Source organism: Vicia villosa, unplaced genomic scaffold (genome assembly GCF_029867415.1).
Source record: "Vicia villosa cultivar HV-30 ecotype Madison, WI unplaced genomic scaffold, Vvil1.0 ctg.002598F_1_1, whole genome shotgun sequence".
Lineage (NCBI taxonomy): Eukaryota > Viridiplantae > Streptophyta > Magnoliopsida > Fabales > Fabaceae > Vicia > Vicia villosa.
Genome location: NW_026705980.1, coordinates 205,816 through 266,763, shown reverse-complemented (window position 1 = coordinate 266,763; position 60,948 = coordinate 205,816). Strand labels below are relative to the sequence as shown.

Here is a 60,948-nt window from a genome sequence, read left to right as displayed (position 1 = left end):
TAAATTGCTTCCTTATGATCTCTCATCTACAAACTTATTGTAAATGCTTTTATGATTGGACCTGAGACAAACCTCGAGTATCTTTGGATACTTTAATCGACACAATCCTCCATGTATCACACCATATGATGCATCATCAAAGGATACACCCAAATTTTTCCATCAGATGCAGCAGAATAAACAAAAAAACTCCTTCACCAAGCTTCAGGAACAACATGAGTCACTGCTCTCCTGACACCCTCAAGGCAAGGTCACCAAACACCTTGTCACGAATAGTCCACCCTCCACTTCTAGGGACAATTCTTAAACATATGAACTGACCAAGTCCATGCAACTTTTCAGCACAACTATCTTTCTTGAACATGAACTAGAAAGTATCTTCCCAGAGATCTCACCTGAAAAACGAACATGATGACTGCTCTGATACCAATTGAAATTATGGTACAGCAGACTCAGATGTCCTATGAGGATGTTGAGACATCTGATTTGACATTGATAACACATGCAAGAAAATAACACTACTAAAAAGAAAAGAAAAACATACAAAATTGTTTACTCAGTTCGGTTTAACTATCTACTCTGGGGGCATACCAAGCCAGGAATGAGATCCACTATCTGTAGTATCAATTCAAAGTTAAACTCTCCCATTTACAACTTCTCGCGTAATCCCTAACCAATGCAATCTCTACCTAGGTTCTCCCTAGATATGAGAAATCACCATCCCACATCCAAAAATCGCAATGGTGTTGTACAATTTCTAGTCCCATGAGCTGTACCAACGGCCTAGTTTCCACAGTCTTGTATCCATAGAATAAAAGACACACTTCCATGATGAGGAAACACACTCGTATGTCGAGCAGGAAGCCGCACTTCCCTCCATACTCAGCCTTGACTCTAGACTAAGAATACCAACTTGGAGTTGCTTAAAAGCTTCCTCCAAGAACAATACTCAACTCATTACCTAAAGGATTTTGAGTGAGAACAAGGTTACCGTCCCACAAACCGGGTGGTTTCACCAACCAACACAACCCTTATAATTTTACATATTGGTTTCCCTATTAAACCTAGGATTCAAAGCTTCTATTCATAACCTATTTCCAACTAGACTTGGGCTTCTAATTACAGTTTCATTAGCTGTTACAAATCTCCAAAAGATTCTCCTACAAAATAGGTCTTCAATCAAATCTTCCTAATAAATCTCCAAAATTAGAAGGTCTTCAATCAAACATATTTCGATTTAATTCTTCTAGATTCTTCTTTGCGCCACATATGATTGCATAATATTGGTTAGTAATATTCTGCAGCTGTCAATTACTTGAGTCTGAAGTAACTGAAAGATAAGCCCTGGCGCGATGTCGAATGGAACATGTTTCAACATCTTCTTTGACATGTTGCTTCCAGCCAATTAAAATCAGCATTAAGTAGTAATGTAAGAGACTAATATAACTGGATCATTCATCTTTTGTAATGAAAATGGTTTATATATTATATAAATATGTTTATTGACAATTTGATCTTTAACAAAATGCAATAAGTATTTTTTTTATTCAAGAAAAGAAAGACGAGTATTTAAAGATGTAACATTAAACTTAATGTTGACAATAATCGAAGCCATGTCCTTGTTTATCATCAAGAATGAAAACATTGTAGATGAATGTGATTGGGGGATAGTCACGGTAGAATGCAGTGATTGACTCTGGGATCCAACCGTCTGATCCAACCCTAGCTACATACAATTTGCAAATTTGGCCGATACAATCTCCGAATACCTCAAAATTAAGCGTCTTGCACCGCTCGAACGTATGAATATCTAGATTATCCTTATTTAATATTGTGAGCTGCAATTATATAAAATATATATTATCAAATCAATTCATTCCATGATTCCATTCAAAAGAAAAAAGGTAAAATAAAACACTATTTTCATACTAATTATAATTTATTTTTAGAATATATCATGCTGCCCATTTATGGTCCGAATCGATCCACTATCAACATCTTTATGTTTTTGAAAAAAAATAATAATATTTGTAAAAAAAAAATTAATTTTTTATCTAGTTAAAAAGATATTTATAAACATTTTTTTAAATAGGTAAATTTCATAATTAGATACTTTTAGGTGTGATTGATGGTGAAGAGATAGTAAAAAAAAAAAAAGAGAAAAATAGAAAAGAAAAGTATAAGAGAGAAAAAGAAGATTTGAGTTAATGTAAGGTATACGTGAAAATAAAGAGAAAGAGATAGGAATAAAAAATGTTATTCATTTTAAATGTATAAAAATATTGAATTAATATACAATAGGGACATAAATATAAAATTAATAACTATAAAAACACTTTTTAGATCTTTCTTCTGTCTTTTGAAGAATTTAAAAAATAGTTGTTCTCACTCTTCTTCTTTTTCTTATTTTTCTCTATCTCTATTCTTAATCAATCCAGAGAAATTCTCTCCCTTTTTTCTACTTCTCTTTCACCTCATCATCTCTTCCTTATTTCTCTTAAACCAATCACATCCTTAACTAAAAAATTTAAAATATTAGTTTGTAAATTATAAATTTGATTCAATTGAAAGAATATAACTCGAATTTAATTAATATTTAGGGGAGGAATGATAAACTTACACTATATCTTACAATTACACCGTATAAAATACGGTTTCATTCATTTTATAATATTTAATAATTATTCTTCACCTTTTCCAATGCAAAAAGTACACATATTTGCTGTATTTTATATGGTGTAGATACAAAGTGTAATATTATAGTGTAAGAATAGCAGCCCTAATATTTAGGGTTGTCGTACGAAACCATACAAAACCATAATATACCATATAAAAATACAATGAGAGGAGAATTGTCTTGCCACCCTTTTCCTTTCACTTGACAACTCACATTTATTTCACTTTTACCATAATACCCTCGCATAACATTTACTATTTGAATTGTTATTTTTTTGGAAGGTGTTAAAAAACTTTGGACTTTTATTGTATTTTTAAAGTTTTTATCGAATATTTTCAAATAAGCGTCTTTCTAATAAATTTTTCCATTTATATCTGCAGCGTTAAATTTATATAGGATTTTTCACAAAATGTATACTTTTTATTGGCATTTTTTAAATGTCAGGTAAAAATCAATTTTTTGCATGCATGTTTATCAACATTTTTTGAAAAATATGATATCCTACAATGCATACATGCATCCCGACAATTTCAAAAAATGCCCTCAAAATACATGCATGATACCACATTTTTTGTAAACGCGTGTAAATACATGATCATTTTCAGTTTTTTTTTTTTTTTATAAAAATCGATAGTTCATTTTTTTTGGGTTGTATATATTTTGTTTTATTTTTGATTTTTTAAGAAAATTGTTATATTTGTCACATATCGAATTTTAAATTTTTTTTGATAAAAATGCATACCGAATTTTTAAAATGGCATACTAGATTTTTTGATTGTAAGAGGGGTGTTTTCGACAAGTTATTAATGAAAAAATTGAAAAAAATATTTTTAATAGTAAGAAAATTAAACCTACAAGATAAAACTTAAAAGGTATCACAAGATAATTCCTATAGACTATAAGAAACTGTTGGCCCATTAGTCCATAATAGATATATCAGGCTAAATATTGAAAAAAATGAAATAAAATAATGTGCAGTCTAATAATTAATCTAACTAATTAAAAATAAAATTAATAGATAAATAAATTAAATGTCATGAAAATAAATTAAAAAAAACCTCATTTCCAACAGCATCTCCAAATAAAATAGTGATTATATCTGCTGAGTTTGCTGGAGAATTGCAACTTGTCTTTACTGAGATCATGTAAGTGCAGGGTTTCACCAGTTTAGTCATATTAATCTAAAACATAGATAAATTTAAAATTTTATTTAACATATAATACATGTAGTTAAGAAAGGCTGTTGAATATGTTTTTCTAAATAATTAATAATAATAATAATAATTGGTTAAGAATAGAAGATTTATTTACTTGTTGTTGAGTAAGGTTAAACGCAGAAGATTGATTCATATGTGGTTGGAGTCGAGTGATAATTGTTGGTGATGCATGTGAGAAGACAATAATGATGGAGAATGTGATCATTAAGGTAAGAGATTTCATGGTTTGGTTGGTTACTATTGTAACTTTTCTTTTTTTGCTTTTGAAATGAAAAATTTCTTAGTGTAGATACTCTAAATTTATATTAATTATTACATTATAAAGAGCCAATATTTAACTACACTATATATTGTTAAGAAAACTACACCATTATGAAATGCTAACAATACACTATTTTAATATTTTATTATAATACAATAAAATTTAACATATCATATTAGATTATGTGAGTTATATCTTCTAAAAATCTAATGGCTTTATTCAATAAAAAATCTATATCGATTTCATGGAGGAAGGAACCAAAGGTTGTGTTATTATTTAAGTATGCAGACAAAACAAGTACCACCATAAACTCACATATATAAAGTTAAAGAATATGAGTTCGAATAGAAACAAAAAAAGTAGTAAGGTTAACATTATTAGTATTGTGATGATTAAAGTAAACCTTACATATTTGTTTTTATAAAATTTTAGTTATATATTCTCGGAGGGCTGGTGAGGGACCTCAAAAGATATATGATAAAAGAGTTAGATGAGTGTAAGTTGTTCATACATGTTCAACACTTAAAAGTAACATTTAGTTGTATTCCTCACAATATATTAATGTAAATAAGTTGTTAATACTTTAAATCAATAAATTTTATTTATATATATATATATATATATATATATATATATATATATATATATATATATATATATATATATATATATATATATATATATATATATATATATATATATTTTCTGTCTCAAAAGACTCAAATTGAATAAATTAGAATATGCATATGGAAAATGCACGTAGTTAATTAGGTTCATAGTGATATTTTTATTTTTAATAGATAATTAATAATTGGAATAAAAAAATTAAGTAAAACATCAAAATACATAAGAGAAATCATGTGTATGTAGAAGGTAAAGGTGACCTAAAACTAAGGTTTCGTCACCATTTTAAAGAGAGTGTACGCATGCAAGAGACATTGGTAGAGGTTAGGGGTGGTAAGGCGACATGCTTGTCCCATTTAGGCCTTCACCGCAAAAACCAATAAAAAAAATTATGTTAATGACTGCATGACAAAAGTCCCAAAAAAAAATAAGATTGTAACAACCACATATAATATATATATGTAAAATAATATCATACATAGTGTTAATTGATACTGATTCAACCTAAGAACCTAAAGATATTATATATATATATATATATATATATATATATATATATATATATATACAAAAAAAACTATCAAGAAACATTAAGAAGCTCGAAAACATCTTCATGTGACTTTACTTTTTCCCTTCTACTGCCTTGATTTACCTGAAAATTCAACAATATAATTGAGGTCAGATAATAATCTCATTTGGTTTTCCTTATTGGTTCACTCAGCTCTATAGGATTATTATACAATACTCTAACTAAAACCATTCAACTTCATCCTATGTGTATACATTTACACCATAAAATAAAATATTAAGTATCTATGGGATTTCGCTTTGTATGGAAACATATGAACTTGGAGCTTAATAACCCAATAAACCATTACTCAAGAATACAATAACAAGAATCTTTCCCGAATTGATCCCACGTCTAGGACTATGAGCACGAGTCACAGATCTCTATTAGGAACATCCTTCCTCGACTGGCCACTTACATGGGCATTTACGAGTCTCAGTTATTCATCTCTGTGAATCAACCTTTCTTTGGTGGTCACTTACATGGGGCGGTTACGGGTATGAGAATTCCCATACAATACTAAATATTTTCCCCGACTCGCCACTTACATGGGACTGTTTATAGAGCTAAATTATTCATATATGTCTATCTCTATCACTATTTTATGTAAGAGTCAAAGTCAGGACAAGCACGAAAAAATGGTTATTATCGAAATCATGATTACGTACTCTCATCAACCACTACATGATTATACTCATCAATCACTATGTAATTATTATAATATATTTCAATAATACGTCAATTAGACTCGAATCTAGACTATCATTCACCATTCATGTCATTCGGGCACTCTCGTAGATGGAATGATTCATCTCAAATGTCTACTCATTCAGGGTTACACACCGAGGTACTTTTTACAATGAAGCATCACAACCTAAGTTATTCATTATAACCTAAGATCATCTCTACATACTATTTTTACCTAAGTAAGATCCTTGGTTTAAACTAGTTCATTATCATATAGTTTAATCAATTATTATTCATTTAAGGAATATATATCATAGTGTAAGTTATAGGGAATCCCTGGTAGCTTATAAGCTCACCATCTTATAGTTCTATGTGTTAGTTCTTCAAGGCAACTGATCGCGTCTCAAACAGAGTTATAGAACTCAAGTTATGTTATTTTCAATTCTGCCTTAAAAAATTATCAACACAGGTGTTCAAATACCAAATATGGTATTCGATTATAACCTCATCCAGAAGTCTAAAAACTCATTTTTCTTAGTGGTATTCTAATACCAAATAAGGTATTCGAATACCACATGAACCAAAAGCAGAAAAATTGGTTTTTCCCGCATCTAAACCATTTCCCATCGCAACTAACACATAAAATCAACCTCTAGACATGGTTTAAGAACATTATATCAACAACTACATACAAATTTGTTCATGCATCACACATTCATGAAAAAAAACCCTCAATCTCACTACAACCCCTCTTATTCTCAAACAAAAACACATAAAATACAATTATAACATACTTACACATTCAACATATAAATATCTTGATTTAGCACCACAAACATGTGATTTAGAAAGAATCATGCTTTAATTACCAATTTCGCAACAAAGAAATAAATCTTTATAACCCAAATTCATGCAATTTCCCCCAAAGCAATGACTAACTAAGAACCCACCTTATGAGAGGAATATGATGATTAATTGAGATGAGATTTTGCTTCCCAATTCCTGCTCCAAGATTTCCTCAAGTTCTCTCTCACTCTCCTGTTGTAACAAACAATACCAATTAACAATGTAAATCTATGAGAAAGAGAGAGTTTCTTGATCAACCAAGAAACAGTTCAGTTTTACGAAAGAGAGAAGAGAGAAGAGAGAAGAAAAATAGAGTTGGTTATAACCATTTTTATATTCACTTTTCCAATTAGGGCTAAAAGGTTACAGCTGAATAAAAACAACCAACACTCTCTCTAACAAGTGAGAGAACCGATCTATTTATTGACTACTAGCCTATGTATGATGATACCATAAATACATGACATACATATCTACAACATCATACACTATAAGCTAACATAGAATACATACATATCTATAACATCATACACTATAAGCTAACATAGAATACTGCATACTAGAATATACTTCGACTATAACATTTACTTCGACTACTGCATGCTTGAACAAACTTCAACTACAACATGCACTTCCTAGCCAAACCATGAAGCTCCATGTTGAGCCTAGAGTTCTATACAAAATACCACAAATCTCCACCTTGAAAAAAACTCTACAACATCAAGGAAACAAACTAGCTTTCATCATCATGCAACTTTATCAATTGTATACAGAGGAAGAATTTGCTGCTCGACAATGACTCGGTGATCATATCTGCAGCATTGTGATCATTCAAAACCTTAATCACTTTGTCTTCTCCACTTTCAAATTTTCTTCCTGACGAAATGCAACATAATATCGATGTGCTTGGTTCTTTCATGATAGGATGAATTCTTCGATAAATGTATGGAACTTTGACTATCACATTTAACAGTGATAAATTGACTTTGAAGTTTTAATACCTTAGATAACCCTTCAAGCCACAATGCCTCTTTAGCAGCTTCAGTGAGGGAAATATATTCAACTTCAATGGTTGATATGGCTACAATATTTTGAAGCGTTGCTTTCCAACTGATTGTTGTACCAAACATATCCAAAAAGAGATTTTCTGGTATCTATACATCCTACATAGTCAGAGTTAATAAATCCTTCGACTTCGGCTTTGACATCATCTATGGCTCCACCATACACTAGGACCCTACTCAGGGATCCTTTTAAATATATATCTCAAAATCCACTTCAAAGCTTACTAGTGTGCCTTGCCTGGATTTCCTATATACCTGCTTATAAGGATCACTTCATAAGTTATGTTTGGACTCGTACATACTATAAAATACATCAAAGAACCTTATATTAATAGGACATAAATAACCTTACATCAAAACAAAATACATCAAAGAACCTTACATCAAAACAACAAATAGGACATAAATAACAAGATATTCACCATATATTAATCATTAACCAAGTTCATACACAAAAGATTAAAAGAAATACATATTTACAAACTAACTACCTCTAATCTTGACACAAGATGAAACTTAGCTCTCCATAGCCATGGATGCTTCACCAACAAGTAACAAAACAAGATTTAGTAGCATCCAACTCAAGAAAGATGAAGAAAGATGCTTAGAAATCTTGAAATTACACTTGAAATGGTTGTTCTCTTCTCTTCTCCTTTGCGCTAACTTGTGGTCTAAAAGTATGTTATGAAAAAGGTGGTACACATCCCTAAAAATATCATCTTAAGTGCCTAAACACAAGTGGCTAAAAAGTAGGTCCGCTAAGCAGATAAAACAAAATATCTCCTTTGTCTTCAGCTTCCACTTAGCGGGATGGCTCCGCTAAGCGGACCCAAAAAGAGGATTCGCTTCTGCCAAGCCTCGCTTCAAGCGAGGTTATTGAATCTTGGGAGCATAAGCGTGCTCATGGTCCGCTAAGCGGACTTGATGATACAATTCTTCTTCTTTTAGCCTCCACACCTCTTTCCAAGCTCATTCCATCAAAGCCTTTCAATCCAAGCTTGCCAAAATCATCAATACCTATATAAAGATTAAAGAAAAGTCATAAAACTTAACTTATGTACAACCTAAACAAAATGTTATTCATTTACATAATGTCATACTAAAAGGAATCAAAACTTGGTGAAAGAATTAAGAAATACCACAAAATCTATGAACAAAATATGTATAAATAGGATTCTAACACTGCCAACGAGGAGCAACCTCCATAGACAAAATATCATAATACATCAACAACAATCCAGATGTGTATTTTGTGAAATACAGGTAGAGGATGTTCAACACTTATTTTTACATTGTACTAAATTAGCTCCATTGAAGAATAGATTGTTTATGTGGCTTGAAATGCAACAAGCTACTGTTGTAGATTGTTGTGAATACTTGTTGTATTGGGTAGAACAATTACAGGGAAGGCTGGAGAAAAACATCTCTGCAGCCATTTGGTTAGCCCACTGTTGGTGTATCTGGAAGGTACGAAATGATATTATATTCAACAATGCAAAGATGGATTTTGAACAACTGTATTGTGGTATCCATGGTGGTGGATGTAACGCCCCGAATTTAATTGATTATTTAATTAAATTGATCGAGGATTTATTCATTGGAATTAGTTGAAGTCGAGGTTTATCGGTATTATTCTGAAGGCATAATTTGGATTAATATGTTGATTTGAGCAGTTAAGTTTATGGTCGGATTAATTAGTCGGAGAAATACAATTGCGATTTGGTATTAATTAAGTTAAGGAGAAATTGTAGTTGGGGATTATTATTGGGAATAATATTCGTGATGTTATGTGATTATTAGATTATGTGTGTTATTTGGCTTAATTGAGTATTTAGAGGAATATTATGAATTGGGCCAAAGTGGAAGAATTATAACAATGAGGTTGGATTGTGGGTTAAGCCCAATTAAGAAAAGAAGGATAGTAAGAGAGTTAGGGTTTTAGAGACATAACTCTCATTTGGTGAAAGAAGAGAAAGAATAGAAAGAAGAGAAAGAAGAGAAAGAAGGGAAGGAAGAGAAGAAAGTTATGGCATGAAGAGAGGGATGACTCCATTGAAGTGAAGCTTTTGCTAAGGTAAGGGTGGGGTTCTTACTCTCTAAGGGTTGGCATGATGATGTTTATGGTGGGTTAGATTGTATGTTACTCTCCATGGAAGTTGTGTGTAGAGATGTTAGGGTTTATGAACAAATGTGTAAATTGATGATTTGAAATATGTTTAATTGATGCCTAATGATGTTGTGATGTTAGAAGATCCATAATATGTGTTGTATTTGTGTTTATAACATGTATGCTGTGGATGTTCGTGATGATTGGTGTTTTCCAGCTTGATTGGGTTGAGTTTAGGGGTTTTGGGATGAAATTCGTATGCTGTTTTCGTGTTTTGGGGGTTTCTGAAATCGCCAGTTTGTGCCGCGAACCTTTGTTGGCGCCGCGAACTGGTTGTCAGAAAGTTGGGAATTTTTGAATTCGCTCAGTTCGCGCCGCGAACCCTGTTGGCGCCGCGAACCCTGTTTTGCAGAACTTTTTCTAAACTTTGAAATGATGTAACTTTTGATTCGTAACTCCGTTTTAGGCGCCGTTCGAAGCGTTGGAAAGCTAACGCAATGAACTATACCATGATGCAATAAAATGATCCATATGATATAGTTTCCTATTATGTTTATTAGGATTAAGTGATGAACTATATTGTGTTAACATGTGAAGTATGTTATGTGCTATGAATCAATGTAACCATGTTGTGGTATAACTTGATGTATGTTTTCTTATGATGATAAAATGTTATTGAGATGATGATAAGTACCTTCCTTATGATGAATGAGATAATGATGTATGTGATGATATGCATGATTAATAAAGATGTTGTATGCTACATGCGATTAATTGTGCGTATTTGACGTGTATGAGTCGACGATGATGCCATGCGTTGACTTAACAATATATATGAAATTGAATATAACGTATTATGATGATTACTTGAATTAAGGAATGTGATGAATGTGTTGACGTTGTTGGCAATATGATGAATCGTTGATGTTTGTTATAATATAATGAATTGTTATTGTTGTAACATGATGAATCGTTGTTATTATGGTAACATGTTGATGTTCGTTGTTGTTGTGTAATATAATGAATTGTTGTTGTTGTAACATGATGAATCGTTGTTATTATGGTAACATGTTGATGTTTGTTGTTGTTGTGCAATATAATGAATTGTTGTTGTAACATGATGAATTGTTGTTGTTGTCGTAACATATTGATGTTTGTTGTTGTTGTGCAATATGTTGAATTGTTATTGTTACTATAACATGATGAACTTGTCGTTGTTGTTGTAGACCCTATGGTCACTATTAATAAGTTGTATTATGTTGATAAGAATGAAGTTGAATAGATGTTGTATGTCGATATGATGTGATGATGTGATTGAGATGTGGTAAATTACTATGATACGGTTATTGCCATAGAACCTTGGCATTGAGTTGATGTTGTTTAGTTGATGTGGTTATGTTGTTTAAGTTGATTATGTCGTTCAAGTTGATTATGTCGTTTAAGTTGATTAAGTGGTTTAAGTTGTGTTTGTGGATGTGCATCATTTGAGTCGCATCCATTGCATTGTTTGAGACGGCCCTTGTGGCAAATGTTTGAGACGGCCCAATGGCAAACTGTTTGAGATGGGAGTTTTACTCTAATGGTACCACATGCATATGCATAAGTTTGAGTCACATTCGAGTCACATTTGAATAGCATTTGAATTGTGTTTGGATTATTGAGATGACGAGGTGTTTGTTGTGACGTGATAATGATATGTTTGTTGTGACGTATTTGATATCATACTTGTATATTTGAATATGTGATTAATGATATCGTTGCCGTTTTGAAAGTTGTATTATTTTGATGAGTTGTTTTACGGTGAAACTTGTTGTAAGATGCTATGTGATGCGAAGTGGTGAAATTATGTATGATCTATATCTCCTATATTATTTATCATGCATTCCTTTATATTGTAAGATATCTCACCCCTTTGCTGATATTTCCCCTACCATGGGAAATGGGCAGGTACTCAAGATTAGTCGTGGATGTCCGAGGTTATCTATGTGAAGTCTTTATGTTGCTTTATGGTAAGTCGAGTTGGTGTCCATTGCTCTGATACGTAGCACTCGGGGGGATTAGTCGTTATTATATGATTATTGTATTCCATGATGACATTTGTGTTAAGTTGAATTGAAAGGTGTTTATAAGTATAAGTTGTAAGTGGTGAATAAAGCTTTGTTCCGAATGCTATGTATCTTTATTAAATGCAATATAAGTATGTTTGTTTGGTTAAGTCGAATTGTGACATCCCATCGTTTGATGAAGATTTTAAATGCACTCTGATTTTCGCTTATAATTACGGGGTAGATTTGGGGTGTTACAGTGGATTGTAGCATCCTCAAACATAAATTGTAACTTCTATGAGTGGTATAAATTCCCTATACTGTGTGCATGATACTACTGTAATGTTTTGTAACTAAGTTTCTTTTTCTTTTCTTGTAATTGGATTGGTGTACCCCTAGTACATCTATTCTTAATTCAAGAAGTGCTTATGAAAAAAAAATTCTTAAAAACTACTCCCTGCGTCTCAAAATAAGTGTCATAGTTGACACTTTCTCACATATTAAGAAAATGTAATAAATGAAAGAGAGAGAATGACAATTTTACCAAATTATCCTTATTTGTTATTGGTGTATTCTTATCATCATTAATGTAATGTGAGAGAAATAGTAAATGAAGAGTATTAATTATAGGGTACAATTGGAAGATAAAAACTAAAATTGTACTGGGAACTAAAAGGGACACTTATTTTGGGACAAATAATTTTTACAAATGTGACATTTATTTTGGAACAGAGGGGGTATATTTATACTTATGCAATACAACATTGCTATTCATAAGCCTTTAAAGGATCAAAACAACTTCTGGTGCTAGAAAACTGAAAGTGTAAAAAGCAAATGGTATGAATGTGTGTTGATTATCAGAAGACGCTTACTCATATTTGATCACTTTACTTAATATAGCTTTGAGAGTTATCTGTCTCACAGTAAACCATTCAGTCCTTAGTCTCACCAATGAAGAATCACCAGTCAAGTTCACACAAGCATGTTTCCCACCTACCAGTCATACACCAGAACATGTGCTGGCCTAAGTATATAATATTTGAATTTCAAATATAAGAGGTTTCAAAATGTTAATTGACAAATCTAAGTTTGATATTGAAATTTTTCTTATATAACAACGATTTGAAGAATTTTAAATTTTTAAAGGTGTCTTGGGATGAGTTAATTTAATGAAGGATTCATAAATATTTTGCCCTTTGTCATATAGACGAGTTTAGAAAACTCCCATGTAAAAAAATTAATTTCCATCATGAACATTTCAAGATTCCTTTGATTTGGTCTAGTTATTTGGACTTTTTTTTTTAAAAAATTCTTCGTTGGCTTTTATCTTTTTATTTTTACCTAGTATGCTTTTAAATCTTAAAACATGAAAAAACAGATGAAAAAATGGCCATATCAAGATTCAAACCAAGGACCTTGCACTTTTCAAGTCCAAACATCTTACATTAACAACCGCTAAATTCTTTTGTTAAAATCTGCCATCATAAATACTTATTAAATAATTTCATCATCTTCATCTTCATCACTTCATCTTCATCACTTTATCATCTTCAACTTCGTTACTTCATTATGGTAACCACCATCACGTACACCATATCCACCTTTACCATGATAACCACCGCCACATTTAAGATTTCATACTACTCTGAGAACATGGAAGTATGAGGATTCAAAACCAACTGATATGTTAGAAGAAGACACTTCAGAAGCTGAAACAGAATAACCTATTAATGTCACAAAAATGGTTGATTTATCAAATTCTGATCCGCAGAAGGGGAAGTCTTCTGTCACTTCACTTACAACTGTAGAGATATCATCTGACGTGCCGCAATTTGGAAAATAAAGAATTTTGTTCATGAAAAACCACCTCCCCCATTACCTCAAAAGGATAAGAAAAATCATGGAAGATTAGTTGTTTGTGAAGTTCATGTTCATGAAGGATGAAAAACTTTATGAGAAAGGTGTCTTAAGAAGGTTCTTATTATTTTCCAATGAAAATATGACAAGTGTATAATCTCCTATTACACATATGCAAATTTTTCATATTTTCACTCACTAAATAATATTTAAGTATATTTGTCATATTTTCATTGAAAAATAATAAGAACCACACATAAAGAATTGTACATAAATGTTGTCCTTTATTTTATAAGTAAATGTATTTCTTCAATCACAATCATGTTTTTATATAAGTGAGGATATGACTTTATCATGTGGTGTGACTCAAGCCTACAAATCAAAAAAGTAGTGGATTTATGATCTTCAAGTCCGTAAAAAAAGTAGTGGATTTATGATCTTCAAGTCCATTTAGATGATAGCCACATTCGACCATAAGTTGATTTTGCATCAGTCGATTCTATGCTGGTAAATTATTATTGAATTAAAGCATAAAATAAACTAGAATTTGTTACATCAAAAATATTATATTTCTAACCTATTGAATTTCATGTCTAATAGTAGTGTAAGAGACTAATGTAACTTGATCATTCACCTTTTATAAAGAAAAATGTTTATTTCAAGAAATTAAAGACAAGTATTTAAGGATGTAACATTAAATTGTATGTTGGCAATAATCAAAGCCATATCGCTGATCATCAGGAATGAAATAATTGTAGTTGAATCGGATAGGAGGATAGTCATAGTGGTATGCGGTGATAGTCTCCGGGATCCAACCATTCGATCCGGCTCTAGCTACGTACAATTTGCAAATTTTTCCAATACAATTTCCTAATACCTCAAAATTAAGCGTCTTGCACCGCTCAAACGTGTGAATATCTGGACTATCCACATTTAACATTGTAATCTGCAATAATATAAAATATGTATAATATAAAATCAATACATTTCTTGAATCAAAATATAAGGAAAAAAAAGGAATCAAAATATAAGAAAAAAAGTAAAATAATGACATTAAGTTCATATTAATTATAAGTTATTTTGGAATCTGCTTGACTGACCATTTATAATTCGAATCGTTCCACTATCAACATCTCTGTGTTTTCAAAAAAATAAAATATATATATATATATATATATATATATATATATATATATATATATATATATATATATATATAACTTAAATTTTTATCTAATTTAAAAAATATTTATAAATATTTATTTAAATATGTAAACTTCGTAAAGCAGATACATTTAGGGTGTGATTAGTGGTGAAGAGATAATAAAAAGACGAAAATAACAAAGAAAGGGTGTAAGAAGAGAGAAAAGTGTGAGAAAAAAAAGAAGATTTGAGTTATTGTAAGATATACGAGAAAACAAAGAGAAAAAAATAGGAAATAAATGTTATGTATTTTTAAAAGTATAAAATTGTTTCTTAAAAACATTGAATTAACATAGGATTGTGGCATAATTATAAAATTAATAACAAAATAACACTTCTCAAATCTTTGTAAGAATGTGAAAAGTGTTTGTTCTCACTCTTCTTTTTCTTATCTTTTCGTTATCTCTATTCTAAGCCAACCAATAGAAATTCTCTCTTTTCTGCTTACTTCTTTCTCTTCCAGCTGATTTTTCTTATACTAATAACATTTTTAACTAAAATTTTTAAAAATGTTAAAATTTATAAATTATAAATTTGCTTTGATTGAAAGAATATAACTCGATTTTATTTAATATTTAGGGTTAATAAAAAAATACACTAACATATATATAACCATATCTTATGAAATATATGATTGTGACAATATAATATATTAAAATGTCATATAAAAATACAATGAGAGAAGAATTGACTTGCCACCCTTTTCCTTTTACTTGACAACCATCCTTTATGGCACTTTTATCATAATACTCTTACATAACTTTTACTATTAAAAAATTATCATTATTTCCAAGATTTTCAAAAACTTTGGACTTTTATTGTATTTTTTTTTAAAGCTTTTACCGGATATTTACACAATAAGTGTTTTTCTATTAAATTTATGCATTTATATACGCAACTTTGAATTTATATTAGGTTTTTTTGCAAAAACTATATATTTTTATCTGTATTTTTAAAATGTCACATAAAATCCAATTTTTAGCATGCATTTTTATCGTTACTTTGAAAAATGTGGCATCATACATATGTTTGTATCTGTATTTTTGAAATTGACGATAAAAACCATATATGCATCCTGACAAATTTCAAAAACGCCCATAAAACAACCATATATGCATCCTGACAAATTTCAAAAACGCCCATAAAACACATGCGTAATACCACTTTTTTTTTTTTTAAATGCTTGTAAATACATGGTATTTTTAGTTTTTAAAATAAAGTATAGTTATTTTTTTTAGTTAAGTTTTATTTTCATTTTTTTAGATCATTTAATTTGTCACGTCTAAAATTTTTAAAATGTGGATAAAAATGCATATCAATTTTTTTAAAAGTTCATGCTTGATTTTTTGCACATGAGAGGGATAATTCCGACATGTTATTAGTGAAACAATTGAAAAGATATTATTAGTATTATGAAAATTAAAGCTTCGATAAAACTTAAAAGATGCCAGGATAATTCCGTATATACTAAGAATTTAAAAACAAAATAGGACATGTTGACCCATTAGTTCATAATAGATATATTAGACTAAATATTAAAAAATAAAATAATATGCGAAATAATAATTAGTCAAAATAAAGAAAAATAAAATTAAAAGATAAATAAATTAGATGACTTGAAAAAAAAAACCTCATTGCCAACAGCGTCTCCAAATAAAATACCAACAGTATCTTTTGAGTTTGCTGGAGAATTACAACTTGTCTTTATTGAGATCATGTAAGAGCAGGTTCTCACCTGTTTAGTCCTGTTAATCTAAAACATGGGTAAATTTAAAGTTTTATTTAAGATATAAATATATAGTTTAGAAAAGCTATTGAATATGTTTTTTCTAAATAATTGTTAATAATATTTTGTTAGAAATAGAAAATTTATTTACTTGTTCTTGGGTATGGTTAAACACAAAAGATTGATTCATTTGAGGTTGAAGTCGAGTGACAATTGTTGGCATTGCATGAGAGAAAACAATGATGGTGGAGAATATGACTAAGGTAAGATATTTCATGGTTTTGTTGGTTATTACTTGTTAACTCTTTTTGTGCTTTTTAAGGGAAGAAAAAAGAGAAATTTCTTAATTGTGTAGATACCTAAATTTATATTAATTATAACATTACAAAGGCCAGTATCAATATTTAATTACACTATATATTTTAAAAAAAAACTACACTATGTTGAACTGCAAAAAGACACTATTTTAAAAATTTTATTATATTATATTATGTGGGTTATATTTTCTAAAAACTTAATGGTTTCATTCACATATATATATATATATATATATATATATATATATATATATATATATATATATATATATATATATATATATATATATATATATATATTACACTCAAAGAGTTACACTCGCTCGTAATTTTATTTCAAATAAATATTTTTTAAAATCAACAGTTGGATTGAAACATAACATAATATAGATCATACATATAAAGTTTGAGATTAATCTATAATGATTTACTATTGAATTACATCAAAATTAATGTTATATGAAAGTTCATTTTAATGTTAATCTTTGGATATATTGATGGTATAGTAAATAATTATAGATTAATCTCAAACTTTATAGGTATCATTTATATGATATTATTTTTCAATCCAACGGATGAATTAAAAAAATATTTATTCGAAATAAAGTTACAAGCGAGTGTAACTCGTGGTGTAACTCTTCGGGATCAAGTTACACCCGAAAAGTTACACTACGAGTTAAACTCGCATGTAACTTCATTCGAATAAATATTTTTTTTAAATCATCAATTGGATTGAAACATAATATCGTATTGATCATACCTATAAAGTTTGTGATTAGTCTATAATGATTAACTATACCATCAAAATATCCAATGATTGACGTTAAAATGAACTTTCATATAACGTTAATTTTGATGCATGTAATTCAATTACATAGTAAATAATTATAGATTAATCTCAAACTTTATAGGTTTGATATATATGATAGTATGTTTCAATCCAATAGTTAATTTTAAACAATATATATATATATATATATATATATATATATATATATATATATATATATATATATATATATATATATATATATATATATATATATATATATATATATATATATGGTGGAACCAAAAGGTGTGCGAGAAATGTAGTTCTCCAGCTATTATCTCTATTGAAAGATAACTACTTAGTTGTTGTTGTTATTATTATTATTATCATTATTATTATTATTATTATTATTATTATTATTATTATTATTATTATTATTATTATTATTATTATTATTATTATTATTATTATTATTATTATTATTATTATTATTATTATTATTATTAAAAATGAATGCAGAGAAAACAAGTACCACCATAAACTCACGTATATAAAGTAGAAATTCTGAGTTTGAATAGACACACTACAAAAGTAATAAATAATAATATTAGTATTGCGATTAAACTAAAACTAATCGTTCATTCGTTTGTTTTTATTAAATTTTAGTTATATGGATATTAAGGGCGGGTGAAGGATCTCAAAAGTTATCTGTTAATAGAGTTAGATATGTGTAAGTTGTTAGCACATGTTCAATACTTGAAAGCAAATTTCGTTGTTTTTTTCATAATATATAAATGTAAAAAAGTTGTTGATATTTTTAATTCAATAATTTTTAATGCAAAAAAAATATATTCTCACTAAAAGACTCAATTTAATAAATTGAAGTGTTTATTTGGGAAATGTGCGTATTTAATTAGGTTTATAGTCATGATTTATTTTTTAATAGATAAATGATAATTAAAATTAAAAAATTTAACCAAAAAATATCAAAATACATGAGAGAAATCATGTGTTTATATCCAAGGGACCAAACCCGTTTGTCCACCCTTAGATTGTTCATTTGTAGGTTAGTGTCACTCTCTTGAGGAAGGAGGAAGAGTAAAACACCAAGGTGTGTGCACGAAACGCTAGGGTTGTGGATATTCTCTTTTGAAATTTGAGGTGTTACGATTACGAGGTCGTCTAAACTAACTAGTCAGATGTGGTTTTTGCTTTTTGCATACACTTCTTTGGATAACATTTAATATGAAAAAGAAACATTTTGATCCATCATGGACTAGTATCCTTTTTAGCCATTAATATATTATTATTATTATTATTATTATTATTATTATTATTATTATTATTATTATTTAATTTTGAAGACCGAAATTCTTTTTAAACTGGAGAATATATTAAACAAAACAAAAAGAAGGAAAACAAGATACACAAGGGGATCAAACCAAGACCCCTTAATAACAAAGTCTAAACCTAAGAGTATCTTCCTTGAAAGAAAATTCAATGTTCGTCAGAAAATCAGCACAAAAATTAGTCTCCCTATAGACGTGAGATATTATGAAATCAATGGTACGGGATTGATGACAGGTAACTTGTTTTTAGATTATATTTTTAAAATATTTAATGTTTTTATCTTAAATAATTTAATTTTAATTAATCATTATTAATACTTTCCTATTTAATATATGTATTTTAAATATTATATTTATTTTTAAAAATTATACATTTTTGTGTTCATCTTCATCAATGAATTCATCAATGGTTTCATCTTTAAAATCTAGATTTGGAAAAACACAATAAAAATTTTTCAGATTTTGAAAATCAATTTATTTCAATATTCATTCATTTTCATCTTATTTTCTTCTTATAACCCATATTTAAAAATTCCCATCAAGTAAAAATATTCATATTTGAAAAGCACCCACGATAATAGTTGTAAAATCTGTGCAACAATAAGAAAAAACTCAGATTTAAAAAAGTTCATTCTTCCAATATGTTAAAAATCCAGACTAAGAAGCAAATATATATTTTAACTCATTTGATTTAATGGCTATACTCAATACCACTCAAAATGATAAAATAACATACTCAATATATATATATATATATATATATATATATATATATATATATATATATATATATATATATATATATATATATATATATATATATATATATGGGAAAAAATGTAATAATTATTCAATTGTAGCATACTACTATTATTTGACTATTGATTCAGATATTTTTGTAAATTATAAATAAACAAAAATAATATTTGTATATAGAAAAAAAATCAATTATTGATCTATATACAAATATTATTTTTGTTTATTTATAATTTACAAAAATATCTGAATCAATAGTCAAATAATAGTAGTATGCTACAATTGAATAATTATTACATTTTTTCCCATATATATATATATATATATATATATATATATATATATATATATATATATATATATATATATATATATATATATATATATATATATATATATATATATATATATATATATATATATATATATATATATATATATATATATATATACTATTGGATTGAAACATACTATCATATATATCAAACCTATAAAGTTTGAGATTAATCTATAATTATTTACTATGTAATTGAATTACATGCATCAAAATTAACGTTATATGAAAGTTCATTTTAACGTCAATCATTGGATATTTTGATGGTATAGTTAATCATTATAGACTAATCACAAACTTTATAGGTATGATCAATACGATATTATGTTTCAATCCAATTGATGATTTAAAAAAAATATTTATTCGAATGAAGTTACATGCGAGTTTAACTCGTGGTGTAACTTTTCGGGTGTAACTTGATCCCGAAGAGTTACACCACGAGTTACACTCGCTTGTAACTTTATGTAAACAATTCTAAACATAAATAATATTTGTATATGGGAAAAATCTATTAATGATTTAATGTTTTTATATATAAAAAGTGGTATTTATGATCCAAAAAAATTTATTCAGAAAATGTATACGGAAAAAAAACAATTATTGATCTAAATATTTTATATATGAAAATGATATTTATGATAAATTTTTATTCAAAAAACGTATACGGGAAAAAAACTATTATTGATCTAAATATTTTTATATACGAAAATTTGCAATTGATTTAGATATTAATACCTAAACATAAATAATATTGGAAAATTCTTTGGCCACCTCCCAACCTTCTAGGTCACCTCTAGTGAAAAATCCAAACTACCCCTGACTTCGGAAAGGCATTTCTGAAATGCAAGAAAAAGGTGTTTTCGGAGATGCATCTCCGAAAGCGCCTTTTTTTTTGAAAAAATTATCTTATTTCGGAAGTTCATTTTTGAAAACAGCATTTCGGAAGTTCATTTCCGAAATACTGCGCGTTTTGCAGATTAAGCAAAACAGTCCCCCTCCCCCATTCATTTACCCTAATCTTCTTCCAAACTCATCCTCTTTCAAAATTTCTGCAACAAGCAAGTGTGAAGTCAAAGAGATTGCCAAAGTCTTCTTCCAATCTCAACCTAAATAATCTCAAACACTAATTGGTAAGTTTATCATTTTTTTTTCAATTTTTAGATCCATTATTCATTACTCTATTAGGGTGTTTAGAAATTGAAAAAATCACATTAAGATAGGTTGGTACTGATATTAGGTTGCTTAGTAGGCATAAAAGTAGTTTTGATTTAGGATTTTGGGGTCTGCCATTGGAGGTTGCAGAGAACTTCTTCGCAGGGGTGTTTCGGAAGTTCATTTCCGAAAACACCTCCATTCCCAGTTTCGGAAATGAACTTCCGAATTGTATCAGAAGTGGAATTTTTTTTAGTTTTTTCTGTTGTCTCGCATATTAATCGATTTCAATTGTTTACAGGAACATGTCAGGCAACCAACCAGCACGCATCAGACAGGGTAGAGAGACCCAGACTGCGTCGGCTAGACGCGAGCGGGCAGCGGCGCAGCTGGCGTCGACACAGGGACGGGGGCAGGGCCGGGGACGACGTGTGCGAGTTCCCGTGGAGATGGGCGAGGGTACCTCTACATCTGGATCTAGGAGTCGGCTGGCCCGGGTATCTTCTTCCCGCCAGCGAGAGGAGGAGGAGGTGGCAGTGCCATACCACGAGGCGGAGGGGGTACCGGATGTTGACCCTCTACTCGGGGAGGAGGATGAGCAGGAGGACAACTACCCGGGAGGACCCATTGACACTTCCGTGCTGATTACCTACCACGATCACGTCGCTCGGCGTATCTGGGAGGGAGAGGTATTTTTTATAATTTGCCCGACTACATTATTTAACCGTTTATAATTTAGACGTTTATTCGATATTTTCTTAACGGTCTATTTAACATACGCTTTTATTTGTTTTTTTTGTAACAGGAGAGAGAGCCGTTGAAAATGGTGAACCACGCCCGGAAGATTTTCAGTCTGTTTAAACCGACTACTGAGTGGTTTAATGACTCGGTGAGAGCTTCAGGGCTTAGTGGGCTCTGCATGACGGGGTACACCACCATCAGCCATGGCATGCAGGGGGCCTTTGTGGAGCGCTGGCACAAGGAGACGTCTTCTTTCCACTTGCCGGTTGGGGAGATGACGATCACCTTGCATGACGTGCAGTGTCTTCTCCACCTGCCGATCAGGGGTCCGCTGTTGACCCACTCTCGGATCCAGAGGGTCGAAGCCAGTCAGTGGATGGCGCTCTATTTGGGCATGGAGCCCGAAGCTGCTGACTACGAGTGCATCACGACATATGGGCCTCATATCCGGTTCACCACACTGAGCCGCTATTTCGAGCACCACCTGGACGCGGCGGCCGATGCCAAGGATGCGAGTGACGACCTATTTACACATTATCACCGTGGCTGCGCTCTCCGGTGCTGGTACATGCATGTGGTAGGCGCTGCGATCTTTGTGAACAAGAGTGCGAGGTACGTCGACTTGACCTACCTCCGCTACTTCATGGACCTGACTACAGTTCACCAGTGGAACTGGGGGGCAGCTACTCTGGCATACCTATACCAGAAGCTGAATGAGGCCTCCAACTGGAGGACGAGGCAGTTGGTCGGATCCTGCACACTACTTACGGTACGTTTCATTTTAATTGTTTTGTATTTATTTATGTTTTGTATTTATTTTTAATATATTATCGTGTTTGTGTTTCAGAGCTGGATCATCTCCTACTTCTGCCATGCCCAGGGCCGCCAGATACGTTCTTCAGAGGGGGAACAATGCGGTGGGACCATACCGTGGGTACTTGGACCGCACGATGCACGATGACGTCACCTGGAGGCCGTTCATCGACTACACTCGGATTGTCCCCTTTGACGGCATATCTCTATATTCTGGCTGGTTGGCATGCGGGACCGGCATCATGGTCCGGTATCTCCCTGAGCGGTGCATGCGGCAGTTAGGATTTGTGCAGATGATACCCAGGTCACCCTTTGAGGCTGCTCCCGACACAGTGACCCGAGTGCAACTCACTGCCATATTTGAGGATTGGGAGCGTCATGTGGTACCGGAGGAGTACCGTCGCACTCGGGTCACCCAGGACTGGCATAATGTGGAGGGATACGTCACATGGTTCTACCGGGTGTCACATCCTCTGCTGAGACCCGGCGTTCCCAGCGCTCCTAGGCCAGCACACGAGGAGATCCTGGAGAACCAGCAGGCCGAGGATGACCACGCCATTGATCTCCTGCCGATCTGCCAGCGGATAGAGATGCTTGGGCGGGACGCGTTGGATCGAGGTGTTGTTCATCAGGGCGGTCCAGAGGCAGTCGCCGTGATGGAGATGATCGTCACTGATGCGGGCCGTGCGGCGGCATACAGGCGGCAGAGGAGGTCCCAGGGAGAGAGGGTTAGACATACCCAGTAGTGGTCGGGTTTATTTCTTTTTGTTTTCAGATTGTATCTTTAGCACACTATTATTATTTGGATTTGGATCGGTTTGTATATATTACTATTTTTATCATATTAGTAGAATTCTGTTTATATGCGCTTATTTTATTTCCCGGCTTCCTTTAATTAAAAATACGAGACTATTTCCAAAAACATAAAAAAAAAACACAGTTTCTGCATAATTCGGAAGTTCATTTCCGAAACCCCCCAAAATCTGAAAAAATGTGTTTTCGGAAGTGCATCTCCGAAAACACCCCCCATGAGGGATTTTCGGAGATGCACTTCCGAAGTCTGAAAATATTTTTTAAAAAAAAGTACTTCGGAAATGAACTTCGGAAGCAGGGGTAATTTGGGGTTTTCGCCTGGGGTGACCCCCATAGGAAAGTGGGTAAAGAAATTTTCATAATATTTGTATATAAAAAAAATCTATTAATGATCTAAACATTTTTATATGTGATAAAGAAACTCAATATACCAAGGAACAGAGTTCAAATTCGAGGAAGCTGGATCAATGACAATGACAATGAATCAGCTGGATCTTCAAGGAAGCTTATGATACAGTTGTTCTATACCCGTACCAGAGTCAAGCTTCAGATATAGTAGGTTTTTGAAAGATTGAAATGTATCAATAAAGAAACTCAATATACCAAGGAACAGAGTTCAAATTCGAGTTTAAACAATTAAGTTAGAATATGTATACCTCAGCTACTAATAAGGTCTCATCATGCTGGAACAGAAATTGTATATGGTTATAGTTGAGGCATTCCATCACCAATGTTACTCACAACAGTTAAAATCATTATCCGCAGTTTTGCTAAAGATAGACGTAATGACAAGTACATGAATGGATAAAATGTCCCAAAGATCTTCCTACAAACAGCACAAACTAATGTTGATTTATATTGGCCCTGCATAAAATGATACATGTGATCCATAAGGTAAAGAGAGTTACCATTACGAAGAATATGTAACCAAAATATTTCACATGAACATATGAAAGACAACAACGTTCATCTCAAATAAATTTAGAAAAAATGAAAAATCAATAGTGACAGGAAAGGAGCACATAATACTTATTCTAACTCATGAATTTAAAAAAATTGGCATGTTTTCTTATTATGCTAACTCCTAAAAATAATTGCTATCATAATTCCTATCCATTTTTAAATTCCATAAATTGTCAAGATTAAAAGAAATACCCTTGACCATAGGTTCAATTTCAGTTTCAATACTGCGGAATTTATCGGTTCAGTTTCAACACTGCGTAATTTATCAACTTTAATTTCAGGTTTTAAATTTATTTTCATTACTCCTATATGTCTCCTAAGATGAGAAAGTTTGATCTTGGATGTGAGAAGTATAAGAAAAAGAAAAGACTTGATCATAATTTGATGTTTTATTATGTTAGTTGCACGGATGAATGATTGTATTTGATGTTGTTGATGTTATTAACAATTTGATGATGTTCTTTTTTTTAAAAAAATTGTATTTTTTATTAGGAATCCACTTTTATTATTCGCCCTGGGTCTCTAAAAAGTCAGGACCGGCCCTGATAGTAAACATTCTAAATCTGAATCGAACGAAATCATGGAACTTGCAACCAAACACTGAAAATAATAGCTTAAACCCACAAAATAATTGTAGAGAAACGCATTTCTCCCTTACCTCCAATAAAGCTAGTTGTGACAAGAGATTTGGAGAAGAAGGGTTGAGCGACTGAAGGGTTAATGGCTTGTGAGAAGAAATTTGGAGCGATTCAGTTTAGGGAGGGAACTATTGAGCGAATGAAGGGTTCAGCCATCGGTTGAGTTCAGCGAGCGGTTGAGTTCATCCATTGATTGAGGGTTTCCGCAGCAACTGAAAGGTTGAGCGATTGAGTTCAGGGAAAGAGCGATTAGCGATTAAAGGGTTATCGTGTGAAGAGAAATTTTGGGATTGAGGGTTTGGGAAGAGAAATTTTGTGCAATAAAGAAATCTGGAGCATTGTATATTTCTTCTATTTATAAAATTTTATTGTGTACTTGTTTTTATATAAAGAAATTGAGGGCCTTTATTGAAAGTTTAGAGCCTTTTATTTCAAATCTTATACCGACGGTTGACATATAATTTTGATATCTAAATGCTATCCATACCAACGCTTTTTTTACAGTCACTATAAGTGTCCGATGGTATATGACAAATTTCTTATAGTTATTTGAAGTTTTTTCTTTAATCAAGTTGTATTGAAGAGGTTGTTGCTATTATTTACTTTTGATAAAGTATGCCTAATTTGTTATCGATATTTCCATGCATGAGTAGTCAATTAGGAGTTGGGGGCAATGAGGATTTTCTTGTTATAATCCGTAGATACATAGATAATTTGTAATGGAAACTTTAGGAAATTTTGTTAAAATATTTTTTATCTAAAATATATACAATTTCGTTGCGAAAGTAGGAATGAAATAAGTATCGTCTATATCCTGAAAGGGTGTAGTGCGATATCAGAATTAGCTATAAAAACACTGATTTGTTAGATTTGAGGTGACAAACGGGTCTTAACTATTTAACGGGGAAAATATTTTTTGGTTAATGATTTCTTTGAAAACGGACTATGAACAAATACACTGCGTCGACGAAAGTGGATAGAGTATTTGATAAGAGCAAGACAACAAGCCGACGAAAGTGGTTGTAGTCCATCCTCCCCATTTTTTTATGAAAATAGCTTTATTCTCATAACAAAATAACAAAAGTAGGGTCTCTGAGGATTAGAGAGTCCTAAATTCTATTTGTTTTACTTATTTTATTTTCAAACGCCAAAACCACATCTTAATTTTTATCGTTTTAACTTTTCATCAATAGGATAGAAGTTGGTATTCAAATAATTGGTCTCTGAAATTCCACAAACTATTTTATACTTGCTGCGTGTCACTGATAACACAGCTAATGGCTAAGTATCAAATTTTGCACGAGGACAATGGTAGTTCATGATGTTTTAGATAAAATGACAAATAATTTTACCAAAACTATTAAAATAATTTTAAAACAACAAATAAAAGTAAAAAGGAACAGAATAGGTGGTTATTAACATGGTTCTTCAATATTTCTTCAATATTTCTTGACCCTTTAATTATGACGGAAATGCAAATAATACTAGTATTTAAAGAAAGTAATTAACATCACAATAATTGTAGCCATAGCCAGCATCCTCAGGAATGTCAACATTGTAGTCATAGTCATATGCTATAACTGTCTCATGAATCCAACCATCTGTTTCATTCCTAAAGAGATACAATTTCCATATTTTGTTCGATCGTGCTTTTAGTTGCGGTCGCCGCGAAAGCGATCATGGACGCGGTCATGGATGCTGCTGTGATAGCGGTCGTGATAACGGATGTTGCGATTGCGATAGTTGTGGGTGTTGCGTTGCGTATTGAGAATGTTGCGGCGTGAAAACTGATTAAAATACACTAATGGTTAATGAATATAATTTAATAAAACTCTTATTTTAAATTCTTTTACTAAAAATTCTTTTAAAATTAAGTAGAATCAATTAAAAAAATGAAAAATATGTATATTTATGGTAAATTCTTTGTAGTAGAGAAAGGAACCTGAGATGTTGGAGTTGCATGTAATAACACAACAAGGATGATGAATGTGAGAATTAAGGCAAGAGTTTTCATGATTTTTGGCGACTAATTGCTACAAACTTTTTTGTGCTTCGAGAGAAGAAAATGAGAAACAATTAAATGGTTTTAGATATTGTTAGGTTCTATATATTATAGCATTAGAAATGTCATTAGAATATATAACTACACCATGAAATGGTAACAATAAATTTTATATAGTTTGTGAGTTAGACTGAAAATGGATTCATTGCTAGACTGTTCAATTTCGTATTTCGGTTTGATATAAAATGATCAGTTAAAATATGTCTTTGTACAGGCATGAAAAGTAATTAACGGAAATAGAAAAAAGATACAAATTGTATGGCTTCATGGAAGAAGCAAAGGTTGAGTGTGGTGGAATATATAATTCATTTGCACTACTAAAAGTTCAGCAAAAGAACTATTCTTCCTTTTGCTTTTGGTTCTGCTTGGAACTAGTTTATTTGTTCCCTTCTCGAGCTATCTATATATTGTTAATAAAGATCTTTCGAATCTTAGAAGGTGTCATTTAATAAAGGCTTAATGCATCTTTTTCATCCTTCAATTTAATGTAAAATTTTACTTTGATCCAATATTTAATAAACGTTAGTTTTTAGTCCCTCAAAAACTATTTCATTGGCTAATTTAATTTATTCCATTAACTTTTAACTTTAAATATATTAGGTGAGATAATATGATTGAGTGTCCACCATAGACTTTACTTTTTTTTAACTTTAACCTTTTGATCTTTTTAACGAATTTTATACCTTTAGATCTTGAGAGTCATAATGATAGGCTATCAACACCCAATATTTTTTTACCTATCTTTATCTTCTTCCCCTTTTCCATGTATGCGACAACATTATGAACGTAGATAATAACAACGATTATTCAACAGCAACTCAACAACCATTTAACACTGGCCATACGCCTACAACTTAGTTTTACCCATAAATAGAGGTAATACAACCAAATTCAACACCACCTGCAAATTCACATTTTTTCAAGAAGGTATACAACACACCGTATCAACCAAAATATATTACAACCGTCCACGTATTTATTCTGACAATTTCGACTGTTTTCGGTTAATTAATTATCGGTTAAAATTACTAATATTTCTACTCAGTATTAGAGTGTCTTATTAATTCTCTGTTAAATAAAACCATTCTGCTAAATTAACAAATTAATCTGCTACTTTCCTACTACTGAATTTTCTACACTATTAGCATGTATAAATATGTCTAAGGTCTCTGTTATTTTAACACCTGCTAATTATTATTTATAAGTCTGCTACTAAAATTATCTCTGCTAAATATCAACTCTATTATTTTCATTTCTATTATGCTAATTATACTAATACTCTATATTTTTCCCGCTACTAAATTAAGCCTACTGATAACTCTGTTATACCTATATTGAATCTGTAATATTTTTTGTTATTTGTTTTACTGTTAAATAAAACTTCTAATCAATTGACAGACACGGGAAGCAACAAACAAAACAAAATAATAAAACCATGTGCCCCTCGGCACATTAGTGTGTTGTGCCACTGAGCACACTCCCTCTCCATACATGGTGTCGGTCGGCACCTTTTCTTGACCCTCGACACACACCCTTTTCTTGATAGGCGGTAAAGCCACTCGATAAGCAACATTTCCAACTATGTTTAAAATGTGATTCGGACCAATAAAATGAGAGTGAGCTTCTTAGACTTCAATGTTCGCCCAACACCAATCACAAGAGTGAATCTAAAAAACATGATAAAAAACTTGAAATTCTAAATCCTTCCTTCGCTTGTCATGATAACTCTTTTGTCTACTTTGAGAAGTTTTCATCTTCTCTCGAATCAACTTCACTTTCTCAGTAGTTTCTCGAACAATCTCAGATCCAAGTACTACACTTTCTCCAGGCTCATGCCAACACAAAGGCGTCCTACATCTTCGACCATACAGCGCTTCAAAAGGCTGAAGACACGAGAAAAAAAGGATAAACGAATAACTTCATCTGAATACCGACTTTTACTGAAAGCGCATGAATAATGTCATATGAATACCGACTTTTACTAAAGGTACAGGAATCTTTCATCGAATCACCAACTTTTACTAAAGGTGCAGGAATAACGTCGTCTGAATATCGACTTTTACTGACGGTACATGAATCTTCATCTGATCACCAGCTTTTATTGAAGGTGCGGGAGTAACGTCATATGACTACCGAATTTTACTGATGATACAAGAATAACTTCATCTGAATACCGATTTTTATCGAAGGTACATGAATCTTCATCTGATCACCAGCTTTTACGGAAGGTGCAGGAATCTTCATCTGATCACTAGCTTTTACTGAAGGTGCAGGAATAACGTCATCTGAATACCGACTTTTACTGACGATACAGGAATAACTTCATCTGAATACCGACTTTTATTGACGGTACATGAATAACTTCATTTGAATACCGAATTTTACAGAAGGTACAAGAATCTTCATTTGATCACCAGCTTTTAGTGAAGGTGCAGGAATAATGTCATCTGAAAACCGACTTTTACTGAAGGTACATGAATCTTCATTTGATCACCAGCTTTTACTGAAGGTGCAGGAATAACGTCATCTGAATACCGACTTTTACTGACGGTACAGGAATCTTCATCTGATCACTAGCTTTTACTGAAGGTGCAGGAATAAAGTCATCTGAATACCGACTTTTACCGATGATACAGGAATAACTTCATCTGAATCTTGACTTTTACAGAAGGTACATGAATCTTCATCTGATCACCATCTTTTAATGAAGATGCAGGAATCTTCATTTGATCACCAACTTTTACTGAAGGTGCAAGACATGTTTTGAAGAGATAGTGATCTTAATCTTGTGGATATCTTGAGATTCCTCTAAATCGGGCTTAGTGGATTTCTAGGTCATCTAAGCCTTGGACTCAAATACACTAAGTCCCTAAATATCTGATAAGCGAATCAAAACTATAAGTAGACTATTTTACACATTAATCTCATACCTTTATATCACATTTATATCGAAATATTAAACTAAAATTTAAAGGCTAACAGTAAGCCACTTACAACCACTCACTTCTTTACCACAAACCATCAACTGTGGTTATATCTCTTTCTTAATTGTTGTTATATGTGTTATCCCTAATAATGATATACTCTCTAACATATGTATCAACAATTAGTTACTTAAGCTCATCATCCAATGAAGTAGTACTAAGTTTCCACCAAAGTACTAGGTTCTGGTGATTTTTTCAAGATCAAGGTATAAGTCCTTAATAATCCTAAAAGCCTTCAAGATCAAGGTATAACTCCTTAATAATGGGTTCAATATGTTTTTAGTACTTATAAATTACTAAATTTTGCTTTTGGTCCCTATAAAAAAGTGACATGATTTGGTTCCTACAGAATTATTATGTACGTAATTTTAGTCTCTGTTGTAAAATCAATGTGTATTTCTGAATGATTATTTTACAAATAAGTTTAAAACGTTAAAAAAGTTTCTTGAAAAAATAAACTCAAAATTTGATTTCAAAGTCGGAATTTTCATTACTTTTATTAATATCTTTTAAAATTTTAAAAATTCATATATAATTCTTCTCATTTTAAAAAATTCTAAAATTTGATAAATAAATATTTTACAATATTCTAAACATGCAAGAAATATCTTATTCAAAAATTTAAAAGTTAAAAAGTAATTAAACCAACTTTTAAAATATTAAAAAATAATAAAAAACTAAAATTGCATGCTTACAAATTTTATAGAGACCAAAATATATCATTTTTTTAACATAAATTTAAAATAAAATTAAAAATAGTTATAAAAAATATATATATTTAACCCATAATCTTAAAAGTCTTAAGTAAGACCACTTACCTTTATCCTTACTATCAGTTCACCACCGACGCACTTTAGTTTTTGACTTTTTGGTCTAAGACAAAAAAAAAACTTATTTGACAACGATTTTAGTTTTTTATCACTATATATATTGCAGTTTCTTTTTTAGTCCTTTCTTAATTTTGACAATGATTTTAGTTGGTTTTGGTAATGTTATTTTGTAAAAACCGTTGCCTAAAATTAGGAAAGGACTAAAATTAAAAATTTAACAAAAAAAAAAAAAACTATTATACATGCTGAAAATTAATTTGAGTTTTCTTCAGCAAAACAATTTCATTCGTATGAGTCCAATGGAGGCTTGGATAGATGCGTGCGTTTGATAGGATTTACAATATATTTTTTTTAATCGTGATCCAATTCTATATACATCAATATTAATGCAATAAACACTTTTTCTCATAGATTAATATAACTTGATGACTCATCTCATATCAATAAACACATTTATTTCATACTAGAAGCAACATTATTCAAACCTATCTTAATATTTTTGTTGTTAAAGAACATAGAGACACAAAGACACTATGATTTACCACAATAATTGTGGCCAACTCCAGGACCCTCAGAAAGGAAAAAGTTGTAGTTAAAAATGACAGGAGGGTAATGATAATCATAAGCTGTAACAGTCTCTGGCATCCAACCATCAGTTCCATTCCTAAATAGATACAGTTTGCATATTTCTCCCATGCATGGTTCTGGTGCTTTTACATCAAATGACATCGTCCTGCACCTCCTAAACGGCCCAGAATCAGGTCCATCTAGTCTTGGAACATATATCTGCAATCATATTAAACCAAAATACATTACATGAATTAGCACCAAAGTCAGAAGGGAAACACATATTAAACGACACACATTTTGAAACGGAGGGAGTAGTATAGAAAGAAAATAACCTCGGAGTCAATGGAGTCTCCAAATAAAAGACCAATATGATCTTTTGAATTTCTTGGAGAATCACAGCTTGTCTTTATGGTAATCAAGTAGCTGCAGTCTACATATCTACCTCTACCTCTACCTCTACCATTCATCAATCTAACCTCATTAATCTGAAACATGAATATATCATACATATAGTCTTATAAGAAATAATTAAATTTGAAATTATTTAAGATACACATTTATGATAAAATAAAAATGAGGATAAAATATATTTACTTGTTGTTCAGTATGGTTTAGCTTGGAAGATTGATTCAATTGAAGTTGAAGTTGAGTGACTAATGTTGGTGTTGCATGTGAGAAGGCAATGATGATGGAGAATGTGAGTATTAAGGTAAAAACTTTCATTTAGTTGGTTATTACTTGTAACTTTTTTTTTTTGTAGTACTTAACTTGATTTTGCAACAAGTAATTAAAGGCAATATTAAAAATTTAAAATGTTAAGAATATGACAACTAGTATATGACAAATTAAATATTAATTCAATTATGTCCTTTCACATGCCATGACAAACAATTAATTTGAAAATGAAAGTGTATGTCTTTTAAAACCTTAATGGCTTGATTCATAAAAAGAAAAAAGGTTATTAATCTTAATGGCTTTACTGAAGAACCAAAGGTTGTGTGAGGAATTTAATTCTCTAATTTTTTTTAATTTATTGAAAGATCACTTGCTAATTGATGATTCGGATAATTTATTACTCAAATCAAATAATTTAGAGTATATACGTACAGTACACAGATTTAATTGTGTTAAAAATCAATTTTTTTGTTTTGTTTTCATAATAGATATATATACTCTACTATTGGAGAAGTGTTAGAGATGAGTTAGTTTAAGTAGTTAAAATGTTAATTAATGTTGTTATAAAGTTAATTACTAGGGTTATGAAGTTAGTTAAAAGTGCGTAACTAACTTCTACATGACCCAATGTACTATAAGTATAGGATCATATCAAGATCGGCCTTAGACCACCAAAGCTAAATAACTTTTTAATTTATATTATATAACAATTAATAACACCTATTTAAAATATATAATAATAACAAACATATTTATCTTAAAAATCACAGGTATAGATAGTAAATTTTAATATTTAATTTTTTTTTTTATAATTGTGACATTGTTTTTCAATTTTATATATATATATATATATATATATATATATATATATATATATATATATATATATATATATATATATATATATATATATATATATATATATATATATATATATATATATATATATATATATATATATATATATATATATATATATATATAAAAGAAAGTTTACATGAGTTAATTTTATTATTAAATAAAATTGATTATAATAATTTTATATTTTATATATTTTTTTTTCAATAAGCAATTGATATAAGAAATTGCACTAGGAAATATTTAGATTATATGAGGCCAAACCCATTTTATAATATTTTTTATTTTATTATTGGAACTATTATCATTACTAACTTTTTTTATTATAATTATTATTATTATTATTACTAATCGTTTTTGTTAATTACTTTTATTATTATTATTATATTATTGTTATTATTACTATTATACTATTATTATTTTTATTACATTATTATTATTACTATTATTATTCTTATTTTTTTTACAGGTACCTGGCTAAAGAGGAGCAGTGCATGAATATGGATTTACCATGGTTAAGGCATAAAGCTTTTGCCTCTTCGAAAATTCCATTGGCATCCCATGGACCTCCAGCCACACCATATCAGATCAAATCTTGGTTTTTCTTTAATTATTTTTTTTAAATATTGGTTTATTGTTTTATTATTTAAATTTTCACTAAAACCTTAATTTTTTTCTTCTCAAACCATAAAATTCATGTTATTTTCATAAATCACTCTAAAATCTTTTTTGATAAAATTAATTTGTTTTTTAATTTAAATTAATAATTTAGAGTAATATTTATTTTTAGGTTTAAATAATTAATTTTTAAATTTAGGTTAATTCAACAATAACATTTTTAGGCTTAGGTTAATTTAATCAAATTAGGATTTTTAGGCTAATTAATAATTTAGGTTTAATACTTTAAATTAATCTTAGTCTTAAAAGGTTTTTTAGCCATTAGGTTTTTTCCTTTGGTGATGTTGTCCATGAATAAGGGTTGGTGTTCTGGTCCATTTTTTAGGCTAGCATTTTTAGGCTTATACTTTTCCCTCTAAATTTTTTAACTTTAATTTCAATGCGCATTCTCTTCTCACCTCATATTCTATGATTGTCGTATGTTTTTTCCTAGTCTTGGGGTAAAACTTGTTTATTTATTTAATTTTTGCCTTTATTTAAATTTTTGCCTTTATTTAATTTTTGTCTTTATTTAAATTTCTGCCTTTATTTAACTTTTTCCTTTATTTAAATTTCTGCCTTTATTTAATTTTTGCCTTTATTTAAATTTCTGCCTTTAACTTTAATTATTTATTTTTAAATGTCGCTTTTATTATTTATTTTAAATTCTAGAAAATGTGTATAGGCGTGCAAGGTTTTTTGTAATAGTTATTGGTTTTATTTTCTGTCTTTATTTTTCTGCCTACTGGTGTTTATTGTAATAGTGTAGGACTTTTAATTTCTGCCTTTAATTTTGTTTATATTAACTACGTGGTTAGTAATCTAGGGAGTGCAAGCCTGCTAATAAATTTAGTTTGCCTAAATTATAAGATAAATATAATTGAATTTAATCACCTGGATGTGCCACACACACATCTTTAGGGTAACCTCTCTTGTTGCCTTGTTGCCTGTTGCCTTGTTGCCTGCTTCCTTTAATTACGATCAAATAGTCAAGTCCCTCGATTCCGAGGATACCTAAGCAAAACAAATGTTTCCCTCAGTTCATTATCATCATCAATTGTGTCCCTCGAAGTTGCCTCGGTAAATGATGATTGTCCCATTGCTAAGGTATCATCGCCTGTTGCCTAAATGACTATTATATCCTTCCCTTAGACTACCTACCCTATATATGGTAGGGATAGTTTTATGACGAATGGTGCATTCCTCGATGACCCTCAAATCCAATGAAAGGACTATCTGTCCTCCTTATGGTATGGATAGCCCTTTCGAACGAAAAACTTAAAGAACAAGAAAGACAATCTTAGGGTAGGTACTCTTAACTGCTTGCTCACATTCAAACTTTCAAATTACTTTTCACACCTCCTTTTCAAAACAATTCAAAAGTCAGTTCTTCCACCGTATTACACACTCATTTGACTGCATTAGTACAGCAAAACCCCTTTCTTGTAGCTGCCCAACACTGAGAAGATTATTCTTCAAACCGGGAAAATAATAGACATCCCATACAAGGTTGTTTACTCCTTTTATTGACAATCGAACACTTCCTTTTCCGGAAACGTTCATGCTTGCATAATTCCCCAATCTAACCACCTTGTTGAACCCTTCTTCTAACTCCCAAAAAAGTGAAGAATCACCACACATGTGATTGCTGCACCCAGAATCAATATACCACATAACATCTCGATCGTCTCCAAGTGTGTCGACTTAGGCCATTAGCACCATCTCTTCTGATTCCTCCAAACCAGCATAATTTGCTTGGCACTCATATTGGAAGTGTCCAAGCTTATGACGTTTGTAACACTCAATTTTTTCCTTACTCCTCGGTTGGCTGCTTCTACCTCTGCCTTGTCCCTGACCTCCTCGAAAAGTAGCTCTTCCTCGCCCTCTTCCACCATAGCTCTCTTCATGAGTTACCTTCAAAGCACGTTCCTCTTCTTCACTTACTTTGAATTTTTGCTCATGAACGAGCATAGAACTTTACAAGGCATCCACAGATAGTTGATCTATGTCCTTGGCTTCCTCAATGGAACAAACAATATAGTTCCATTTCATAGTGAGGGTTCTCAAAATCTTCTCAACTATCTTGACATCATCCACAACTTCTACATAATTCCTCATGTTGTTTGCAACCGTCATTACTCAACCAAAATAATCAGTGATTGATTCACCTTGCTTCATTTCTAAGACCTCAAAGTCCCATCGTAGATGATTGAGCTGAGCTCTCTTCACTCGAGCATTGCCTCGACACTTCAACTTCATGGAGTCCCAGAGTTTTTTAGATGTCTCCTTCTGCGTGATCGTCTTCAGAATTGACTTGTCAAACGACTGAAACAAGTAATTCTTAGCCTTAAAATCCTTCAGCTTCATCTCCTCCAGGTTCTTTATTTGCTCTGCCGTCATTCCATCTCTACTCTTCGGCTTTGTGTAGCCTGATTCAATGACAACCCAATACTCCTTGGATTGAAGGAGATTCTCCATGACCATACTCCAATGATCGTAGTCCCCTTCGAACTTCAGAATAGAGGCTGCTGCAAAATTTGCTTCCGAACCCATCTCTTAGGCCACTGCTCTAATACCAGAATGTTAGATGTAACAGGAACATAATAGAAGCAAATAGAAGTTCTGGAAATGACTGTTTATTCCTTGTGAAATGCAGTAAAATAAATAGAGAATAAAACAAATGTGCTGTAATAAACTACAGCCCACTTCTAACTAGAAATAAGGAAACAAACTTGACTAAATCAATTAACAGACTATCCTAAAAACTAGGACTCTTATTTGACTAAATACTTAACACTTCATCCTTAACCCCATTCATTTTTTCATCATCTAGAACCTTCAATTCTGCACCTTCAAATCCTATTTCTATTTCTTTTGTCGCTCTTGATCAAAAGAAGGAAATATGGTGGTCATTGTTGAAGATATGCTTCATTGTGAAATATGAACCTTCTTTATTTACTTAGCTTCTTCACCAACTCACTTTCAATCCCTAAAACCCATTTCCATCAGAAATAATTAATATGGAAATTTCTTTTAACACATGAAGGAGAGCACATAAATATTAGAAACTCACAAAATAATTTTCATACAGTGACTAATGATGTTCATTTAGTCTCTAACAACATGCTGCATGAAGATCATAAAAGTTATCTACATGGTTGATGTGCTGCCTCTACATAAAGGGGAACTAAACATTGTTGAAATTCTGCATAAAAGATATGCAAAAGCAAATAACCCAAATAACATAAGATGGTATTAGAAATATTAACTTCCCATTAGAGAAAGCATACACAAACTCCAATTCAGTAAATTCTATTTTTTTCCGAGTGAAATAGAAATGGCAAGGATCAATATGAGGGTAACAATCAATTCACCAAGTGGATGGAGAAGTATTCTGCATGAACATCACGGAAAACAAATAAACGTTCTTGAATAATTAAAAGAGTTGCTTAAAGTTGCAGGTAAGCATTGTACACAAGTCTCAAAAAAATATTAATTGATCATTATTTAGGAATTTATAAATGAGAAGCAATAGTTAGACAAACACACGTGCACACACCGAAGATAATGGAGACTGCTATCCATTTTTTTCCCTTTCTTTTGATGGTTTTTGTTGAGGGGTAGGGAAGAGAGATGCTTCCAAAATCAAATCCAATACTCTGAATACAGAAAGTAATTAACAAAGAAAATGCAGAGATATATAATGGGTTAGGGGTTGGAAAGTGATCTGATGAAGAAACTAAGAAGTCAAAGAAGTTGTAGCAACCTACCCTAAAAATTTAGACTTTTAGAGTCGCCACCTATTCTACCAGGGCGAATAGGAAACCCTACGAAGTTAAGAAATATGGGTAAGTTATTATATTCAGGTCAAGGGAAGGTGTTAGGCACCCTTAACCCTTTCCTAAGGTTTTAAGTTTAAGGCAAAGGTTTGTGGCTAAAGATGTTAAGGCAAGGTTCATGCTTTCAAGGGTGAATGGTAAAATTCAAACCTAATTAGAGTTTTGGGGAAGGGGACTCGCCTTGGTTATCCAAGTGCCTACGTACCTCCTTATAGAGGATCAGAGTGTACATAGTTCGGGGCATGGTTGTACGCCTTAGAATTAGTATGAATGTGTGAAGGTATTTTGAATTACCTTATCGCAGTTTTGAAATTCATAGTTTGTAATTTTGTAAAAGAAATTGTGTTTTGATATGGCGTACAACCCTAATTATAATATGTTTTATTAATCGTGGTGATCAATGGGTTTGATCAACATAATTAACAATTTGAAAGAATTGCTAATTATTCTAATCGATTGATTCGATTATCACCATTACCAAATAAATGTGTTTTAATAGATTATTTGAATTGTTTTGGGAATTGAATTATTTTATTATTAATCATCGCAACCAATTCGTTTGATTAAAACAATTAACAAAGTAATGAAGGATTGTTAATTATCCTAATCGATCGATTCGATTATAACCATTAACAAATTGATTGTATTTTACATGGATTATTAATATGAAGGAAATTAATTATTGTTAATTATCGTAATCAATAGGTTTGATTAAAACAAATAACGAATTTATGAAGATTACTAATCATCGTAGCCAATCGAATCGGTTAAAACCCTTAGAAAATAAACCTATTTGAATTATATTATTTAATTAATTAAATAACCGATTATTAATCATCGCGACCGATTAATTCGACCGAAACGAATAATAAATAAAATCTTAATATTAATTTTATTATTAATTTAATTTAAAAATCAAATTATATATAATAAAAATATATTAAGTTAATTATATAATTAATAAATAATATAAAACAAATAAGAAAAACTTAAGTTATTTTGATTGTATGTGGCTTGGCTGAGGGTACATGGTATATTCATCACTCCCTGGGCGTTAGATCTAGATGGATGATGATCCTATGGCTGGATCTTGGGTGTACACAGTGATCAATAGGGCACACGCAACACTGGATTAAGGAAACTGGGTTTTCATAAAAAATAACATGGGAGCGAGGGCTCGAACCCACGCCCTCCCCCTCAAACGCGCCTCTTCTTACCACTCCAACCAAACAAGCCAATCGTTTAAAACACGCGTTCAAAACATAATATATTAAACCCAAAAATATAAACGAAAACGCGCGCGAAACTTTGAATGGATGAACCAGATGATGACACGCCATCATCGTCCCCACAAATCCTGAAATTCTCTGCAAGTTTTGCTATGGATTTGTTATGGATTCCTTCGTAGCAAATAAACCTTCAAATCTTAAAACTCACATACAAGCATATAAATGTTTCGCGACCCTTGCATTCTCTTCGTCCGGTTCCTACGAATCTAATGATACCCCTAATTGCCCCTAATTTTACCCTAAACAGAAAACCCCAATTCGAGCTCGTTTGACATAGCAATGGTGATTTATGTTCAAACCACGTAAACATTGGATTTAAAGCCCAGAAACAATCAAAGCACCAAGACAAACCACAATATGCAAACAAATTTCATTGAGGATGCGTGAATTAATGTAACCGATCTTAAGTTGTTCGTGACATACCTTGGCCTAAACGGAGGTAATTCTGGGGGTGCTGAGGTCGTTTGATGATCCAGATAGTTTCACAATTCTCCAAGGATTGTGTAGCAAGCTTCAGATTCCTTTGCAATGCCCTAAATCTTCAAAACCGATTTTAAGTTTCTTGAAGAAATTTTGCTCTTGGTTATGGTTCTTTTGCCCAGGATTTCGTCCCCTAATGCATTGCCCTAGGTTCTATACTTATCATGGAGCAAATAGGTCAACAATGTTTGCCCAAAATCTCTTTGAATCCATTATTGAAAATTTGAGAAATTTGATTTATGGAACTTTCCAAATTTGATCAACCTTGCTTCAATCTTATCCAATTAACTTTATGCACGAAATTATCTTGAAATATTGTGTAATTGCTGATTGGAATTGATCTTTATGAGGTCTTCAATCAAATATTTGATTTTCCACTTGATTTATATAACTTTAATCACCATTTAAATGAATAAAAAACCATATAAAATCAAATAAAACCTAATAATTCGTGGAAAATGAATTTGGTGACTTGGATAACTTGTGGATCAAGATTAGATCTTAAAAAGTTAGGCCCACTTGCAAGAAAATCCAATTTGAACCACTTTTGTTTCACATTTTGCCTTTAAAATTGTCCAACTTTGACAAGGCATATCTCCCTCAATTTTTAAGATATGGAAGAGTTCTAGGACTTTTTGGAAACCTCCAAATGTCCCCTATAAGCCACTTTGGAACCTTTTTCCCATTTGAAGATTTTATTTTGATGATATGGCCTTTGACAAAAACTGCTTTTGGTTGACTTTTGAAAAGGACCTATAACCTTTTGTACCATATCTCTCAAATGAAGCATTTCTGGCCTTGGCTTGTGAGAGACAGAGTTGTAGATAATTCAATTTCCTTCAAAGTAGGCTTTGAGTTAGAAATTTCTGACATTCCATGTGAAAGTTATGGCTGGTCAAAGTTCAGTTGACTTTTAGATTAAAACCCTAAATTAGCAACTTTGAACCTTGTTGATTTTGAAGCTTTTCCTTGATGAATCGTGATCAACCTTTGATCAAATGATGAATTAAACTTCAAAAGAAGGATGTTGACCAAAAATCAGGAGTTTTGACTGTGATTTGACCATAGTTGACTTTTAGGTCAAACTAGTCGACTGTTGATAATCTAAGCAGTTGAGTAAGCAATCTTTGGAATTCAAGTTTGAATTTTGACATGGAGATAATGTGAACCCTAATGGACCATATGAAATCCGTTGGAGACCTTGATCCATCAATTTTCTTAAGAGGATGCAAAACCCTAGTTCAGGAGTTCCTTGATTAGGAGAGTGCCTTGAGTAAACCCTTGAGCCTTGGATCATTGAAGATGAAATGAGGTGGGCAAATTTTGGGGTATGACAGAAGTGTCATCATTCACAATGAAGCATGTCTTCAATAATTGCTATCTATCACATTTTCTTCTTCAAGAGCAACAACGACAACAGAAATAGGAACTGAAGGTGCATAAATGGAGGTTGTATATGAGGAAAAAATGAATGAGATTGAGGAATAATAAGATGGATTGGAAAATATTTTTTTAGATTTTGTCCTCCCAAGCCACTTCACTGGTGTCTCGGATCAGGAATGTTTGCCACATAACTTTTTTGTAACGAAAACTTGACGTCATGGACGACAGTCAAAGAGATCCCAACATTCATGGACTATTTAAAAAAATAGAGACCAAAACCAAATTTTCACCAACTTATAGGGACAAATCATATAAGCCTTTAAATTTTATCCAAGACCATTGATCGACTTTCACTCAAAGAGGTTAACTCCGTTAATACAACATGTTGATATTTTTCTATGTTAAGTTGGCTTTGCTTGACAACTGTAAGTAAACCCACGCTAATCTCCAATGGTACTATACTATCCTTCAATTCCTCATATACTCGGCAAAACATTGTTTCCTCTTAAAACCTAGAGCCTCTTTCTTCTCATAAATTGAATAAGCAAGACGTCACAAACTACATATACTACTTTCGTAAGATGTCACAAACTACATACATTACTTTCTCAATAGATTGTCTATTTAAGAAAGACTTTAATTTCTTAATTGATTTTCCAGGTTTCTATTTTTATTTTTTATTTTTTCTCAATGTATTGTTTGTATAATATATAAATTGTGCTTAATTGTCCAGAACAAATAGTTAGTAGAGTTAGTAGTTATTGTCATAAAGTGTTGGCCCTTAGAGTGTGGCAGCGGTTGTCACTCTCCTCAAGACCGTGAAGAGTTATTTAATTATAGGCATGCTCGGGTCAAAAATGTGATATAGAGATGTTTTGGAGTTTTGAAAAATTTATGGGCTATATTGAGAAGCTCGTCACTTTATTCCTTAGAACTCAATGTCGAATGATTATTGCTTTGTTGTTTTGCATAACTTCATCCATGTGAACATGACAATAGATCTAGCAAAATTTTCTCCATTTGCATAAGACAGGGTACCTTTAGAAGAAGAAACAATCAATGTAGTAGAAACTATTGAACGTAATAATCAATGGACTCAAAGGAGAAATGTGCATGCATAAGAAACGTTTACAAATGGGAGGAATAGGCATAGGCATTAGATAGAACCATGTATTTTTGGCATGAATGAATTATGAACTTATTACCATGTTACCATGTGATTGCATAACTTTTTTTAATTCATTTATGTTTAGAATAAAGTTAACTTATTATACCATGTGATTGTTAATCTCTTTCTTTTGAATTTATTATTAAATTTATTTCCGGTTGTTGCACTTGTGTATGATATTGGGTATTACAACTTTTTTTAATTTTTTTTTTATATTTAGAAATGGAAAATGAAGATGACATTATTAATGAGCAATCAATGAGTAACATTATAGTGTGGAGTAGTTGGAGTATACTTAAAGAAGAAACTTTACTGACTATATCATAAGATATGGTGGTGGCATGAAACAAATAAGAGAATGGAACATTCAAAATTGAAATTTGTGAAGAAGTTTGCAAGAGAATGAAAAATAAATAGCTAACAAGATGAAAAGGTGGTCAAGAAAGCTGGATGATGTTGTTAACATGATAAGCACAAGTGGATTTGGATGAGATAACACACAAAAATTGTGTCATTTGAACAGTAGTCAAGTCTTATCTTTATATTTGGAGTTATTTAACATAAATTTGCAGAATGTGTTGTTTTTTTATAATTAGTTTATTCATTTGAAAAAATAATTTGCCTCGTAGAAACATCCCAAAATTTGCAACCATGTCAATAAGGAGTTTAAAGATTTTGAGAGGTTGCAATGTATTTTTGAAAAAATATTGCAAATGGTTGTAGAGCTGATCCAATGAGATGAAAATAAAACAACTAAGAATCAAGTTGATGATAATTATGAATTGGTGCACCAACATGACAAATCACCAACTTCTGGTTAAAATATTACTCTAGGACCATCTTTAAAACAATCTCGACACGGTCAATTAGCCACTAAATTTTTGGATAATAGAAAAATGAAAGTTGTGACAACTGGTTTTGATAAAAGTGTAGCCAAACTTCCAAATCCTTTAGAGCCAGATTCTTCAAAATTTAACTTGGTTGAAGAGGTTAAGAAATTGAGACCAACTGATGAAGAGAAAATTGAATTGGTAATTAAATTATCTCATAATCTGCAATATAAAAAGTTCTTTTAGAAGTCTGAAAGTTCCTAAAAAATGTCTTTTGTGAGAAGATTATGGAAATGTGATAAAACTTTAAAATTCGATGATGTCATTTTCTCAAATTATTTGAAAAGTTTCATTTATAATTTATGTTTTCATTAAGTTTTATCTTAAATTCTATAAACATTATTTAGTCTATATTTTGGAAGTTAATTTTATATATTTTTGATGATTTGCTTTTATTTATAATATATTTTCTAATAATTTGGTTTAAATATATTTTGCGTCTTTACATAGTAAAAAATTAAAAATTAAACATTACAAACAGGCATCAGAGTAAATTTTATTTGATTTTATCATGAACATTAACATATCAAACAAGGGACAATACAAAATTGTTCCTCCTGAACATCGTATATCAAACAAGGGATAATACAAAAAAAATCGTCATATAACTTAATCATATGTTCGGTATTGATTTGTCCAATACACATTATTGTTTTCTTTTATTTTTGTTTGGATTGATGGAATCGGATGGAGCGGAGCGGAATGGAATGGAATAAAATGATATTCCGTTGTTTGGATAATTTAAAAACGGATGGAGCGGAGCGGAAAAGAGTGGTATGGATTCCATTCCATTCCATCACTTACCACCATATTCCTTCCCCTCCGATTTGGACGGAATGAATAATTTGTCTTATTCCGTTCTAAAATTTCCAAACAATGGAATGGTACATTCGTTCCGCTCCGTTCCACTCCGCTTCATCCCACTCCGCTCCATTCCATTCCACTCCGTTCATTTCGTGATATCCAAACATACCCTTAGTAACCTTAGTAATAGTTCAAACTTCAACACTAAATACTCTTTAGAGTAGTCTAAAAATCAACGACAGGTATAGTCACTTTCATAGCATAATGACTTAACCAAAAAAAAAAAGAAAAGAAATCATTGTCACAAAAGGGGCAAATAATTCAATTAAAACTAACAAAATTAAAAACAAATAAAAAGAAACATAACCTTACCTTTGTTACAACCAAGAACGACTCTTAATAATACTATTATTCAAAGAAAATAATTAACACTAAGCTTTATCACAATAGTTGTAACCATAGCCAGCATCTTTGGGAATATCAACATTATAGTAAAATTTGACAGGTGGATTATCATAGTCATATGCTGTAACAGTCTCTGGAATCCAACCATCTGTTCCATTCCTAAATAGATACAGTTTGCATATTTTCTTGATACATGGTCCCAATATTTCCAATTCATTTGTTGTGCACTGCTCAAATGTTCCAGAATCAGGATCATCCAGTCTTGGAACATAAACCTGTGAGTCATGAGCATCTGCAAATAAAAGACTGATTTCATCTTTTGTGTATGATGGAGAGTTGCAGCTTGTCTTTATGTTTACCATGTAGTTGCAGCTACCACTATGTTTAGTCTCATTCTGTTGATACATACATATATTATTATATACACTTTTAATTAAAATCTTACAATTAATATTTTAGAAAATATAAACAAAGATGAGAGGTAATAAGATTGTTTACTTGTTGATGAGTTTGGTTAAGCATAGAAGATTGATTCATTTGTGGTTGAAACTGAGTGATTAATGTTGGTGTTGCATGTGAGAAGGTAGTGATGATGATGAATGTGAGAATTAAGGTAAGAGTTTTCATGGTTTAGTTTCTTATTACTTGTAACTGTTTGTGTTTCATGAAGAAAAGAGAGAAAAACCTAAATGGTCATAGGTGATGTTAGGATCTATATAGCATTAGAAAGGCAATGACCATTTCTTAAATACACCGTGAAATAATATAATGCTAACAATAATTTTATATATATATATATATATATATATATATATATATATATATATATATATATATATATATATATATATATATATATATATATATATATATATATATATGTTTGACTAATTTTTATCGGTGGGGGATAAATTTTTTGAGAATTTTCAAAAAGCCATATATGTTCCGTTTAAGAACTAGAAATGAGTATTGAAGTTGTGGAATGATGTATAGGAGTGGTGAGCAAGTTTTTGAAACAACATAGAGGGAGTACATCAGTAAGGTTAATACTTCAACATCTAAATTAGTTAGTGAGAGAGAAAAATTGAATGATAGGGATAATTAATTTGAATACTTGAAATGACGCGATTTGAAGGAGAAAGATGAAGCTCTGTGGATTGCTCGATCAACTTTCTCCACAAATGAGGTCGCTCTTGCAGAAGCGGACGGAAATTAAAATCTTCTCGTAAGAGGGTGAAGGACTTGGAGTTGTTTGTGAATGAGATACAGAAAGGTTAGAAGATAGTTCAGAACGGCCTTCGGGAGAAACGACAAGAAAATCTTGTGTTATCCAAAAAAATATGTGAAGTTCGTGGAAGACAACCTCTCTATTCTAGAAATTTCTCTTGAAAAATGCCCCTCAAGTGGAACTCTTTTATCCTACAATTCACATTTATTAAGGACAAGTCTGTCTTGATTTGGAGATGGTGGACGAGAAATCGGTCTTCGTTGGGGAAGAAACAACCTCTTAGTTTTTTTGTCCGCGAAGAGTCTATCATATGTAATATTTGATGTAAATGAATCCAATAATTGTTGCTCGATGGGATTGTCTCATTTTGTATATTTAACATCGTTTTTACTTGATTCGGTGTTGTTTTAGTTTCCTAAGTTCGTCTCTATAAAAATTTCGTCACGTCCGGGGTTGTAGCCAGATGTTTGTTGGATGTCTTTAAGGACCATACTTGGCTAAAGGTCAATACCCTTTCTCTTCCCTTAATTTAAACCTTTGTTCGAGGTCGACGTAGTGGGACTCACCTATACCTCTAAATGAGATTAACTACCAAGAAAAGGGTGAGTATGGATTTCCACTTTGTGATTAGTTATTTTTGTCTAAGTGACTTTCATCGCAGGGTTTTGATGTTTCGGTCGTACACACACCTGCGGCATTTGCGATAGCACCACTAATTTTTTTGTTGTGGGGTTTTGATAGCTTTGGTGGCTGTACACTTGTGGAATTTGCGACAACATTCCTGATTCGTAACCATCCTTTACAATCATAATGAAGAGAATTTAAATTTTCGTGAAGGGTCTGTTTAGGATACAATTGTAGACACTCATGCAGGGAATCACTGGGAATTACAAGCCCACCGTCTTGGTGTCTCTTCATTCTCCAAAGGTGACCATCAGCTCAATATACTCTTAGGGGCGAGTTATAGTGCCATTGAAATCATATAGGTTGAATCCTTAGTATGACCACATATTTTCTCTCTTTAGTCCAAGCATCTCAAGGATTTCTACATACATGATGTCACACGAGCTTCCCCCATCAACGAGGATCGCATATACATCAAAATTTGCCACTGTTGTCGTTATCCATAGGGGGAAATCTTGTTTGGGATTTTTCCCGTTATCTTAAAAGTCGAGGATTGACCTTTCCGACTTCTCGTTGAAGGTTGTTTCTTCTTCTTTGTTGATTTCAATTAATTCAGCAATCCACCTCTTCATAGTCCCTTTGGAGGGTTTTTATCTAAAAAGATCCCCTAGTAATGGAAGAAATGTATTGTTGTTCCCCTTTCGATCTTATTCTTCTTCATTACTACTATCTTTTTTCCCCTTGGATCCACTTACGGCATCAATAGTCTCCTTAGAGGAATCCTTCTCCGATCGAGAAGATTGTTTCTTCTTTGGGGACTCATCCCAATCTCTATGGCCTTTCGTCTAGTCTCAATCGCCTCTCCGAATCCATCTCGAGTGTACAAGTTGAACCGACTCTTTTTAAACAGCTCCTCAATTACATTCTTTAGGTGGACACAATGATTAGTATCATGGTCGTGACTTTTATCGAAACGCTAGTACCTTGATTTGTCTTTAAACTAAGTGTTCATGCATTTATTTCCATATTTTCTCCCTTTATGTATTTAACACATTGTATATGAAAAACCTGGATCGTGGTCCTTTCTCCTTGTCATTTTTGTAACGATTATTATCCTTTTTGGATCCCGACCATTCTCTGGGCTTCTCGCTCCTTGGATATTATCTTCATTTATAAGCTCTTCTTCATAATTTATATAGAGATGAGCCATATTTAGTAGGTCGCTTAAACTGCAGGCTCCCTCTAGTCTTATTTTTTCTCTTGGCATGGTGTATGATCTCAGTCCCTTTTTGAAGATCGAACATTTCAACACATCATCTAAACCTCCTACCTCTACTGCCATCTCAGTAAACCTTCCAAAGTAATTGTTCAAGGTTTCTTTCTTCTTTTGCATAGTCCTATTGAGTACGACCATGGAAGTAGGTTAGCACTTTCAAGCGGTGAACTAATCAGTGAGCAAATTGCATGGTTCCTTCCACGAGTGTATACTTTTGTCTAGGAGGATTTTTTACCAAGTCACGATAGCTCCCTTGAGGGTTAATGAGAAGAACCTACAATTCACCGCTCCCAGGAATGGTAATAATCTAGTTAATTGTTCAATATGCTCAACGTGCTCACTTGAAACCCTAGTGGCGTCATAACTTTCCAGATTTTAATGTTTCTCAAGTGACCGTGGGATCATGTTGTTGAGAATATGTTTAGAGAAAGGGCTCCTCTTCAGTTCATAGATCGACTCATTTGCATTATACCTTTCCCTTTTATCGGAGTAGTTTGATTATGAACAATGCAATTGGAAAAGCTATGATGGAGTGTGACTGTCATTTCTCCATTTAGAATCGAGCATGGGAGTACAATGTCTTCTACTTTGCTTATGACTTCGAAGCTTCTTCGTGTGGTGACATTTCATCTACTGAAGTTGATTATGGTATAATTTTGTGATCTTCGCACAATGCTGCTTTGCATGTTGCATTGGTTCTCAGAGGACTACATTGCAAGGTCTCTTCAATTTAGAGTATCTTGTTAGATAGAGCTTGGTTATAAACATTATTCAGTAGGTGGGCTTCTCCTCGCATTCCTATATTGTCTTGCAGTTGTTGAATATTTAGGAGCATCTTGTGTCCAGGGATCACCGGTTGTGAAAGAGGTTGTTGCGAAAGTTGGCCTCAGCGGAACTCTTGCATATGTTGGAAGAACGATAAGGTTGGGAACATTCCCAATCAATTATGGGAGGATCAAGATCTTGGAGGATTAAGATCTCCTTGCATAGGAGCGGACAAATAGGTCACTAGGACTGGATCATTCTCCTCTAAAGGAGGAAATGGAGTTTTGTTAACCTCGGTAGCTACAACGGCGGCTTGACGCTGAGCGGCGCATTTGGTAATCTTTGACATTATTATAAGTTCAAGAGTCCGTTATCTGATTTGTTCAATATATAGACTCGGGTTTTGAGATAAGAATATTGTCGATTTATAAGAATAAGATCAATAATATGAAGAAAGAAGATTAGTGATATGAGAGAAGAAGAACGATGATTTTGTGGGAAAATTGTGGGAATCGAGAGTCGTTTCTCATAGACAGTGTCAACTGTCTTTTCAGGAACTAAAAATGAGTAGTGGAGTAGTGGAATAGGTCCTTGGAATGGGGGGCAAGCCTCTGATAAGAATATTGTCGATTTATAAGAATAAGATCAATAATATGAAGAAAGAAGATTAGTGATATGAGAGAAGAAGAACGATGATTTTGTGGGAAAATTGTGGGAATCGAGAGTCGTTTCTCATAGACAGTGTCAACTGTCTTTTCAGGAACTAAAAATGAGTAGTGGAGTAGTGGAGAATGGGGGGCAAGCCTCTGATAAGAATATTGTCGATTTATAAGAATAAGATCAATAATATGAAGAAAGAAGATTAGTGATATGAGAGAAGAAGAACGATGATTTGTGGGAAAATTGTGGGAATCGAGAGTCGTTTCTCATAGACAGTGTCAACTGTCTTTTCAGGAACTAAAAATGAGTAGTGGAGTAGTGGAATAGGTCCTTGGAATGGGGGGCAAGCCTCTGATAAGAATATTGTCGATTTATAAGAATAAGATCAATAATATGAAGAAAGAAGATTAGTGATATGAGAGAAGAAGAACGATGATTTTGTGGGAAAATTGTGGGAATCGAGAGTCGTTTCTCATAGACAGTGTCAACTGTCTTTTCAGGAACTAAAAATGAGTAGTGGAGTAGTGGAATAGGTCCTTGGAATGGGGGGAAAGCCTCTGATACGGTAGAAAAAAAGTGAACCTGCAAGGTTAACACTTCAATGTTCCAGTCAATTACTGAATAAAATGTAGAATGAGAATGTGAAGAATTTGAATATTTGAAATGACATGTTCTGATTTTTATTTAGTATGAACAGTTAGAACTGCCCATGTGTGATCCCAACACCTTATGTTAATAATCACTGGATTAAAAATCAATGGTGTGAAATCGAATAGAGGGTGTGATCTCGTGTCTGTGGCAGCGTCGAGGGTTCACCAAATTCGATGTGATTTTTCTTTAAGTACTTGTTATTGGACACTTCCTCATGTTGCACACAACCTAAAACAACATTTATAAATTATTATTATTAGGTTGAGGCTATACACTTACCACGTAGAGGTAGTACTTCAAGGACTATTAAATATCGTGATAATCTTTTTAGACAGTAAATATAGTAACTAAGTGATGTATAAGTGAATCAATTTATATAAATTGATGTTACCCATTTCATATTTCGGTTTGATTTATACATAGGGAATGAAATGAAAAGTATTAATTAATTAATAAATAGAAAAAGAAAAACAAAGTGGTTGTCCTTCCAAAATCTAAATGGTCTCATGAAAGAAGCAAAGGTGTGTGCGATATATAATTCCTTTGTATTGTGAAAGGTCACAAGAAGATAAATTGAAAATTAATCTCAACTTGTTGATTCAGTAGTTCCATCGAGTATCTACGGTGGTGCTTCTCAATTCTAGTGTTGTTTTTTATTAACATATGGGTTCTACGAGCAAATTTAGATTGATAAGTTTATTGTTCGAATTATAAGTATTGATATATTGGTTGAATATTAGTAAATATTATTCGAATATATAATTACAAACGAAAAAATTGATGAGCATAGCCAAAAATTAGTGGAGTTTAATTGCTATGCACTGACAGTGTAAAACTTTTTACACTATCAATGCATCACAACCACTCAATTATATTACTTTTTAAATAATTAAAATAAAAGTCAAACACTTTTAATAAATTAACGGTTGTGATTTACTGACGGTATAAAACTTCTTTACACCGTCAGTGTATTCCAATTAAATTCAAACTAGTGTAAAGAATTTTAATTTGGTTAAATTTGATTAAATTTGATTAGAATTAAATCAACTAACTACGATAAATCAAACATACACGCGCTCAACAAAGTATAATGTATAATTTAATGTATAAATCAAATAGTCATAAAGGCATATGTAAAATTAAATAATTTACAAATTGTTTCTTTTGTAGAAATACTTGAATTTATTGAGAAAAATCTTTTGCACGCATTATCCTGAAACATAAATGTTTTTTTTTTAATAAACAATGGAATTAAAGGGAGCAAAAGGGATGCTCCACCCAAATACAAAGAGGATTACACGACAAAACACAAAAGAGGTTGGGTATTCCAACTATAAAAATTACACAAAGGCACCTTCTTATAAAAAGAACAAAGTCAATTCCACGAAACGAAAACAATCTCCGACATACACTTTATGAAACTAAAGGAATCATTTTTGAAGATGATAACGTTACGCTTAATCCACAAGGTCCAAATCGTAGCTAGCCAAACCATCGCCAAAATAACTCTCTTTGAAGAGCAATTGATCTTTGCACAATTATAGAAGAACTCTATAAAATCCTCTAAAGACAAAAACCCCAACTCCAAGCCACATATAAACTCTTCGCCATATTCTAAGCGTTATTACTTTGCAATCCGAGAAAAGATGCGCGAGAGATTCTTCCTCCGATGAACAAAGAGCGCAAATAGAATCACCTCCCTCATTCAAAATACTCTGACTCACCAAATGATCTCTAGTAGAAATTCTATTGTGAATAAATCTCCAACAAAAAAACTGAATTTTGGAAGGCACCTTGATTTTCCAAAGATGAGAAAGAGCCCTAACCTTTTCAATATTCAACGGCGGACCCGAAAGCTTAACTTTGAAGTAATCATAGCAAGACTTTACCGAGAAAATACCTTCCGAAACCAGTCTCCATTTGAATGTGTCAGGTTCATCCCTCTTTAAAATCTGATGTTGAAAGCACTCCCGAAACGCTAGAAAATCTGGCTGCACGACAGCACTCTCGGAAGTAGCCGCAGCTGGGACTGCATCACCAACTTCCTACGCTGAAAGTAACACTGTCCCGGGAACAGCAACGCTCTCGGCTTCCCCTTCCACCCTGTATTCGTTCTCCGTCACTGCCTTAGCAACGCTACCAGCCACAAAGATATGAGGCAGAAACCACTTCCAGCAATTATTAACAAAGAAACCTGCAGAACAAACTGATTGCACATGATTGAGAGCCATAGAAAACAGATTAGGATAACATTTCATTAGAGAATGCTGCCCGGTCCAATCCGCATACCACAGAGGGGTTGCTGCCCCATTACCCACACCAACATGAATAGCACTTGTAAAATTATCCAAGAGAAGATTTTCATAATTATCCGAAATAATTAAGTCTCTCCACCAAATAGAGTTTTTTCTATTCACCACCGGTAAATCTCCTACCAAAACCTTAAGCTTAATGTTACCATATCACGCTTCTAAAAGATCTCGCCATACCGCTTCTTTATCCGTGAGAATTCGCCATTTCCATTTACTTAACAAAGCCACATTCATGATCTCCATATTTTTGACCCCCAAACCACCCTCTTCCCGGGACTTACACACCGTATCCCAACACACCCAATTAATAGAACGTTTAAGCTCGCCACCTCCCTAAAGGAACTTGCGTTGAATCGAACACACCTCATTCAAAAACTTCTTTGGAGCCTTATAAAAAGAAAGCGAATAAATCGTTAAAGCATTGATAACCAAATTAATTAAGACAACCCTCCCCGCCATGCTAAGGTTAGATCCTTTCCAAACCGATAATTTATTTTTGAACATCAAAGTAAAATCTCTCCACATTGATAGTTTCCTAGGATTGTCGCCAACCCTAACACCGAGAAATTTGAAAGGTAAAGTCCCTACTTTGCAAGAGAGGAAACTAGCCGCGGCTTCCATGAACCAATCTCCGGCATTAACCCCATACAAATTACTCTTATGGAAATTAATCCGCATTCCCGACATCAACTCAAAGCCTCTAAAGATTGCCTTTAAGCTCCACAAATTTGCCAAATCACAATCGGCTAAAATCAAGGTGTCGTCCGCGAATTGAAGCAAATCCACCTCCTTCTCACCATTGATCTTAAAACCACGGAACTCTCCCATCTCTTTAGATTTATTCATTAACGCCTTAAGGACTTCCATCACTATAACAAACACAAAAGGAGACAAAGGATCTCCTTGACGAAGACCTTTCTCCACCACAAAGTCTTTAGTAGCACTCCCATTAACAAGCACCGACATCGTATTGGTGAAAATACTACTATCCATCCACCTCATCCATCTCTTCCCAAGCCCCATTCTTTTAAAAACATATCTAGCAAAATTCCAACTTACTCTATCATAAGCCTTCTCAAAGTCTACTTTCAAAACCATACAACTCCGCCGCTCCCTTTTAGCTAAATCTAGCACCTCACACTACTAAAAAATTCGCTTTTAGTGACCGAAAAATTTTGGTCACTGTAGTGACCGAATTAGCCACCAAAATTTTATATTAATGAGCAAATTTTAAGAGGTCACTAAATCGGTCACTAAAATAAATCAGCCACCGATTTAGAGACCACTATTTTGTGACCGAAATTTTGGTCACTATAGTGACCGAATTAGCCACCAAAATTTAATATTCATGAGCCAATTTTAAGTGGTCACTAAATCGGTCACAAAAATATTTTTATATTCAATTTAATTTTTATATATAAATTAGAGACCGAAATTTCGGTCACTAATATTTTTTGTTTTCTTTTTCTATTTTTAATCCTGTTTATAATTTTACTATTTCCTTTCCATTTTTTTAAAGATTTTAATTCTCTTTCAAATTTAAATTTTTACTAAAAATTTCATATTTTTATTGTTTTAACATATAATATATTTATAATAAACTATATTTATATATGTTTAAATATAAAATATAACAATAGTTGTTAAGTGGTGTAGTGGCAAGTTGTTATTAAAATACATGGAGGTCACAAGTTTGATTCCTAGGTATTACAAGTTTTTAATTTTATTTTATGAAAAAGAACACTAAAATCGGTCACTGAATTCGGTCACAAATTCGGTCACTAAATTCGTCACAAAAGCTTAGCGACTAGCACTTTTTCAACCGAAAAGTAATGGTCGCTAAATCGGTCTCTAAACGTTTTAGTGACCGATTTTTAAGCTTTTTCGGTCTCTAATTCGGTCACTAAAAACAAATTTTCTAGTAGTGTCATTAGCTATAAGGACGCCATTCGAGATATTTCTACCCGGAATAAAAGCCGTTTGATTACTCGAGACCAATTTGCCCACCACACACCTTAACCTAGCCGCCAACAACTTAGCCAAAATCTTATACAAGCAACCAACCAAACAAATAGGACGAAATTCCTTCAAAGATTGAGGATTCTTGACTTTTGGAACAAGAGTAATAAAAGAGGAAGTACAAGCTTTGGTTAGTTTTCCTTTTTCATGAAATTCCTTAAAACACTTAAACACGTCCTCCTTCACCACCTCCAATTTAACTTAAAGAAATCCAAAGAGTACCCATCCAGCCCGGGACTTTTATTACCATCACAAGACCAAACCGCCTCCTTGATTTCATCTTCGGAAAACTCTCTCTCCAACCAAATCTCCTCACTCTCCTCCAACCTATTAAAGTAAAGGCCTTCAGGAACCGGTCTAACCAAGTCTTCTTCTTTAAAGAAATTATGAAAATAACCACGAATCTCCTCTTTAATATTAACAACTCCTTCAACTCTACCATCATCTCCTTCTAAAGAAGTAATCGAATTACGTCTTTGTCTCTCCTTTAAATAATTATGATAAAATCTAGTGTTCCTATCCCCCTCTTTCAACCAAAGATTGCGGGACTTAAGTCTAAGCATGCACTCTTTGATATTCATACCATTCCATAGTTCAATGGACGCATTCCTTCTATCTTGGACCACTTCATCATTATTACCACTTATATTATCCTCAATCTCCTTATCCATGCCATTAATACCCTCCCTCGCCTCCTCCATCTTAAGATCAATCCAACCAAAAACCTTCTTATTCCACCCTTTAAGATTTTCTTTGAGGCTTTTCAACTTCTCGTATTGCACAAAATCTCCCCTTCCTTTTATAACCATCTTCTTCCATTCGACCTCCACAAACTCCTTAAATCCGTCATGTTTAAACCAAGCATTATTAAACCTAAAAGGTTTTGGGCCCCAATCAAGCTTACCCACACCTAACCGAATAGGAGCATGGTCCGAGAAATCTCTTTTGTCAATCCTTTGGTCTCTAACCTCCCACTCCTCTATGAGCTTTTTTGAAAGAAGAAATCTATCAATTTTACTCAAAGCTTTGCCATTATCTTTAAACCATGTAAACTTCCCTGCGACACAATTTAAATCGACCAAATCCATTTGATCCACGAAACACCTAAACTCCTCCATACCTTTAGAGAAACGAGGAACTCCCTCTCCCAATCTTTCTTCCTTCCTAACACTTCGTTAAAATCGCCCACCACACACCACTCCTCACCCCCTCGAGATCTTTTCTTTGATAAAAGAGAATTCCAAGTTAGAAGCCTCTCTGCCCTATTACACGCCGCATAGATATTAACCAAATTGTATCCTACACCCTTCTAATTAATGTTTATCCCTACAAACCCTTTACCCACAAAGCTGTAGTTTAAAGAAAGGGATCCTCTCCTCCACAAAATCACCATTCCCCCTGCCGCTCCATTAGAATTACACGCAGTCCACTCAACCTCCTTTGAACCCCAAAAATCACAAGCATAAGATTCTTTAAAATCAGGTAACTTAGTCTCTTGAATGAAACAGGCATCAATATTATTAGAATGAATTAAGAAGCTAACTCTCTTCCTTTTGGAAGACATACCTCCTCCCCTGATGTTATAAAATAACAGATTCATGGAACAGAATAAATTTTTGCCTTCGCACCACTGACACCCTCCTTATCCCTCAGCTCCATAGCATTAATTAAGTTTATCACCTCAGAATCCTTCCTGGAACTAACAACACCCAAACCAGAAATAGAATTCCACACCCTATGCCCAATCTCAGACTTTCCTTTTAATCTATCATTGCAACGAATTATTTCAGAGTCTACATGAGATTCAGGAGAAAAGAACTCACCAGAAGAAATAGAATCTTCAGAAGAGCATAAGGTGGAATCTCTGCCGACCGCCTCCTTAGATGTCGCCTTTCAGGGAGCAATACACGCAAAATAATAAGGAGACGCAACAACCTTCTCCCCTAAATCCACTACCTTCTTCATTTTTTTTCGCTTTTTTCTTGCTCTGTCGCGGTGGAATTCTGTTGTATTTGACACCAATGCTCTGCAAGCCTTATCAAAAGAAACAGGCCCACAAGACTGGCCCAAAGCTCCTTCTGGCCCACTATCCCCATAAAAATTATCCGGTCCATTAAATTTAAGTGGGTACACGTTGGATAAAACAAGACCATTCGTATCCCCCACTCTGCTGACTTCTTCACTACTCAAATCCTCATTTAATGCCTTGAACATTTGTGCCTCGGTAGACTCACCAGAATCCCTATCCATAGAGTCAAAAACTACCTTTTTCTCCTCAGACTGAAATTCTAACCTTTTTGATCAATGGTGGCAACTGTCACCTAGGTCTCCCTCTGCGACAAAAGAGTTAGCCTCAACCGTCCCATCACATCCACCTGCCATTGACTTTCCATCCTCCGCCGAACACTCCTCCCCTACAGCCTCCGCATCAGAAGCCTCCTCCTCCGACTGAAAAGATGAATCAGACTCGGACTCATCCCTATCCCACGACACACTCTTCTTGGCATTAAACAGAGAATAATCTTCCATGATAGAGATGAAGAAGATCGAACCTTCTATCACAAGCTTAATACTATCTTCCACCATCCTTGAACTACTGGTCCTAATACAAATTCTAGCTTCATCCATTCTAGACTTTAGCATTGTACCTTCATCGCTTTTGACAAAACGACCAAAAAGATCTGCTATCAATTTGAACAACTTCTCCCCCCATGCATAGCAATGAACGCCTATGATCTTAATCCATGCCAACCTCTCTTTATCCACGTCAGACGGAACCCATAAATGTTAAGAGATGAGTAATAAACACTTGATAATATGTGTGATTCTTTCTCAACCGATACTCTTAATATCTTCAACACCCTTAAATGACGAAGGTTTGATATCATCTATAATTATAGGTTTGATAATATATTTTCTTAGCTAGTGATCAAATTATGTTTAATGCCTTTTATGTCTATATATGCATTAAATCAAATTCAATGCAAATTGCATTAATTTTGTTATTTCTCTCATTTTTTTAGTTTAAATCATATTAATTAAAGTAAGGACATTCAATATGTTTTTTTTAGAGTGGAACAACGTAAATATTTGTATACCTTTGGAATTTGTAACTATGTAGGCTAAATAGGCTATTAGCTACCCATATGTGCTAACTCTAACCAAATTTTTTAAGACCTAATTAAAAATACGAGAATTTCTTTAAACACCTTTATTGTATAGGATGCACTTCTGAAAACCTCAAAATGTTCTAGGATTTTTTTAGAGATACATCTTCGAACGCACCAAATTCTATTTTTTGTCAAACTTTAGTTCGGAGATACATATATAAATATTTGTTACGTTAATTTGCAGATACATCTCCGAAGTCACCTTTCTTCCTTCATAAATCAAGCAGACGCCCTATTTTTACCAAAATAGAGTTCGGATATGCATCTACAAATATTTTTGAGATAAATTTGAAGATACATCTCTAAAATCTCGCCTTCATGTTTCTTGTGCAGAAACATTGTCCTAAGTTTGTAGTGTTTTGAATCCAAAGTTTTCTTAATTCGATAAACATTGCTATTATTTAATTCAAAGATCAATAAACATGAATATCATTGAACACAGTAATTAAAAAAGACGGATATCATTACGTTAATTAAAAAAGGCAATCATAGTAAAAAGATTGTTATCAAAGTATGGTAAAAAAATACCAAAATATTCCAAAACACAATCAAATGCATAATCTACTGAGTATGACTAATCCTAACCCTCTAGCTCCTCCTCTGTTGACAGTAACTCAAGGCATTTCGTGTCTATGTTAGAATGGAACGTGCTAGGGCAACTGCGTCATCGCCACCTCTCTCAAACAGTCCAAACTATATGCTCTCATAAGTAATCCACATAATATTTTGACAAATAGACAACACATTAACGGTATGGTCATCCCTGGCCTTCTCAATCTCAAGGATCTCCTCATGAGAAGACATAGGTAGACGTCCAGGACCGTCTGGTGTCATGACAGCGTGTGACACATAATAGAAACAAGTCTTATAACCCTCAGTAGAATGTCACTAAGATGAGGATTGCACTCTCCGATACTCCTCCGGTACAAGATGACTCTCAAAATTTGCCAGAATGTCATCCATATGTCTACAGACAATGCTCCCATGAGCAGCCTCGAAGGTATGCCACATCCATGTAGGTTACACTTTTGTCCACAAACATGGACGTGCCAACCAAGAATAGGAAGTAACACCTTAGTGCAAACTCCCTGTGGTATCCAACCTGTAGATGATTGGCATCAGGATCATCGACCAACTCTAAGTTGTTGGCGTATATCGTCTCCAACCAAGAAAACTTGGCATGTGCACCTTTGGTATTCTCAAACTACATAAGGGATTCCATTGGGTCAGCTCCCATATAAATCACAATCATATCCACTACCTCGTCGCGTGTGATCCTAGAATGATCAAGTAACCTCTCTCTGATAGGAAGAAGTAGGAGGCAAGTAACATCATATAATGTAATCGTCATCTCGCCAATGGGGAAGTGGAAAGATGACATTTATTTATGTCATCTCTCAGCAAATTCCCCCTGCATGTCATGGTTGATGATGTTGTATCCAGAAGAATAAAAACTGGCAAGGCCGGAGTACTGAAGCATACTTAGGAACCACTCTTGTTGTGGATGACGAAGTCTGTGAATCTTTCTGGCATGGTTAACAGATTCCAAACACTCGCGTTCCTGCTAAAAAGATAATTTAATAATCTCATGCGAATTGAATTTGGTTAAAATATTAAAATAAGAAATATACCTCACCGGCCAAGACATGCGGAGTAACATGGTCTCCAAAATATATCAGTAATGACGTGTCAGTGACCCTTCTGAAAAAGGGTCTGCAAGTGGAGGGAGATCATCACGTGCAGTTGGAGCCTCATCTACCTGGAGTACACGAGCATGGGATGATGACCCCTGTCATAGTCGGTTCCTAGAACCTGACGCTTCCCGATCATGAGACCTAGGGACGAATTCCCCCATACCTCTAGCCTGCTGATGATGTAGAGTCTCATCCCGTTGTTGTTTGCAACCATTATCCTTGAAAAACCATCAAAAAAAAAGACATTAGTGCATCAGAAAGGAAAGAATTCGGAGATGCATCTCCAAACACCAGAAAGGACCCATTTTGAAGATGCATTTCCGAAAAAGTTTTGTCTTTTATTTCAATGATAGAAACATCATTTTCACTTGCCCTAACCATCCAAAAATCATCCAAATACTACTACACATTACCTATTTCAAATGCTAATACTATCTAATACATTAAAAGTTACCTATTTTACCTAATACATAAATCAAAATTCAAAATAAGCTAAAAGAGAATATTACTCAAAAAAGTGTCGCTAAGGATGCAAAATGTTAAATGTAGTAGGTAGAGTGAGATGAGATTTGTAAGATAGAAGTAGAGATTCTTATGTTGATACTGGAACAATATTGCTAACGAGTTCCAATGGGGAAGAAAAACTTTATGCAAATGAAGAATGAGAAGAGGGTGAAAATAAATAAGGAGAAAAGGGAGAGTCTGGCGTGAGGTTTAAATACGTTAATCTAGTTCGGAGATGCATCTCCAAATTAATTTTTTTAATTTTAAAAAAGGTTAATTCTGAGATGTATCTGTGAACGTACCCTAAAACGCTTTCGGAGATACATCTCCAAATTTAATTTAGGTAAAATGACTCATCTGTACTCATCCATTTTTGCAGCTCCACATGTAATCATGTCTTCTAACTCTAACAAATATTCTATTATGTAACTTCATCCATGATTTTTTAATTTCTTAAGCTTGTTTTAAAAGGGAAGGCAGAGTTTGATCCGAGCTTGAAGGTGAAGAGGCAAGAAAGGAAATATGAATATCTTAGTATTAATTCCTTCCTTTTATCACCTATCCTTTTTTGAACACTCTAATTAATGATAGTTTAACTCTATCGTTTTATCTTCAAGATTGGTCATTTAGGGCCCATTTCCAGAAATTATGTCATTTCCAAGAAGTCAGAAATAACTTACTCATGTACATAAAACACTTACTAGAAAAAACAACCATAATGAATAACAATAAGCTTATCTCAGGTGAAACAAAGGAAAGACTAATATTTCTTAGAAATATTCACACTAAACCTTATTATTACAGTTATTGTAGCCATAGCCAGCATCCAGAGGAATATCAATGTTGTAGTTAAATACGACAGGAGGGTAATCATAGTGATATGCAGTGACACTCTCTGGTATCCAACCATCTGTTCCATTTCTAAATAGATACATTTTGCAGATTTTTCCAATACATGGTCCCAATATCTCAAATTCAATCGTCGCGCATTGCTCGAATGTTGTCCCGTAATCAGGATCATCCAGTCTTTGAACATAAACCTACAATTAAATACATGTTTAGATATAATATAACCGAATCGAATTTATTGGATTTAAGAGATTATGAAAGTGATAGAAGAGAGAGGAACCTCAGACGCATTATTGTCTCCAAATAATATACTGATTTCATCAGTTGTATGTGGTGGAGAATTGCAGCTTGTCTTTATGCTAACTTTGTAATTGCAGCTACCACCACTCTTTCCAGTTTCATTCTGTTAACATGCATATTCATATGGAATTATGGAATTGTGGATAAATAAAAACATTCATGCATATGGAATTATAGACGTAAACTTTACTTGTAGCTGGATGGAAGATTGATTCATTTGAGATTGAGTGATAAATGTTGGTGTTGTCTGAGAGAAGACAAACATGATGGAGAATGTGAGAATTAATGCAAGAATTTTCATGATTTAATCTCTTATTACTTGTATAATCTTTCTTTTTTTCTCTTCAAGAGGAGAGAAGGAGGAAGAGTTAACTGGTTTTAGATAATGTGAGTTTCTATTATAGCATTTGAAAGGCCAGGGGCAATATCAAACTACAACATCAAATGCTAATTTAATTTACATATTATATA

The 60,948-nt window shown here is 32.6% G+C and overlaps 5 protein-coding genes across 6 annotated transcripts; all 5 read right to left on the bottom strand.

Moving 5' to 3' along the window:
• Nucleotides 1–1,460: 1,460 nt before the first annotated feature.
• LOC131639341 (embryo-specific protein ATS3B-like) lies at nt 1,461–4,213 on the bottom strand. 2 transcript variants are annotated; one of them, XM_058909845.1, is made up of 3 exons: nt 3,989–4,198; nt 3,736–3,858; nt 1,461–1,838 (listed from the first exon to the last, which is right to left on the bottom strand). In XM_058909845.1, exons 1-3 carry the CDS (start codon nt 4,115–4,117, stop codon nt 1,590–1,592), a joined length of 501 nt encoding a protein of 166 aa, XP_058765828.1. In that variant the 5' UTR covers nt 4,118–4,198; the 3' UTR covers nt 1,461–1,589. The 2 variants fall into 2 exon arrangements, with proteins under 2 accessions (XP_058765828.1, XP_058765829.1); XM_058909846.1 differs by lacking the exon at nt 1,461–1,838 and adding an exon at nt 1,876–2,518 and having other exon boundaries at nt 3,989–4,213.
• Nucleotides 4,214–14,462: 10,249 nt separating this feature from the next.
• Nucleotides 14,463–17,199, bottom strand: LOC131639348 (embryo-specific protein ATS3B-like). The gene is made up of 3 exons (XM_058909855.1): nt 17,035–17,199; nt 16,788–16,910; nt 14,463–14,900 (listed from the first exon to the last, which is right to left on the bottom strand). Exons 1-3 carry the CDS (start codon nt 17,158–17,160, stop codon nt 14,649–14,651), a joined length of 501 nt encoding a protein of 166 aa, XP_058765838.1. The 5' UTR covers nt 17,161–17,199; the 3' UTR covers nt 14,463–14,648.
• Nucleotides 17,200–31,790: 14,591 nt separating this feature from the next.
• Nucleotides 31,791–32,754, bottom strand: LOC131639345 (embryo-specific protein ATS3B-like). Its single transcript, XM_058909852.1, has 3 exons — nt 32,572–32,754; nt 32,310–32,462; nt 31,791–32,193 (listed from the first exon to the last, which is right to left on the bottom strand). The coding sequence occupies exons 1-3, from the start codon at nt 32,698–32,700 to the stop codon at nt 31,939–31,941; spliced, it is 537 nt and encodes a 178-aa protein (XP_058765835.1). The 5' UTR covers nt 32,701–32,754; the 3' UTR covers nt 31,791–31,938.
• Nucleotides 32,755–44,294: 11,540 nt separating this feature from the next.
• LOC131639350 (embryo-specific protein ATS3B-like) lies at nt 44,295–45,146 on the bottom strand. Its single transcript, XM_058909856.1, has 2 exons — nt 44,924–45,146; nt 44,295–44,820 (listed from the first exon to the last, which is right to left on the bottom strand). The coding sequence occupies exons 1-2, from the start codon at nt 45,050–45,052 to the stop codon at nt 44,452–44,454; spliced, it is 498 nt and encodes a 165-aa protein (XP_058765839.1). The 5' UTR covers nt 45,053–45,146; the 3' UTR covers nt 44,295–44,451.
• A 14,883-nt stretch (nt 45,147–60,029) lies between these two features.
• On the bottom strand, nt 60,030–60,917 carry LOC131639339 (embryo-specific protein ATS3B-like). Its single transcript, XM_058909843.1, has 3 exons — nt 60,668–60,917; nt 60,458–60,580; nt 60,030–60,368 (listed from the first exon to the last, which is right to left on the bottom strand). The coding sequence occupies exons 1-3, from the start codon at nt 60,776–60,778 to the stop codon at nt 60,114–60,116; spliced, it is 489 nt and encodes a 162-aa protein (XP_058765826.1). The 5' UTR covers nt 60,779–60,917; the 3' UTR covers nt 60,030–60,113.
• Between the last annotated feature and the right edge of the window lie 31 nt (nt 60,918–60,948).

Bases quoted from the DNA above. Each gene is read 5' to 3' on its own strand.
- LOC131639341 (XM_058909845.1), bottom strand. From the start codon at position 4,117: ATGAAATCTCTTACCTTAATGATCACATTCTCCATCATTATTGTCTTC. The intron at 3,859-3,988 runs GTAAATAAATCT...TCTATGTTTTAG, and splicing joins TTAACCTTACTCAACAACAA to ATTAATATGACTAAACTGGT. The intron at 1,839-3,735 runs GTTTTTTTTAAT...ATATAATTGCAG, and splicing joins GAGATGCTGTTGGAAATGAG to CTCACAATATTAAATAAGGA.
- LOC131639348 (XM_058909855.1), bottom strand. From the start codon at position 17,160: ATGAAATATCTTACCTTAGTCATATTCTCCACCATCATTGTTTTCTCT. The intron at 16,911-17,034 runs GTAAATAAATTT...CCCATGTTTTAG, and splicing joins TTAACCATACCCAAGAACAA to ATTAACAGGACTAAACAGGT. The intron at 14,901-16,787 runs GTTTTTTTTTTC...ATATTATTGCAG, and splicing joins GAGACGCTGTTGGCAATGAG to ATTACAATGTTAAATGTGGA.
- LOC131639345 (XM_058909852.1), bottom strand. From the start codon at position 32,700: ATGAAAGTTTTTACCTTAATACTCACATTCTCCATCATCATTGCCTTC. The intron at 32,463-32,571 runs GTAAATATATTT...TTCATGTTTCAG, and splicing joins TAAACCATACTGAACAACAA to ATTAATGAGGTTAGATTGAT. The intron at 32,194-32,309 runs GTTATTTTCTTT...ATATGATTGCAG, and splicing joins GAGACTCCATTGACTCCGAG to ATATATGTTCCAAGACTAGA.
- LOC131639350 (XM_058909856.1), bottom strand. From the start codon at position 45,052: ATGAAAACTCTTACCTTAATTCTCACATTCATCATCATCACTACCTTC. The intron at 44,821-44,923 runs GTAAACAATCTT...ATGTATCAACAG, and splicing joins TTAACCAAACTCATCAACAA to AATGAGACTAAACATAGTGG.
- LOC131639339 (XM_058909843.1), bottom strand. From the start codon at position 60,778: ATGAAAATTCTTGCATTAATTCTCACATTCTCCATCATGTTTGTCTTC. The intron at 60,581-60,667 runs GTAAAGTTTACG...GCATGTTAACAG, and splicing joins AATCTTCCATCCAGCTACAA to AATGAAACTGGAAAGAGTGG. The intron at 60,369-60,457 runs GTTCCTCTCTCT...ATTTAATTGTAG, and splicing joins GAGACAATAATGCGTCTGAG to GTTTATGTTCAAAGACTGGA.